Raw genomic sequence first — 72,089 nt, 5'->3', positions numbered from 1 at the left:
CTCTCCCATTAGCGGCACCTGTTGTCACTGTTATCAGTGACACTAGACAAAGATAGATGGGAGCAGTAGTCTCATTGAACCAAGCCTCCTTCACCGCTGTGGGTCACAGTCAGCTGCGGAATCACACTGACATCTGATAGCATGATCCCGCAGTGCTGTGACCAACAGTACTGGCGGTAGCTTAACCGCACACAGACACCTGTTGTGAACTCATTTTCTGGTCTACCAGTTGTGAGTTCTCCTTCCTGGCTCCCTCTGATGGTAACAGCAGGTAGTGAGGTTGATTCAATCGGTAGAGATCTGCCACCTGATGATGAGGATAACGATTGGATCTATGGAATCTCAGACTGGATTTAAGACAGCCGACGCCCTATTCTGGTGCTGTGATTCCTTCTGGCTTTTCAGGTCTTGGTTTTCAGCTCTGTTCCAGTCATCTCAAGCTAAGTGTTTCTGCTAATGTTCACACTTGATTTTGTTGGTCTATTCAGTTGTTTTGTGTGGTCAGCCAGCCCCGGCTGGGGCTGTGCTGAATTACCACTCTTATTTATCTGTATTTGCTGTATTTGCCAATTTGCTTTTTGTCCCTTATTAGATTGGCCACTTTTTTGCTCTGTCTCAGAATATTTCAGAGTGCTGATATAGTGGGAGAAGTCTAGTGACTTCAGGGTTAATTTTGTTATCTGAAGTGTTGGACATTATTTTTGTCTGGTTTTTGAGCAGATTGCAGACAGTGTCTTTCCTTTCCTGTCCTTTCTAGTTAGTTTGGGCCCCATCACTTGCTTAGCCTATTTTCAGCCTATTTTCTCTGGCTTTCTGTGACTTAGCTTGTTTAGTTTTCCTCCTCGGTGACCCATTCATAACAGAATCACCAGCCATATCGCAGATTCTAGGGTACTCAAAAGCAGGAAAAAATTGTTTAAAACAAAAAAAAGGGTCAGAATTTTTTTTTTTATGTATTTTTTCCTCTTTTTCTCTGGGGCCGTAGGAGGATTTTTTTTTCCTAATGGAGATTAAGCATTTGTCTGATCGTGTGGAGCAGCTTGCTGCTGTGCAGGGAATTTCCACCTACCTCTTTCAGTCACATACTGCTGAACCTAAGATCCCTACTCCTGATGTGTTTTCTGGGGATCGGTCTAAATTTTTGAATTTTAAGAATTGGAAATTTTTTTCTTGCCTTGAAGCCTAACTCATCGGGGAGCTCTGCGCAGCAGGTTAAAATTGTCATCTCCTTGCTGCGCGGCGATCCCCAGGATTGGGCTTTTTCTCTGACACCTGAAAATCCTATTCTGACTAATGTGGATGCATTTTTTCAAGCCTTGGGGTTGTTGTATGATGAACCTAATGCTGTTGATCAAGCTGAGAGAACCCTGTTGGCATTAAACCAGGGTCAGGATTCTGCAGAGTTATACTGTCAAAAATTCCAAAAGTGGGCGGTCCTTACTACATGGAATGATAGTGCTTTGGCAGCTCTCTTTCGGAAGGGTTTATCAGAGACCGTAAACGATGTTATGGTGGAATTTCCTGTTCCCCCTGGTCTGGATGATTCTATGTCATTAGCCATTCAAGTTGATCGGTGTTTACGTGAACGTAAAACTACATGGGAGGCGCTGCCACCTTTTGAACAAACATCTGAACCCATGCAAGGTGATGGGGTTTTGTCTAGGGCGCAATGTCAGGAGTTTAGAAGGCGTAATAAGCTGTGTTTTTTCTGTGGAGACGCCTCTCATACTATTTCTGTCTGCCCTAAATGAGAGAAACGTTTTGCACACACATTTGCTGTGGGCAGTGTATAACCTAAGCTCCTTTTGGCAATTACTCTGATCTGCTCCTTACCACGTTTTCCACTAAGGCTTTTGTGGATTCAGGAGCAGCTTTGAATCTGATGGATTTGCTCTTTGCTAAACGTTGTGGCTTTTCCATGACGCCTCTGCGGACGCCTATTCCTTTGAGGGGTATTGATGCTACTCCTTTGGCGGAGAAAAACCTCAGTTTTGGACCCAGGTGATAATGCGAGTTGCCCCAGACCACCAAGAAAATTGTAAATTTTTGGTGCTGCATAATTTGCATGATACTATTGTTCTGGGTTTTCCCTGGTTGCAAACTCATAATCCAGTTTTGGATTGGAAATCTGGGTCTGTGGTGAGTTGGGGTTGTCAGCGTGTTCTTAGGGACGCTACTGTTTTCTCCACCTCTCCTCAGTCTCATGATATTCCTGATTATCTGGCCGATTTTTCTGATGTATTTAGTGAGAGTAAGTCTGCATCTTTGCCTCCTCATAGGAGTTATGACTGTGCAATTGAGTTGATGCCTGGGTGTAAATTTCCCAAGGGTCGGCTTTTCAACTTATCAGTACCCGAACATGATGCTATGCGATCTTATATTAAGGATTCGTTGGAGAAGGGTCATATTAGACCATCCTCGTCACCTTTAGGTGCTGTTTTTTTTGTAGCCAAGAAAGATGGTTCATTAAGACCGTGTATTGATTATCGTTCCCTTTACAAGATGACGGTTAAATATCAGTACACGTTACCTCTGATGTCTGATTTATTCTCCAGAGTTAAGAGTGCCTGCTGGTTTACTAAGCTTGACCTCAGGGGGTGTATAATCTTATTCGCATCAAGCACGGGGATGAATGGAAGATGGCGTTTAATACCCTGGAGGGACATTTTTAATACCTGGTGATGCCTTTTGGGCTCATTAATGCCCCTTCTGTCTTCCAGTCCTTTATGAATGATATTTTGTTGGTCTATTCAGTTTTTTGTGTGGTCAGCCAGCCCCGGCTGGGGCTGTGCTGAATTTCCACTCTTATTTATCTGTATTTGCCAATTTGCTTTTTTTCCCTTATTAGATTGGCCTCTTTTTTGCTCTGTCTCAGAATATTTCAGAGTGATGATATAGTGGGAGAAGTCTAGTGATTTCAGGGTTAATTTTGTTATCAGAAGTGTTGGACATTATTTTTGTAGTGTTTTTTGGGCAGATTGCAGACAGTGTCTTTCCTTTCCTGTCCTTTCTAGTTAGTTTGGGCCCCATCATTTGCTCAGCCTATTTTCCTGCCTGTGTTTATGATTTCATCTTGTTTCACCGTCAATACATGTGTGGGGGCTGTCTATTCGTTTGGGGTCTGCTCTGGGGCAGTTAGTTTTCCCCTTTTCTTGGTTTAGGCTTATTTAGTCCTCCGGCTGTGACAAGGCATCTAGATTCATCGTAGGAACGCTCCACGGCTGCTGCTAGTTGTGTGGTTAGGATCAGGGGTCTGCAATCTGCATAGTTACCAACCTCTCTGGTTTTCTGTGACTTAGCTTGTTTAGTTTTCCTCCTCGGTTACCCATTCATAACAGACACCCACAGACACCCACACAAACACACACACAGACACAGCATGTGACGAGCATGGCGGCGCCAGGTCTGAAATGCACCTGATGATGCTGTGCGGCCAGCCAATCACTGTAATGAGAACCAAATAGTGGTGAGCATGCTCGCTCATCACTAGTAATTTTGAGTGACACCATGGATTTTACCACATATTGTACGGGAAAGTGAAAAAAAAGAATCCAAGTGCGTTGAAATTCCATAATTTTTTTGGGGGGGTTTATTTACTATGTTTACTAATTAATAAAACTAACCTGGCAATATGACTCTCCAGGTCAGTGAGAGTATACAGATACCAAAAATATATAGTTTTTTTTTAATTTAAGTGGTGACTGACAAGTAATGATGAGCGAGCATGCTCGGCAATGATCGGTGCTCACCCAAGCACCAAGCATTTCCGGGTTTGCTTGGCGGGAGTTCGGGTCTCCACACTGCATGTTTTGCTCTCTTTAGATCGCCAATCAACATGCAGGGATTGTCTGCTATGCACTGTATAGCCGCAGCCATGTTGGTTGTAGCAATACATAGACCTGATGGTGCTCTGCGGCCAACCAATCAATGTCAGACCTGGCGCTGCCCTTCGCGTCCGAGCCGGCTCCAGACTTAGGCAGTGTTGGAAGAGTTGCTGCACATATGGGGCAGAATTGGTGGCTTTTAAGTTAGTGTGGGTATGCTATTATTGAAGACACAAATCCAGCTAAAACAACAGTTCTTCTAAGGACTAATTATGGGGTATATAGACATCAGTTCTAGGTAGGTATAGGCAGTGTATGTGGCTATATATATACATCCATGCTAAGCAGGGGGCAGTGTATGTGGGTCTATAGATATCATTACTTGGGATGCAGGTAACATAGTAACATAGTAACATAATTATTAAGGTTGAAGGGAGACTTTAAGTCCATCTAGTTCAACCCATATCCTATCCTAACTTGCCCTAACATGTTGATCCAGAGGAAGGCAAAAAAAACCCATGTGGCAAACAGTAAGCTTCACATTGGGGAAAAAAATTCCTTCCCGACTCCACATACGGCAATCAGACTAGCTCCCTGGATCAACGCAATATTAAGGAAGCTAGTGTATATACCCTGTAATATTATACTTTTCAAGAAAGGCATCCAGTCCCTTCTTAAATTTTAGTAGGGAATCACTCATTACAACATCATATGGCAGAGAGTTCCATAGTCTCACTGCTCTTACAGTAAAGAATCCGCGTCTGTGAGTATGGGTATATAGATATCAACGACAGGCAGGCATTGTATATGGCATACTTCATTGCATTCTGTGGCGCCCCCAGGAGTATGGTTGCCACACTGGCATTGCCTTCCTCCAGGGAGGGTGATGTCAGGCTTGGAAGCAATGAAGGGTCTCTCTGACAGTTAATCTCTACATTCATCACAGTTCCCACTCCAGGCCAGCAGAGGGAGCTCTGAACCAATACTAAGGTGAAGTTTCTCTCTGGGGGCCAGGAGGGGAAATTAGTCAGTTAGTGTGAGGAGGGCAATGTGTGTAGACGTGAAGGGAGAAGCTGGGGGATTGAGCAGAGAGTTGCTCATTCCCAGCTGAAGCGCATGATCTGGAGCCTGGTCTCCAAGGTTGTATGGATACTGATGGTCCTGCAACAGAAACCAGAGGAATAGGATGCTGTAAATGCTCTATTCCCATCTAAGACTCGGAGGCACAACAGCGACGTGTGAGCCAAAGGAGATAGAAGGCTACAGCTGTCTGCCATATGAGGTAGATCCAAAGGGGAAGAAGAAGGAGGAACATCAGTGTAACACAGTACTGCATGTACCTCAAGTAAGCGCTAGGAAGGAAACTACACAACCCATCTGATAGAGAGATTCCTGAGTTGCTTCCAGGCTAATCAGCTCCTGTGCTATCTGTAATCTGGACCCTGAACTGCATTTGCCAAGCCAAAGTAAAGGTAAAGAAACTGCACCCTGTTGTGTCCTTGCCTCCTTCCTGCAACCTCTTCAGCACTGCTACATCTCTGTGCCAAACACTGCACCCTCTTCCTAAACACCTATCCTCACTGCCCTGGGACTGCAGCCCTGTCTGTGGAGGGCTTCAACATCATTGCTGCACCACACCATCGGTCCCAGAGGATCTGTCTGCAGCGTCAGCTTAACACCTTCATTGCCGAACACCACAGGTAGCGTCACGAATCATCTACTCATAAACTTCTATTCACAGACAGCTGTTTCGGGGTAATCACTGCGTTGAGAAACATGTGATGGTGTCTCCGCAGTGTTGGATGTTGATCTCCATGAGTTCATTCATCCTCATTTTTCACAGTCTTCTACTAGGCATTGCTCCTACTGGCCAGTTTCCTACTACTGACTGATGAGGGGCAATACCCCGAAACAGCTGTCTGTGGATGGATACCATGTTTTGGCATAGGTGGTTTCCTTCATTGGAGACTGCCCTTCCCGTGGTTGTTCCTTCCCGGGGAGAAACCTGGCTAGTCATTGCTTGCATTGAGAAACATGTGATGGTGTCTCCACGGCTTGTGTTTTGCATGTTTTTACATATTTCCCATAAGGGATGGGGGCATTGCTCTAGGATCACTGCATTGAGAAACATGTGATGGTGTCTCCGCAGTGTTGGATGTTAATCTCCATGTGTTCATTCATCCTCATTTTTCACAGTCTTCTACTAGGCATTGCTCCTACTGGCCAGTTTCATACTCCACACTGATGAGGTGCGGAGTTTCCTGAATACCTTGAGTGTTGTCTCTTGGCCTTCCGGCATCGCCACTTCGGTGGCTTAAGCCGGTCGCTGCTTTTGGGAGATAGCCAGGAGGTTTCGGGGAGGAGACCCTTGGAGTTGTGGACGATGGGAGTCCGACTTCAATTCTCTGGGACCGGTGATAGCCGGGTCCAAAATGGATTCAGGATTGACATCGCTGAAGATAAGAAGTTGCATTTTTCCCTGGGATATTTGGTCAACATGGTGTTTTATGACATCCTGAAGATTCAAAAGTCCTATTTAATATGCCTGCAGGAGTTTAGGAGAGAAGGCTGGTATGTACTGGTGCTATCTTCTATGGCGGCTTGCCAGAATTTGTTTACTGCCCTGAAAAATGGAGTGGCAAATCCTTTGCTGGAAGGTCTTACCTTTATTGTGCTGTACTCTAAGGGAGATATCCCACTTGTAGTTTTCATGCACAACCCTTTTGTTTCCCTGGAGGACATTGCTTTATTTTTGAAAAGACATTGCATTTATGTTCAGTACTCCCACAGGGTCCTGAATGGAGAAGGGCTCTGGACTGGGAAGTACAAATTTTTTTGTGAGATTTGGGATGGATCCTCAAGGCCCGGGAGGCATCCATTACCCCCCTCTTAATTTTTCAATTGGGAAAAATACTGTTTTTTTGTTCTTTCCAGATGCCCCGATGTATTGCAGGAGGTGTAAAATTTTGGGCATACCCAGAATAGTTGCAAGGAGATGCCAACTTGCAGGGAATTGCAATGCTTCTGGCCATATGGCAAAAGACTGCACAAATCCTGTTATGTGTAATGCTTGTGGTGAGGAGGGCCATAAGTATCGGGACTGTAAGGCCAGGATCAGTCCTAGGTCTTACGCTGAGGTCTCAGGTGGGGCAGCTGCACCCCCTGCTGCTGTTGTTGACATTCCACAGGTTTCAAACCCGGAACTTATTGAGGAACCTGAAATCATGGATGCACATGAGGAGGCCCTGCCCCAAACGGAGTCTCCCAGCACAGATGTGGCAGATTTGGAAGCTACTGATGTTGAATGTGAGCTCCCTCTTCAGTCTGATGTCTGTTGGGAGGGATGGGGAGTTGGAGAGTACTCTTGGCAATACCCCCAGTGTATCTTGGTTTGCTACTGAGGAGGAGTTGGCCAGTTGTGGAGATCAAGGTGACTTCACTCTTGCGAGGTCCTCTGAGGATGAGGAGCCTGGAAATTCCTGTAAGAAGCCCAGAACGGATTGGGCAGACCCCGGTGAAGTTGGTTTAAGTCCGATGAGTGAACGTAGTTACCCTCAGAATGTCTTCTCTCCTGACACCAATGCTTTTTTAGGCATTCCCGCAGATGTAAACAGATTCAAGGAGTTGCAGTTCCAGATGGAAGACGAAAACGGCTGAAGAGGAAGTGGCGTGTTTGTCGTCATGTAAATATCACAGTCATATTATGGCTCCCCAAGCTGGTTGGGGCATGGCGTCCCTGAATGTCAGGCAAATTAGATCCAAATTCAGGAGGGCAATCGTTCTAGATTATATTCAACAGATGAATGCTCACATCTTTTGTCTTCAGGGATGTGGGATTGTGGACGCTCCAAGCGATAAGGACTGGCCTTACGGACAGCGTGTATGGTCTGGCTCATGTGTTAATAGGAATGATGGTGTAGGGATATTAATGGGTAACAGGGAGATTAGTTTAGATAGCTACACGGTGGTAGAGGTGGGTAGATGTATAATTGCACATGTCAGCTATAGGGGGTGGTGGGCTAGAATTATTAATGTGTACTGTCCATCAGGACACGACAGGAAAAAGGAGCGTCTGGCTCTTTTGGAAAAATTAAGTTTGTTTCTTCCAGGCAAAATGCCTACAGTTTTAGTTGGAGACTTTAATTGCACCACAGAAGGGAATTGTGACATAACTGGTAAAAAGTTATCCAAACTTATTTCTGATTTTTCCCTTCTAGATGCTGCGGCTCTGAAATTTGGCATCCCACCACCGCCAACGTACCATACTGATAGGGGTGGTATTGCATAATGGATAGATAAAATGTTGTTTTACAAAAATATGTTGTGTATGAATTTTGAACAAAATGCTGTACCTTCTTCTGATCATGAGTGTTTGAGAGGTGTGTTTAGTGCGATTGATGACCGTGTGTATGGGGGTGGGGTTTGGAAGCTGAATGTAAGATTGTTAGAAGATGAGGATGTGATGAATGAATTAAAAATAAAGTATAAAGAGTGAAGAGTATGTAAGAGGGATTTTGAGTGTGTACTGGAATGGTGGGACTGGGTTAAGGTGTGTTGCAAAAAATTCTTCAAAAAGTGGGGCTATAAAAAAGCTGCTATTTATCGGAGTAGATTTAATGATTTAAACAGGCGCTTAGACTGGTTAAGGAAGTGTGGAGAAAGTGGCATGGATGTGTCTGATCTGCTGGCTGAGACAAAGAGTGAATTAAAGAGTGTTATGGATGAAAAAGGGAAAGAAATCATCTATCGCACCAAAATAGAACATCTTGAGAAAGATGAAAAGTGCACGAGGTTCTTTTTTAAGAAAATGAATGGGAGAAAGGCTGATATGGATAAAATCCTGGATAGGAATGGTTTGTGTGTGTCAGGTGACAATGTGATAAAGGAGGTGAATAGGTTCTATAGCAAGTTATATGATAAAAAATGGATTGATTCTGGTCTTGTTTCAGAAGTGCTGAATGGGTTAGAGAACAAGTTGGATAGTGGAGAATGTGATATTTTGAATGAGGACGTAATTATGGAAGAAGTAGAAAATGTGATGACGAGTGCTATAAAGAATAAGACTCCAGGTAAAGACGGATTGCCGGTAGAATTCTATGTGAAGGCGTGGGATTTTCTGGGTGCTGATTTGACTGAGATATGTAAGTATATGTGGGAGAGTGGTAAGTTGTGTGAATCAATGAAAGAGGGGGTGGTTGTGCTTGTGCATAAGAAACGTGAGAGAAAGTGTTTAGAGAATTGGAGACCTATAACATTGCTGAACGCAGATTACAAAATCTATAGCAAATTGTTGGCGAATCGTATGCGTGAGGTGATTGGTAGTGTTGTGGATGAGGATCAAGTGTGTGCTGTGCCTGGAAGAAGTATGAGTGATAACTTATTGTTATTAAGGCATTTGATTGGAGACTGCATGGGAAGGAAATGGAAGTGTATGGTTCTGTCAATTGATTTTGAGAAAGCGTTTGATAGGGTCTCGCATGTGTTTTTGTTTAAAGTTCTGGATAGAATGGGATTTCCTCAAAAATTTGTGAATAGGATAATGTCTTTGTATGATTGTGTGGCAAGTGAGTTTCTTGTTAATGGGTGGTTGAGTGAGAAAGTGAATATTAAGTCTGGTGTAAGGCAGGGGTGTCCCATGTCCCCTGTCCTGTTTGTATGTGTGATTGAACCTTTGTTGTGCTTGGTGAGACGTGATAAAATGATGCAAGGTTTGTTGGTACCTGGGAGTGGTGGGAAGCATGTGAAAGTTCTTGGATATATGGATGATTTTGTGACTGTGAGTGAAAGTGTTGCGTCTATGAGTAGGGTTAAGTTGCTTCTGGAGTTTTTCTGTGGTGCATCTGGCTTTAGAGTGAATTGGAATAAATGTAGTTTTAAATGTTTTGGGGATGACAGGATTAAAATGGAGGGGGTGAAGTGCGAGGAGGGTGCTATCAAAGTGCTGGGAGTATTATTTAATAAGGGTTTGGAAGGTAAGGAGAGCTGGGAGGAGTGTGGATTGCGCATAGAGCGTAAGTTAAATTTTTGGCGACTGAGAGACTTGACCTTGAGTGGTAAGATTTTGGTCATAAAAGCGGTGATTCTTCCGATTTTGCTTTTTATTGCAACAGTTTTTCCACCATCATGTAGGAAAATAAAGAGTGGAAAAGTTAGTTTTTACTTTTTTCTGCAGTAAAATAGAGAAACTTAAGAGAGAGAGTCTTTTCAAGGCGTGTCACCATGGTGGCATGGCCTTTCCAAACATTGAGATTTTTCTGGGGCTTCAGTATAACAAAACTGTTGTTATTTTGCTGAATAAAGGAAATAAGGGAGCGTATATGGCAAGTTATTCTGCTGGTTGGATGTTATATGGCTTATGTTGGAGAAAGAGGGATGCTAGAGTGCTTTCAAGTGTCCGGTCTGGTATGAGGTGATTGAGAAGTTTGTGAGGAAGCATGATTTGCTGAGTGTACCAATGAATGATTTTAGAATGGCTAAGAAGGTGATGAAAATAATATGTAAGAATGATGTGGAATGTAATATTGTGGGGTTGAGAGGGAATGAAGTTTCGGTTGCATGGAAGAGTTTGGAAACACACGGGATGTGTAATAGACAAAGGGATATTGTATGGATGTCCTTGCACAATATTTTGCCTGTGCGACAGGTTCAGAAGAGACGAGGTCTGACCAGAACTGATGTGTGCCCGAGGGAAGGATGTGGTGGATGTGAGACTGTGTGGCATACTATGTGGGACTGTGATTACGCGTGCAGAGTGTGGAAGTGTGTAGGTGGTTTGTGGAAGGAGTTAGCAGGTGTGAGTTTTATTGACTGGCGTGTTGCGATGTTTGGAATTGGTGCATGTGGTCGTGTGAAAAAAAAGAATCCTATGGTTAATTATGATTTGTGTGATGCAGAGTTTGTGGGATGTGAGGAATTTAGGAATTTTCAAAGAGAAGTGTTGTGAGTTCATTTTCCCCTTCGTCACTGAGGTCTGGTGAACTCCCTATTCTGGTAAAGGAAGGTAATGAGCCTGATTATCAGGCACCTGAGTCTAATGAGGATGACTGGCTGAGTGGAGTCACTGACTGGATATAAGGCTGCCGACGCCCTTCTGCCCTGCGGGTGATTTCTCTTTGTCTTTCTCTTTCTCCGGCTGTGATCGAGGGGTCTAGGGCATCGTAGGAACCTCCCACGGCTACTGTTAGTTGTTGTGATAGGATCAGGGGTCTGCAATCCGATAGCTGCCAACCTCTCTGGTTTTCTGGACTTAGCTAGCATTTCTGTTTTTGCCTCCTACGGTGACTCAATCATAGCAGAATCACCCGCCGATCCTAGGGTACTCAATAGCAGGAAAGAATTGTGTTAAAAAAAAAAAAAAAGGTGTGTGTATATTCTTTCCTCTATATCTCTGAGGCCGTAGGGGGGATTTTTTTTTCTCTCAATGGAGATAAAGCAATTGTCTGATCGTGTGGAGCAGCTCACTGCGGAAGTGCGGGGAATTTCCGCCTACCTTGCTCGTTCGCATGCTGTTGAACCAAAGATCCCTACACCTGATGTATTTTTTGGGGATCGATCTAAATTTTTGAGTTTCAAAAATAATTGTAAATTATTTTTTGCCTTGAAGCCTAACTCGTCAGGGAGCTCCACGCAGCAGGTTAAAATTGTCATCTCTTTGCTGCGTGGCGATCCCCAGGATTGGGCGTTTTCTTTGAAGCCAAATGATCCTATTCTGACTAATGTGAACGCATTCTTTCAAGCTTTGGGGTTGTTGTATGACGAACCTAATGCTATTGATCAGGCTGAAAAGACCCTGTTGGCATTAAACCAGGGTCGAGATTCTGCAGAGTTGTACTGTCAAAAGTTCCGAAAGTGGGCGGTCCTTACTACCTGGAATGATAATGCCTTGGCTGCTCTCTTTCGGAAGGGTTTGTCAGAAGCCGTAAAAGATACTATGGTGGGATTTCCTGTTCCCTCTGGTCTGGATGATTCTATGTCATTAGCCATTCAGGTTGATCGGCGTTTACGTGAACGCAGGATTGCACGAGAGGTGTTGCCACCGGTTGAACAGACGTCTGAACCTATGCAATGTGATAGAGTTTTGTCTAAGGCGCAATGTCAGGATTTCAGAAGGCGTAATAAGCTGTGTTTTTTCTGTGGAGATGCCTCGCATATTATTTCTGTTTGTCCTAAACGAGAGAAACGCTTTGCACACACGTTTTCTGTTGGTGGTGTTCAACCTAAGTTTCTTCTGGCAATTACTCTGATCTGCTCCCTGTCCACATTTTCCGCCAAGTGTGGATTCGGGAGCAGCGCTAAACCTAATGGACTTGGATTTTGCTAAACGTTGTGGATTTCCGATGACACCTCTGCAGACGCCTATCCCTTTGAGGGGGATTGATGCTACTCCTTTGGCTAAAAATAAACCTCAGTTTTGGACCCAGGTGGTCATGCGGATCGCCCCAGACCATCAAGAAAATTGCAGATTTTTGGTGTTGCATGGTCTGCATGATGCCGTTGTTCTGGGGTTTCCCTGGTTGCAAATTCATAATCCAGTTTTGGATTGGAAGTCTGTGTCTGTGGTGAGTTGGGGTTGTCGGTGTGCCTTTAGTGAGGCTCCGGTTTTTTCCACCTCTCCTCAGTCGCATGATGTTCCTGACTATTTGGCGGACTTTTATGATGTATTTAGTGAGAATGAGTCTGCGTCCTTGCCTCCTCATAGGAGTTATGACTGTGCAATTGAACTAAGCCCGGGGTGTAAATTTCCCAAGGGTCGGCTCTTCAATTTATCTGTACCCGAGCACGAGGCTATGCGGTCCTATATTAAGGAGGCGTTGGAGAAGGGTCATATTAGACCATCCTCTTCACCCTTAGGTGCCGGTTTTTTTTTTGTGGCCAAAAAGGATGGTTCTTTAAGGCCTTGTATTGATTATCGTGCCCTCAATAAAATTACTATTAAATATCAGTATCCGTTACCCATGATTTCGGATCTATTCTCTAGAGTTAGAGGTGCTTGCTGGTTTACCAAGCTTGACCTCAAGGGGGCGTATAATCTTATCCGCATTAAGCAGGGGGATGAATGGAAGACGGCGTTTAATACTCCGGAGGGACATTTTGAGTACCTGGTGATGCCTTTTGGGCTCACTAATGCCCCTTCTGTCTTCCAGTGCTTCATGAACGATATTTTCTGAGACTTTGTCGATAAATTTTTGATTATCTATCTGGATGATATTTTGATCTTCTCCAAGGATTGGGATTCTCATGTGGAACATATTCGGACTGTGTTCCGGATCTTGAGGGAGAATTCCCTGTATGTCAAAGGATCGAAATGCCTTTTTGGAGTACAGAGGATTTCATTTTTGGGATTTATTTTGTCTCCGTCAACTATTGAAATGGACCCGGCCAAGGTACAGGCCATTTATGATTGGGTTCAGCCCACTTCTTTGAAGGCCCTCCAGAAGTTTTTGGGTTTTGCTAATTTTTATCGGAAATTTATAGCAAAATTTTCTAGTATTGCCAAGCCATTGACTGATCTGACTAAGAAGGGTGCTGATGTGTTGAATTGGTCTCCGGAGGCTGTTGCTTCCTTTCAGGAGCTGAAGCGAAGATTTACCTCCGCCCCGGTTTTGCGGCAACCTGATGTCTCACTCCCATTCCAGGTAGAGGTGGATGCTTCTGAGATTGGTGCAGGAGCTGTTTTGTCCCAAAAGGATCCTGTAACATCTAAAATGAATCCCTGTGCTTTCTTTTCCCGAAAGTTCTCTACATCTGAACGTAACTATGATGTGGGGAATCGGGAACTGTTGGCCATGAAATGGGCATTTGAGGAGTGGAGACATTGGTTGGAGGGAGCTAAACATCAAGTTGTGGTCCTCACTGACCACAAGAATTTGATTTACCTAGAGTCGGCTAAACGCTTGAACCCTAGACAGGCTAGGTGGGCCTTGTTTTTTTACACATTTTGATTTTGTGGTCTCTTTTCTTCCTGGAACTAAGAATGTCAAGGCAGACGCCCTCTCTAGGAGTTTCTTTGCTGATTCTCCTGTGGTGACCAGGCCTGCTACCATCTTAGGCGAAGGGGTAGTTCTTTCTGCCATCTCGCCCGATTTGAGACTTGCTCTACAAGAGTTCCAGGAGGACAAACCTGAGCGTTGTCCCAGTGGAAAGTTGTATGTTCCTGACCAGTGGAAGAAGAGAGTGATGTCTGAAGTTCATTGCTCTGCATTGGCTGGTCATCCAGGTATTTTTGGTACTAGAGATCTGGTGAGTCGCTCTTTTTGGTAGCCCACCTTGTCTCATGATGTCAGGAATTTTGTGCAGTCCTGTGGGACTTGCTCCCGGTCTAAATCTTGTTCTCGCTCTAGTGGGTTGTTGATGCCTTTGCCGGTCCCCAGGAGGCCATGGACCCATATTTCAATGGATTTCATCTCTGATATGCCGGTCTCTAAAAGAATGACTGTTATTTGGGTGATTTGTGATAGGTTCTCTAAGATGGTTCATCTTGTACCACTCACTAAGTTGCCATCTTCCTCTGAGTTGGTGCCCCTGTTTTTGCAACAGGTGGTTCGCTTGCACGGGATTCCTGAGAACATTGTATCTGACAGAGGAGTTCAGTTTGTGTCTAGATTTTGGAGGACTTTCTGTTCCAAGCTGGGAATTCAGTTGTCCTTCTCCTCTGCTTTTCACCCTCAGACCAATGGGCAGACAGAGAGAACAAACCAGACCTTGGAGTCGTATTTGAGATGTTTTATTTCCGCTGATCAGGATGATTGGGTTTCATTTTTGCCCTTGGCCGAATTTGCTTTAAATAATAGAGCTAGTTCTGCCACTTTGATGTCACCTTTTTTTGTAACTTTGGGTTTCATCCTCGATTTTCTTCAGGGCAGGTAGAGCCCTCTGCCTGCCCAGGTGTTGACACTGTGGTGGAGGGAATGCACCAGATCTGGGACCAAGTGGTGGATAAGTTATCTCTCTCCCAGGAAAAGGCCCAGCGGTTTTCCAATCGACATAGGACCATTGGTCCCCAGTTTAAGATTGGTGACATGGTGTGGTTATCATCAAAAAATATTGCTATGAAGGTGGCTTCTCCTAAGTTTAAGCCTAGATTTATTGGACCTTACAAGATTTTGGAGATTATTAATCTGGTCTCTTTTTGTTTGGCTCTTCCTGTCACATTTAAAATCCATAATGTGTTCCATAAGTCCTTGTTGAAGAGGTTTGTTGAACCAGTTGTTCCTGGGGTGGCACCTCCAGACCCTGTATTGGTTGAAGGTAACATGGAATATGAGGTAGAGAAAATACTGGATTCCCGTCTGGCTAGACGGAGGCTCCAGTATTTGGTTAAGTGGAAGGGTTATGGTCAGGAGGATAATTCCTGGGTCTCTGCCTCTGAAATTCATGCCAAAAGATTGGTGCGTGCCTTTCATCGGGCTCACCCTGATCGCCCTGGTGGCGTGGTTGAGGGTTTGGTGACCCCTCCCCTTCGTCACTGAGGTCTGGTGAACTCCCTATTCTGGTAAAGGAAGGTAATGAGCCTGATTATCAGGCACTTGAGTCTAATGAGGATGACTGGCTGAGTGGAGTCACTGACTGGATATAAGGCTGCCGACGCCCTTCTGCCCTGCGGGTGATTTCTCTTTGGACTTCTAGGACACCAGTCTGATTCCTGCTTCTCTAAAGCTAAGTTCTCTGCTTTGCCTGTTTGCATTTATGTTTTGTTTTTGTTTTCCTTGCTTTTCTGGATTCTGCCATTCCCTGCTGGGATGAGCTGAATCTCCTTTTGCCAGTTGCCCTGTCTTCAGAATATTCCTGAGTACTGACATAGCTTTTTGAAGCTTAGCGTCTTCAGGGCCTTTTTCACTGTCAGTCTGTTGGCTCTTATTTTCATAGGGTTTTTCACGGATTGCAGACAGCAGCCTTCCTGTTCTTTCCTATCTAGGTAGTTTGGGCCCCGCCTTTGCTCAGTCTGTCTTTCTGTCTGTGTTAGTGTTTTCATCTTGCTTCACAGTCATTATATGTTGGGGGCTGCCTATTGCTTTGCGGTATGCTCTGGGGCAGTTTAGTTTTCCCCTTGCTTTCTTTAGGCCTATTTAATTCTCCGGCTGTGATCGAGGGGTCTAGGGCATCGTAGGAACCCCCCACGGCTACTGTTAGTTGTTGTGATAGGATCAGGGGTCTGCAATCCGATAGCTGCCAACCTCTCTGGTTTTCTGGACTTAGCTAGCATTTCTGTTTTTGCCTCCTACGGTGACTCAATCATAACAGAGAAGCATGTATCTGTGAATAAGTGTGTCGGGTTGATCCTTTCTAGATTATACTTGATTTATAAATTAGACAGCAAAGGCAGTGGTGGTTCTGATGCAGAGGGTGTCTGGAAATTTAAAAAATTGCAGCACCTGATCAAATATCAGTGAATTTTAGTGATGTTTATTGATGTTCAGGATGTCTTTTGTGTATACCCTTGGTTTGTTATACTAAAATAAATATGAACCATGATGATGAGAGTTGAAACAACGACGTTTAAGTTGATGAGCTTATATTGAGTTGTTTATAACTAACCTGAATGGTTTTTTAAAAAAAAAGAAAGAAAAGAAACAGCTGTCTGTGGTTGGATACCGTGTTTTTGCATAGGTGGTTTTCTTCATTGGAGACTGCCCTTCCCGTGTTTGTTCCTTCCTGGGGAAAGACCTGGCTAGTCATTGCTTGCGCTGAGAAACATGTGATGGTGTCTCCGTGGCTTGTGTTTTGCATGTTTTTACATATTTCCATAAGGGATGGGGGCATTGCTCTCGAATCACTGCGTTGAGAAACATGTGATGGTGTCTCCTCAGTATTGGATGTTGATCTCCATGAGTTCATTCATCCTCATTTTTCACAGTCTTCTACTAGGCATTGCTCCTACTGGCTAGTTTCCTATTCCACACTGATGAGGGGCAATACCCCGAAACAGCTGTCTGTGGATGGATACCATGTTTTGGCATAGGTGGTTTCCTTCATTGGAGACTGCCCTTCCCGTGGTTGTTCCTTCCCGGGGAAAGACCTGGCTAGTCATTGCTTATGTTGAGAAACATATGATGGTGTCTCCGCGGCTTGTTTTTTGCATGTTTTTACATATTTCCCATAAGGGATGGGGGCATTGCTCTAGAATCACTGCGTGGAGAAACATGTGATGGTGTCTCCGCAGTGTTGGATGTTGATCTCCATGAGTTCATTCATCCTCATTTTTCACTGGTTGTTTTTTAAAGTCTCTGCCGATAACCCCCAAAAGGTCATTTGCACAACCCGCCATACCAGCATCAGCATGGGTAGCAAAACTACCCGCCTCACTACCACCAGTATGATCAGGCAAATGGCAGCAAAGCCCTGACTTTGTCGTCCGAACCCCAGGGTTCACGAACAGTGTCTGCGGGTGACACCACTGCTTCTTCCGCTGTTGTGCGTGCAAGCCAATCCCTTGTCCATGGTGGCTGCAAAGATGCCCCCTGCCCTGCACCTGTTGTTGCACACACTCAACAAGCACCATCATCAAGCATGTCCACGTCCTTGTCCCAGCCCTGCTTTCAGTTGTTCATACTCCAGTCATTGGAACGCAAGTGCAAATACGCAGCCAACGCCCCACAGGCAACACTATTAAATTCACATATTTCTTGTCTGCTTGTGTGAAATGTTGCATTTTAGGCTTGTGGAGACATAAGCTTTCCGCAACCTGGTGGTGGCAGCTGTCCCATGGAACTCAGTCCCAAGCCGCCATAATTTCTCCCAGTGTGCTCTCCCCACATTACAGAAGCACGTGTCCCACATTAGCCGTGCCCTCAACAATGCAGTTACAGGGAAAGTCCACCTAACCACGGACACGTGGACAAGTGCTTGTGGCCAGGGATGGTACATCTCGCTGACGGCACACTGGGTTAACATAGTGGAAGCCGGGACCCAGTCGGACCTTGGGATGGAACACGTCCTCCTGATTCTGAGGATTGCTGGCTCTATGTCAATCAGGGTTGCGCCCACAGTCTACAGCTCCTGCACCTCCTCCTCTTTAGTCTCTATCTCTGAAATGACCACATCAGTCACAAGCTGGAAGCACTGCAGCACTGCATCAGTCAAGTGGCAACAGGCTGTATTGAAGCTAATATTCGTAGGTGACAAACCGCACAATGCTGAAGAGTTGTGGACAGCTCTGGAAGAACAGTCAGATCTGTGGCTGACACTTACAGCAAGGCATGGTTGTGACAATGGCTGGAACCTTGTGGCAGCTTTGAAGAGAGACAAACTCACACACGTACCATGCCAGACCCATGTGCTTAACCTCGCTGTTCAATGGTTTCTCAAATGCTACCTGAAGCTGCCGGATCTGCTAGTGATAGTATGCCACCTGTGTGCCCATTTTAGAAAGTCAGCTATAGCTTCAGCCCCCCTTGCCGTGCTTCAGCATTGTTTGCATCTTCCGGCTCATTGACTGTTGTGCGATGTTCCCACGCATTGGAACTCTACAATGCAGATGTTGGAAAGGATTTGTGAGCAGAAGAGTGCAGTTGTTGACTACCAGCATCAGCAAGGCCATAGCTATTCAGATCACACTCCACATATAAGACCTCAGGAGTGGACAATGATGTCAGACATATGTACCATCCTCCAAAACTTCGAGGGTTCCACCAAGATGGTGAGTGGTGATGACGCCATAATTAGCTTCACTATCCTGCTTCTCTGTGTTCTGAAACACTCTCTGCTCAGAATCAAAGAGGATGCATTGCAGCCAGAGCATGATGAGACGGAGCAAGGAACCATACAGGGTGATTATAGACAGCCCAGGCTCATTTTATCCCAATGTGGATTGGGTAACAATGAGGAAGTGGAGGTGGAGGAAGAACAGGAGCTAATTTAATGCACTATAGATGGTACTACAAGCACAACTGTCATACCGTCTGTTCAGTGTGGATGGCCTGAGGACTGGGACAAGGAGGAGAGCATGCTATGTCGTCCTCTTGGTGAGGACATGGAAGTCTTGCCTGTTAGCAGTCTGGCATGCATGGCTGAGTTTATGTTATGCTGCCTTTCCCATGATCCTCGCATTCTCCAAATTTTGGGTGACAGTCATAACTGGTTGGTGACACTTCTAGACCCACGCTACACGGAGAACTTTACGTTTCTTATTCCAGAGGCAGACAGGTGTACTAAAATGGTGCAGTACCAGAGGGCCCTTGTTGTGGAATTATTTAAAAAAATCCATTCTGAAAGCAGTGGCCTCAGTGGTCACAGTTTGGTGGAAAACCAAGAAGTACAGGCGAGCGAGACATAACTCCAATTGAGCAGAGGCAGGAGAACACTGAGAAAGTTCTGGGAGAGTCTCAGACCCTCCCATCACACTGGCCCTGAGGCGTGGGGTAATCTCACAAGGAGTGGAAAGTTTTGGAAGATGCTTAGGGAGTACCCTGCTGACCGTACCAACGTCCTCCATGATTCCTCTGTGCCTTACTGGACATGTGGCATGAACTGGCTCTGTACACCTTGGAGGTCCTGCCCTGCCACTAGCGTTTTGCCAGAACAGGTATTTAGTGCCGCTGGTGGAATTATATCTGATAAGCCCATCCACCTGTAAACTGAAAAGGTTGATAGACTGACTTTTTAAAAATGATCAAGGGCTGGATTGGGCCAGACTTCTCTACACCACCGAATGATAGCAGCGTAACATAAAGTCCATTCAATGTCTTTTTTTGGGAGGTCTATTTCCATGCACCTCTTCACACACACACATGGGTACATGCTTCCTGATTTGGTCTATTTGCTGTTGTCCTCCTTCTTCTACTCATCCCCATCATCCACCAACACTATATCATTATGGTGACCATGGTCTGTGATGCAACACCAACATTTTTGTTTTAAAGGGTGTTTATGATGCCCGTAACCTTTTTTGACAGTATGTTGCTGTATACCCCAGGGGGAAATGTTTGTCAGCCCATACACTTACTGTATGTGTATTACAAGTATAGGAGACCCGCTCCTTTGTAATGGGAACAGATTTTTAGGAGACCCTCCTCCACGTCTCTTCCAGTGGGTATTGGGGTGTGTCCAAATTTGGGTCAGGCCTTGCATTCTCTGCATAGGCAAACAGTATGGGAGACCGACTTCTTAATAATGTGAACTTTGTTGTTTAGTCAGCTTCAACAATACAATTGTTCACTGTCAGTTCTTCAACCTCATCATTGCAATTCTCCACTGCAGTTTCTTCATCCTCAACACTGCAATTCACCACTGCTAGTTCTTCAGGCTCAGCACTGCAATGCCCCACTGCCTGGTCTTCAGCCTCAACACTGCAATTCTCCACTGCAGTTTCTTCAGTCTCAACACTGCAATTCTCCACTGCTGGTTCTTCAGGCTCAACACTGCAATGCTCCACTGCTGGGTGTTCAGACTCAACACTTAAATGTTCCACTGTCGGGTGTTCAGCCTTAACACTTAAATGCTCCACTGCCGGGTCTTCAGTCTCAAATATGCCATGCTCCAGTGCCAGGTCTTCAGCCACAACACTTCAATGTTCCACTGTCGGGTCTTCAGCTGCAACACTTAAATGCTCGACTGATGGGTCTTCAGCCTCAACTATGCAATGCTTCAATGCTGTGTCTTCAGCCTTAACACTGCAATTCTCCACTACAGTTTCTTCAGCCTCAACATTGCAATTCTCCACGGTTGATTATTCAGGCACAACACTTCAATGCTTCACTGCCGGGTCTTCAGCCTCAACAATTATAATTTCCACTGTTGGTTGTTCAGCCTCAATACTTAAATGCTCCAATGCTGGGTCTTCAGTCTCAACTATGCAATGCTCCAATGCCAGGTCTTCAGCCTCAACACTGCAATGCTCCACTGCTGGTTCTTTAGGCTCAACACTGCAATTCTAAACTGCAGTTTCTTCAGTATCAACAATGCAGTGCTTCACTGCTGGTTCTTCAGGCTCACCACTGCAAATCACCAATGCAGTTTCTTCAGCCTCATCACTGCAATTCTCCAATGCAGGTTCTTTAGCCTCAACATTTGAAGTCACTTCATGGGCAAACATTATGGGAGTACCAAATGAATAATGGGAACTTTGGTTTCATGTGGCCATCCAGGACATCTCTTCAAAGGGTTATTGGAATGCATCCAAATTTGGAGGAGGGATTGAATTCACTACATGGGAAAACATTATGGGAGTAACAAATGAATAATAACGGGAACTTTGGTTTCATGCGGCTGTCCAGTATGTCGGTTCAAAGGGTTTTTGGGGTGCATCCAAATTTGGAGCAGGCCTTGCATTGACTTCAAGGGCAAATATTATGGGAGTACCAAATGGATAATGGGAATTTTGGTTTCATGTGGCCATCAAGTATGTCTCTTCAAAGGGTTATTTGGGTGCATCCAAATTTGAAACAGGCCTTGCATTCACTTCACTGGCAAACATTATAGGAGTACCAAATAAATAATAAGAACTTTGGTTTAATGTGGCCATCCATAACGTGTCTTCATAGGATTATTGGGGTGCATGCAACTTTGGGGAATGGCAGGCCTTGCATTCACTTCATGGGCAAATGTTATGGGAGTACCAAATGAATAATGTAAACTTAGGTTTCATGTGGCCATCCAGTATGTCGGTTCAAAGCGTTATTCAGGTGCGTACAAATTTGGAGCAGGCCTTGCATTCTCTTCATGGGCAAACAGTATGAGAGTACCAAATTAATAATAATGGGAACTTTGGTTTCATGTGGACATCCAGGACATCTGTTCAAATGGGTAATTGTGGTGCGTGTAACTTTGGGCCAGGGCAGGCCTTGCATTCAATGAATTGGCAAACAGTATGGTAGTACCAAATTAATAATAATGGGAAGTTTGGTTTCATGTGACCATCCAGAATGTCGATTCAAAGGGTTATTGGGGTGCGTCTAAATTTGGAGCAGGCCTTGCATTCACTTCATAGGCAAACATTATGGGAGTACCAAATGAATAATGGGAACTTTGGTTTCATGAGGCCATCCAGAACATCTGTTCAAAGAGTTATTGGGGTGCGTACAAATTTGTAACAGGCCTTGCATTCACTTCATGGGCAATCTGTATGGGAGTACCAAATAAATAATAATGGGAACTTTGCTTTTATGTTGACTTCCAGGAAGTCTGTTCAAAGCGTTATTGGGGTGCGTCCAAATTTGGAGCAGGCCTTGCATTCACTTCATGGGCAAGCATTATGGGAGTACCAAATGAGACAGGTTGTAGTTAGCTTTGATTGCCATAATTAGGGTTTTGACCTGGAGTCCCTAGGTAGTAGGAATCAAATGAAGGGATTGGCAGAGAGGAAAGGCCGGGGAGTAGTGGGGGGACAGGTGGATTATTCAGGCAGCAAGGTTTAAGGCTGGTTTCACATTTGCGTTTTTTAGCGCTGGAAAAAAACGCATATGTGCGCATGCGTTTTTCCCCTATATTTAACATGGGTGCGCATACCTGCGCGCTTGTAAGCGCATGTATGCGATTTTCATGCGCTGCGTTTTTTTGGGGTGTGCGTTGGTATTTTCCAGACGCAGCATGTTGCATTTTTTGGCCCTGCAAAAAAGCGCATGCGCACATATGCGCACGTTTTGCGCTAAAAATGGCCATTATAGCCTATGGATGCGCATATGTGCGCACTGGCATGCTCATGTATGCGTTTTTTTGCATATGCGTTTTTTTTTTTAACCATGGAATTTAGGGGTTTGGGTTAGAGTTAGGGTTAGTTAAGGGGGTTTAGGGTTAGGGTTAGGGTCAGGGTCAGGGTTAGGGTTGGGGTTTGGGTCAGGGTTAGGGTTAAGTATGGTTTGGTTAAGGGTTAGGGTCAGGGTTAGGGTCAGGATTAGGGTTAAGTATGGTTTGGTTAAGGGTTAGGGTCAGGGTTAGGGTTAGGGTTAGGGTTAGGGTCAGGGTTAGGGTTAGGGTTAGGGTCAGGGTTAGGGTTAAGTATGGTTTTGTTAAGGGTTAGGGTCAGGGTTAGGGTCAGGATTAGGGTTAAGTATGGTTTGGTTAAGGGTTAGGGTCAGGGTTAGGGTTAGGGTTAGGGTTAGGGTCAGGGTTAGGGTTAGGGTTAGGGTTAGGGTCAGGGTTAGGGTTAAGTATGGTTTGGTTAAGGGTTAGGGTCAGGGTTAGGGTTAGGGTTAGGGTTAGGGTCAGGGTCAGGGTTAGGGTTAGGGTTAGGGTTAGGGTCAGGGTTAGGGTTAGGGTTAGGGTTAGGGTCAGGGTTAGGGTTAGGGTTAGTTAGGGTTTAGGGTTTGGGTTAGGGTTAAGTATGATTTGGTTAAGGGTTAGGGTCAGGGTTAGGGTTAGGGTTAGGGTCAGGGTTAGGGTTAGGGTCAGGGTTAGGGTTAGTAAAGTCATGGTTTGGGTTAGTGTGAGGGGACATCCAATGTTGGAAAAAACGCAAACGCGGTAAAAACGCAATAAAACGCATACAAACGCTTAAAAACGCTGCGTTTTTTTCATGCATGCTCATAAAAATGCTTGAAAAAAACGCAGCAGTTGTATGCTTTTGTATGCGTTTTTTCAATGCGTTTTTTTGCGGGAAAAACGCGCTGCAAAAAAAAGCAAGTGTGAAACTAGCCTAAGATAGATTGGAGGGGTGAGAGAGACTTGCCCGATCCACAGACAGCATGTATCAGGTGCTGGCTTGATAATTTCAGCCATATGCACTAGTCCCACAAAAGACTAGTCAGACAGGTGGGTCCCCAGTTCTCAGATGTCTCTCGGCATGAAGTATAGTGAGAAAAGTGTTGGAAGATGAACCGGGCTAATGATGTCTCTCGGGTGTCTGGGCCAGAACTGTCGTGGCTGTCACCATTGTTGCCAGGGGAAGGGCTTTCTGAGTGGAGCAGACCTTTGCATCTGACTGAAGGGGGCGGGTGTGGTATAAAGGGGACTGTGCGCAAGAAATCAGGGCTTTTGGCAGGTACCCAGCATGTACTCCAGGAGAAGCTTGACTCCCTCTCCGCTGACCAACGCCAATCTACAGACCCAAGTCGCACCCTTCCATGCCCCGTGCTTTCCTCACTGACCTTTGACTTCTACAGCACCAACCTGTCTGAACCGCTGATAACTGCCGACACGCTGCACAGTACTAATCCTCCGGTGCGTACTGTCTGTAACAGTGAGACTGCGGCCTTCACCCAGGGATTTTGTGCGCTTATTGCGGAGCTTCAGCCCTCCTCTCAGCCAGCAGCTTGTTCCAGGACCACAAGACCACGTGTGAGGGATCCAGGAAACGTCGCCGTCACCCAGAGACTGTGCAACACTTTTCTCCGGGATCGTATCAGACTCCTTGCGTCACCTATGCTACCATCATGGGATTTTCCAGCCTCCGCTGACCAGGAACCATAGACTGATAAGTTAGCTTGTTATTTGACCTTCTATTGTTGCTCTTTCCCCATCTAATATATAAAGCTCAAAGTGTGTATGTATGTATGTATGTATGTATGTATGTATGTATGTGTGTGTGTATGTATGTGTGTGTGTATGTCCGGGATAGGCATCCGCACCGTCGCAGCTACAGCCACAAAATTTGGCACAGTCACATGTCTGGACCCCGAGAGCGTCCTAAGCTATGTTGTGAGGCGAAATTTTAACCCCGCGCGTTCCAATTCACCAAACAATTTTGCCCCTGTCTACATACTGGGGAAAAAGTGTGTGTGCGTCAAGTCCCGCCCCTCATTATGATGTCATAATGCCCCTATTTGCATACTGGGGAAACAGTGTGTGCGTATCAAGCCCCGCCCCTCATTATGATGTCACAATGGTTGCCATGGCGACTCTGATGTCATAATAGGTTGCAAGCCCCGCCACTCATTATGATGTCATAATGGTTGACTATGGAATGGAGGATGTGTGATGGGTATATGGGCACTGGACTATGGGATGGAGGATATGTATGACAGGTATATGGGCACGGGCCTATGGGATGGTGGATATGTATGACGGGTATATGGGCACTGGACTATAGGATGGAGGATGTGTGACGGGTATATGGGCACTCGACTATGGGATGGAGGATATGTATGACAGGTATATGGGCACGGGACTATGGAATGGCGGATATGTATGATGGGTATATGGGCACGGGACTATGAGATGGAGGATATGTATGATGGGTATATGGGCATGGGACTATGAAATGAAGGATGTGTGATGGATATATGGGCACTCGACTATGGGATGGCGAATATGTATGATGGATATATGGGCATGGGACTATGGGATGGAGGATGTGTGATGGGTATATGGGCATGGGACTATGGGATGAAGGATGTGTGATGGGTATATGGGCACTCGACTATGGGATAGAGGATATGTATGATGGGTTTATGGGCACGGGCCTATGGGATGGAGGATGTGTGATGGGTATATAGGCACCGTCCTATGGGATGGATGATTTGTATGATGGGTATATGGGCATGGGACTATGGGATGGAGGATGTGTGATGGGTATATGGGCATGGGACTATGGGATGAAGGATGTGTGATGGGTATTTGGGCACTCGACTATGGGATGGAGGATATTTATGATGGGTATATGTGCACGGGCCTATGGGATGGAGGATGTGGGATGGGTATATAGGCACCGTCCTATGGGATGGATGATATGTATGATGGGTATATGGGCGCGGGCCTATGGGATGGTGGATATGTATGATGGGTATATGGGCATGGGACTATGGGATGGAGGATAATTATAATTTGTTATAACTAACCACAGTTAGTTACTATGCCCGGGCAGCGCCGGGCTCTTCAGCTAGTTTACTATATTCCCTTACTCCCTCACTCACTGCACGGAGTATTCACTTCTGTTATCTCTCTGCATAAAATACTTGTTAACTCTTGCTCTGCCTCCTGCTTGTCACTGCATCCCGCGTTCCTGCTAGTACCTTACAGAAGTCTCCTGGGATCTGCCTGTCCGACTAGTCTCCCATTAGGCTTGACCCCTGGTAGTTAGTAAACTATATTTTCCCTGAAACGCTGCAGTGTTTCAGAGTTATACATACATGGCTGAAATCATATCGCCACAGCCTGATACATGCTATTTGTGTATGAGCCAGCATGTACAGTATTACCTGTTAGATTTTCTTTAAATGCATTTTCCTATCTATAACGGCAAAGTGGCTGCGTTGCAGTCCTATACCAGAGGATGTTCCACTTCATCATTAGAATTGTAGAGTATGTAGTCATGGCAGTCAGACCCTCACCCATTAGAATGTCATGCCTTTAAGGGTTTGCTCACACTTGATGTTGTACAAGAAAATGTTACTGCAAATTTAATTAAATAGGCATCAAAAATGATGTGTGAACATACCCGAACAGTAATAGTAATGGAAATTGAAACGGTACTTTAAAGAATGAACTTGAATACATGTATATTTTTTCAAAAAATAAATATAACTCAACTCAACTTTATTATACAGTCTAACTTTAGACATATGCAGACATTAGTGCTATATAATATGCAGTAAATTACAAGGCTGACATACAATCAGGAAACAACAAAAGGTTAATTAACTTCCAGTTATAATGAACAATACATAATTCTATATGAAAATGTTAATTAACATCAAAACAATAGTTTGCTACAAAATCATTCTTTGATCGGGGAGAATATTAAATAAAATACAGTAGATGAAATTAGGAGAATAAAATGATCCCATGATTCTCTCAAGTGATATTCTTTCTGTAAATAACTTTAACCCCTTCCTTCCCAAGTGATTTTTTTGTTTTTGCTCCTTTCTGCTTTCTTACCCTTATTTCAAGACCCACACACTTTTTATCCTTCCATTGGCAGAGCCATATCCGGACTTGTTTTTTTGCTGGACAAGTTGTAGTTTTGAATGACATAATTGATTTTATCATATATTATAAAATAGAAAAACATTTCAAACTGCAGTGAAAGGGTATGTCGTAGTCCCGAGTACTCTACAAAGGATACCTAATTCCTAGCCTGTTTACAACATAACAGTGATGTATCGGTCATCGCTGTGATGAGCAGGCTCTTATGCCAACCTGTGGATTTTTGGACACACTGCGCCACAGGAATGGGCCTACCTAGGAAATGGTATAACTTAGCAGCTACTGTGGTGTTCTCTGAAGCCTGTAGTGATGAGTAGAGATGAGTGAATTAATTTGGATTCCGTTCTGAATACGATCGGTATCGAAGAATGTTTTTGCAATATTCGTCGAACACAGCCAAAAGTCATTAGAGTCAATGGGAGCAGAAATTAACAAATATGTTTGGAACTGATCATTAGACATACATTCGGCTCGAATAGTATTCAAATATGGCACGAAAATGTCAAAATGAGATTCGAGGCCAAAATCCGAACAAATTCACTCATCTTTAGTAATGAGGTTAGGTTTGTGCAGCATGTAGCTGCAAAGTACTACTCCTGTGTAGAACTCGGTACCCTGACACTAATTTACTACTCTGTGAAAAATAGATTCAGCACTCCAAATAGATGCAGAGAAAATAAGAAAGCTTTATTGATACAGGTGCATCCACTGTATGAAACATTTGATGTTTTGGCGGATTACAAAGCCTTCATCAAAACTAAAAGGCATAAAAAAACAAAATAATTTGTAAATATACCTGATCCATGAAAAGGCTCTGTAATAAGGTCAATGATAAAGGGGTACACAAAAAGTTTATATATATATATACATACATACATACATATGTATGTCGGGTACATTTTTCTGAGAAAAACAGTATCAAGCAGAAAAGGTGGAACTCTGCAGTACAGAAAACTAAAGCAATAGTATGCTGAACTTAAGAAGTGTAAAAAGAAAAGAAAAAGACTGTCTTGAAATGGTGAACATAGAGTTAACAGTATGGTGACGTAGCCGATCTTCTCATTTTAAGGAAGATATATATAGGTCTAATGCAAAGTACAGGATGACCACTCTACAGCTACTGGCAAACAGGACTGTGAACAAGAAGGGCAAATCTGCTTAAAACATTGCACTGTGAATAATCAGTACACAGCTCTGGTAAAAATTAAGAGACCACTGCAAAATTTTCAGTTTGTCTGATTTTTCTCTTTATAGGTATACTAGCTGAAAAGCCCGGCGCTGCCCGGGCATAGTAACTAACTACGGTTAGTTATAACAAATTATAATGATTATATCTATATATATAAAGCTGAGTATATAGCCCCACCCACTCCGCATAGCCACATTCACTATAATATGCCACACAATCCCATCAGCCAGAGCCACCGGACTACTATCCCTAATATCCCACATCATCTCGTGAAAGCCACCGGACAGCTTCCCCTAATATCCTACATCATTCCGTCAGCCAGAGCCACCAGAATACTAATATCCCATATCATCTCGTCAAAGCCAATGGACTACTACCCCTAATATCCCACATCATCCCCTCAGCCAGAACCACCAGACTACTGCTCCTAATATACCACATCGTCCCATCAGCCAGAGCCACTGGACTACTCCCCCTAATATCCCATATTATCCTATCAGCCATAGCCACCGGACAACTACCACTAATATCCCACATCATCCCGTCACAGCCGCCGAACTACTACCCCTAATATCCCACATCATCCCGTCAGCCAGAGCCACCGGACTACTACCCCTAATATCCCACAAAATCCCATGAGCCAGAGCCACCAGACTACTACCACTAACATCCCACAGCATCCCGTCAGTCAGAGCCACCGGACTACTACCCCTAATATCCCACATCATCCCATCAGCCTGGAGTCAGAACCAGAGCGCTGAGTGGAATGGCCCTAACTTCAATACCTGGGATCCCTTTCCATTCCATTCCAATAATCCCTTTAATAGAGTCCTGGGGTCAGTACCAGAGCATTTGAAGGCAATTGCCCTGACTTCCATACCAGGGATCCCTTTAAGAGAGCCTGGGGTCAGAACCAGAATGCTGAGTGGAATTGCCCTAACTTTCATACCGGGGAACCCTTTAAGAGAGACCTGGCATCAGAACCAAAACGCTGGATGGGTTTGCCCTGACTTCTATACCAATGATCCCTTTAAGAGAGGCCTGGGGTCAGAATCAGAGTGCTGAGGGATGTGCCCTAACTTCCATACTGGTGATGCCTTTAAGAGAGGCATGGGGTCAGTACCAAAGGTCTGAGTGGATTTGCCCTCACTTCCGTACCAGGGATCCCTTTAAGAGGGGCCTGGGGTCAGAACCAGAGCGCTTAGTGGAATTGCCCTAACTTCCATACCAATGATCCCTTTAAGAGACCCTAGGGTCAGAACCACAGCGCTGAGTGGAACGGTCCTAACTTCCATACCGGGCATCCCTTTAAGAGAAGCCAGGGTCAAAACCAAAGCGCTGGATGGATTTACCCTGACTTTCATACTGAAGATCCCTTTAAGAGGGGCCTGGGGTCAGAACCAAAGAGCTGGATGGATTTGCCCTGACTTCCATACAAAGATCCCTTTAAGAGGGAAGATGTGCCTATGGGATGGAAAATGTGTGATGGGTATATGGGCACGGGAGGGGGTGATTCATTTCTGTCATGTGCTCTCTGCTCCTTTCTGGGGGCAGACAATGGCTGGGAGCTTATGTTGCCGGGGAAGCTAGATTTCTCCCACCCGGTCAGTTTCTGCTGAGGTGTTGTCGTAGAGTGAGAAAACTGTTGCTCGTAGCAACCAATCACAGCTCAGCTTCTCTTAAACAGCTCTGGTGAAATGAAAGATGCTTAGTGATTGGTTGCAAGGAAAACTGTTGCTCATAGCAACCAATCACAGCTCAGCTTCTTTTAAACAGCTCTGGTGAAAATGAAAGATGCTACATGATTGGTTGGTGATACATACCCACACACACATTCAATTTTATATATATAGATTTTTGAATAAAATGTAAATTGCAATTTTATTCTATAAACTACTACGCCGTGTCTGAAAGGTAAGTAACGACCGCTGCTGAGTCGCTACGTCTCTGTGAGATCTGCCTGTTTGGCAGCTAACTAGCGACCATTTAGCGATGCAACAGTAATCCTGACCGGGTCGTATCGTTGTCGGGATCGCTGGTGCATCGCTAAATGTAAAGGGGGCTTTAGACTCATCAGAGAAGATTACCTTACTCCAGTCCTCTATGGTCCAATCCTTATGGTCTTTGGCAAACTTCAGCCTGGCTCTCCTTTGCTTCACATTGATGAAAGGCTTTTTTCTAGCTTTACATGACTTGAGCCCTGCCTCTAGGAGCCTGTTACAAACTGTTTTTGCCATGCACTTCATTCCAGCTGCCATTTGCCATTCATTTTGTAAATCACTTGATGTCATCCTGTGGTTGCTGGATGACATTTGAATAAGATGATGGTCATTCCGGTCAGTGGAGAGTCGTTTTCACCCTCTGCCGGTCTGCAGCTTTGTCATCCTCAATGACTGCTGCTTGACCTTGTTGTAATGGCCTTCCGTCTTAGAAATTTTAAGGATGGAGGCGTCATGATGCTCACTGTATCCCTCTGCTAGTAAAGCCAGAATTGAGCCCTTCTTTCCCTCATTCAAGACTTTTCTTTTCAACTCCTTTGGCATGGTTAAAAGTTATTTTTTCATTCCTATTACTTTTGGGATATTACTAGCACTTGTTTTGCCATCCAGCTTGTCCTATTGCAAGAGGATTGTGAACACCACAGCAGGGTTTTTTTTACACTTTCCTTCATTAAATAAGATTTGGTTCAGGTGATCACCTAATCAGAAGCACATTAAGTAGAATGAGATGTACTCTGGTTGGAATTCAACTGAAACTGGAATAGTTGTCACTTGCCAGACATGTAGAGAAGCTGATTTGAATGGTTTTTAACAGGGAGAAATGCAAAGTACTACATCTGGGCAATAAAAATGAAAAAAGCATATATAGAATGGGAGGAATAGGGCTAAGTGACAGCACATGTGAAAAAGACTTGGGTATACTAATAGATCACAGACTGAATATGAGTCAACAGTGTGATGCAGCAGCAAAAAAGGCAAATGCAATTCTAGGATGTATTAACAGAAGCATACAGTCTAGATCACGTGAAGTAATTATTTCCCTCTACTCCTCTTTGGTCAGACCTCATCTGGAATATTGTGTCCAATTTTGGGCACCACATTTTAAAAAAGACATCAACAAACTGGAGCAAGTTCAGAAAAGAGCGACCAGAATGGTGACCGGTCTGCAAACCCTGTCTTATGAGGAAAGGTTGCAGGATTTGGGAATGTTTAGTTTGCAAAAGAGAAGACTGAGAGGAGACTTAATAGCTGTCTACAAATATCTAAAGGGCTGTCACATTGTAGAAGGATCAACTTTATTCTCATTTGCACAAGGAAAGACTAGAAGAAATGGGATGCAGCTGAATGGGAGAAGACACAGATTAGATATTAGAAAAAACTTTTTGACAGTTAGAGTGATCAATGAGTGGAACAGGCTGCCATGAGAAGTGGTGAGTTCTCCTTCAATGGAAGTCTTCAAACAGAGGCTGGACAGACATCTAACTGGGATGATTTAGCGAATCCTGCTTTGAGCAGGGGGTTGGACCAGATGGCCCAGGAGGTCCCTTCCAACTCTACGATTCTATGATTCTATGATTCTATGATTTTTATAAAACTGTGCAGTATTCTCTTAATTTTTGGCAGAGCTGTATATCATATAAAAAAGGGAAGAAAATAAGGTGCAAAACAGCATAACCGACATGTAGGTAAACCTGGAGTGCACTCACCAGTGGGACTTTCTCAAAAGTAGTGTCTTATGGCGCTGTGGTTAAGCACTACTGTGCAGGGGATATGGTGCTGTATTGATTATGTCCGAGGAGCTTTAAGTAAGGCTTCAAAATGTCATGTCACAACTGCTGTGACGCATACCCCGAAGTGTCCTGTGTGCTTGCATGACCGGAAGTGATGCGGTGCTCCATAGGAAGAATATCCCTCCCATGTATCTTGCCGCAGTATCATAGTGGTGTATGGAGGAATGCATTCCCTCTGTAGGACGTCACCGGAAATGACGTGTCAGAAAAGGAAGTGTTGCCTCTGTATAAGAAGATGGTGGGAAAAATAGTCCTAATAGAGTAAAGGAGCATGTGTAAAAAAAATGATCTAAAAGCTCCGAGAGAGTCCTGGTGGGGGAAAAAAAGAATGGTGGCAAGATGTTGTGTAAAAGAAGTCAAAAAGGGGATAAGACTGAACTCCATAACAAACCAGAGGGGAAAAAAATTAACCCTCACTAGAATGCCAAATCTAAGAAACAAAAGAAGAAAGCATATGCTAAGCAAGTGGAGTTAACAATGATAGCAAAGTATTGCTGCAATGATAGTGGTAAATGCAAAGCTATTATTGCTAAATTATCCACCAAGTGCAAAGGCACTAATTACACATATAAATGAAAAAGTATCCTTGGCCAAAGGTAATTGGCATGACATGTAAGAGACCAGAATAGGAGACACAAAAATGATAAATACCTTAATATAGCAGGGTATAGAGGTAGATGGCACAAAGACAGTGCGCACAAATGAATGCTGGAAGGCTCCCCACCGCCCACCCGACGAGCGCCGTTTCACAAAATTTCTTCTTCCTGGGGTAATAACAATATATGATAAGTATGGATGTTAGTAAAAAAAAAAGGATAATGGAAACATTGGATATAAATAGAAGAAAGGGAAAATTAGAAAGGATAATAATTATAGCGATAATAATGATAATCATGAAAAATAAAAAAAAAATTAAATAACAATTAAAATGAAAAATAAAAACTAAAATTAAGAATAAAAATCGAAATAAAAACAAGAGCTCATAAAAATAAAAAAATGAATAGAAATGCAAATAACATAAAACCTGGAAAAAATCAAATAAAGTTAGAGGCATATCATATGAAGCAGGAAATCTCACTGTCGCCCCGCCCTTATCAGCTGGCATGATTATTAATTCCTTGTCCCTAATTAATGTCTGTAATGTTTGATGTTCAATGTTATTCTGCTGGTTTGTCTACAAGCATGTTTCGATACTCTATCATGGCAAAAATTACTCTTGTACCGTGGATCTAACAGAGTGGCAACCCAGTAGCCAGCACTATTTCTAATACTAAGAATATTGCCATCATGTTAACGATAGTGCAGGAAGAGGGCACTCATGTGTCGGGTGCTTCCATGAGGTCCAAGTCCATGGTGTGTTGGTGGTTGGGTAACACTCAAGGTTGCTTACTCCATCCCCTCTCGTCAAACACGGACAACTGAGAGGGGATCATTATCCTCTTTCTCTCCTGACTTTCTCATCCATCACCACTTAATAATAATAATAATAATAATCTTTATATTTATATAGCGCTAACATATTCCGCAGCGCTTTACAGTTTGCACACATTTTCATCACCGTCCCCGATGGGGCGCACAATCTAAATTCCCTATCAATATGCCACTAAGTTTACATTGGACAGACATCCCAAGAATTGCGTAAACGTGTGCAGCAGCACACTTCCAACATTAATTTGGCTGGATCAGACCTGGCCAAGGGTAAAAGCTTGAGCTCAGTGGCTTCACATTTTTTGGAATGTCATAATAGCCAAATTAGGGGCCTTACTGTGGTGGGTTTGCAGAGGATCGAACCCAATATTCGCAAAACTGACAGACTGAGCGAATTATTGCGGTTGGAGTCCAGATGGATTTTTCAATTGAACACGGTCAGACCTGGGGGCATCAATGAGGATTTGTCCTTCACTGGCTTCCTCATGGCCTGATTGGTGTTGACATTCTTAGGGCCCTTCTTGTGTCGATTTGGTGTTTTTCATGTACCTATATGCTTTTTTTTTTTTTGCTATTTTCTGATTTTCATTAGAGCCAAAAAAATTTTTTCGTTTGGGTTTGATAGGCCCTCTAGTTCTATCTAAAGGAAAATAGAAAAGAAAAAAAGAAATAATTTTTCCCCATGATAGGATTTATTTATACCATCAATCACATTGGTTGCTGTGTTGAATATCCTGAGTTTTTTTGAATATACATTCTAATTAGAAAGATAGTTACTGTTACAGAACTGACCATTCAGTTTGGTACTATGAATTATGGCATCATCGATTTTTATGGAATATTTTTTCATCTTTGATAATTTCCCTACTGTTTATATTGGTTACCTGATTGTTGTAATCCATGAAATTGCATTACCCTTTTGATATATTCAAAGGTATATATATCTCTTGCTGATTGTCTGCGTTTCCACCATTTTTAGGATACATTGTTCACATGCTGCAGTTTTTTAGGTGCAGTTTCCATGTCATTAGTGCATTTTTTTTTTTTTTATTTTTTTATTTTTTTTAGTATTTGTATTGATTTTTGTATTACATGTGATTCTGAGCATGGACACTGCTGCAAGGTACTGGCGCTCTATTATCACTTTATTTTTCCAGGTTGATAGCATAATTTTATGGAGCATTGATGTCATTCTTGGGTGCTGGGCTATGTGAGGAGAAAGAGTTAATTACCACCCTTCCCCCTCCTTGCCTGGCTTACAGAGCAGCAGCTTTATTACATGTGGGGAACCGCCTGGTCTCTGGCTTTTGAACTGCTAGCGTCTTGTTCACAATCTCTCAGGAATACAATGCTATCTACTGCGCAGGCGTCATGACTCATTCTGGACTCAGGTTATCTTCATCACACAGCTGATGCCGCACTCAGGTGTCAGCGTGCGCTGTAGTGATTACAATTGCAATTGTACTATAAAGGGGACTTGATATCATTCCTGGCTACTTCCCCTGACGAAGTTGCAGGTTAGCAGCGATACGCGTTGGGTGCTGTGGGCAGTGTGAGTATGCTTAGGTAATTTTCATGTGATCCAGCAATTGCCTTCCCTCATCTATGGACTTGCATGGTAATCATTTGGATTGTTTACATACCTACAAGTGACTATTAGACTGATGGGACTTTACTGCTGCAAATTGTCCATATGTTTATACTAAACAATTTATGCATATTATATGGTGATAGAAGGCATTGTTGTGAATGCATTTTTTTGAAACACTTATTTATATAAACATTTCTTCCTTTGTATACTGCATGTGTTCTCCACCTGCCCACTTGTTTCATTTGTGGTTTTTAATTGTTTTTATTGTACACTTGGATCTCTCTGGCTATTGTATGTCAATAAAAGCCTTTTTTCACATGGACATTCTGCTGTTGCGTGCATGTTATCCTGTGTCTCTTTTCTACCTTTTTATCATTTGATCTACTTGGCACAGTGTTGCACCCAGTTATCATATTCATGTCATATTTTCCGTGGTGCCCACCTATATACACATATATATAATATGCCACTTCCTCCTCATCGTCCTCCATTTGTTCCTCGGCTTCTGCACCTTTACTAACAGTTTGTCTGGTTCCATAAGCCCCCCTGGATCACTTTAATCCACCGTCCTATCGCACCTGCCTGTGCGACAACAGTCTGGAACTTAAAGATGTTGTTATCCCTTCCACATACTCTTCTGCTTCCACCTCTTTCAATGGGTAAACCACCTCCAAATCAAAGCGTGCTCCATCCAGCATGTAGATGACCGGAATAGTGAGGTGGATGATGGCATCATCAGCCCTAACTAGTAGTCATGTCAAAATTGTGCAGAAGGGTGCAGAGGTTCTTCATCTGTGCCCACTCCACAAGCGTGATTTGCACCACGTCTGCACTGCGTTGTCCCAGGCTATGCAAAAGGACAAACTGCACCAGGGCTCGTAGCTGCTTCCACAGATGCTGCAACATGTGCAGAGTGGAATTACACCTTGTCGTAACCTGCCCCTACTGCCACCAGAGTCACCCAATGCCCAGTCAGCAAGATGTAACGCCTCTGGCCATGTTTGCTTGTCCAGTTGTCAGTGGTGAAATGCTCCCTGGTAGACATAGATTTTTTTCTGGGAAAAGGTGCTATTGTCTTTGACATGCTGGTGTAGCGCAGGCACTGCTTTCTTAGAGAAGTAAAGGCATCTGGGCAACTGGTACTGGAGGACTGCGACAGCCATTAACTTTCGGAAACCATCTGTATCCACAAGATGGAAAGGCAGCATTTCTGTGGCCAACAGACTGGAGATGGTGGAATTCAAGCTCTTAGCTTTGGCATGTGTAGGAGGAAACATTGTTTTATGTGACCACAATTGCGGAACTAAGGGATGACTGGTGTGATCAGAGAGGGTGGAGTAATGTGAACAGGACAAACTGCTGGACTGTGAGTGAGGTATTGGCAGAGATGTTATGGTGGATTGAGAAAGGCGTGTTGTGCTCGGTGAAACAAAAACAGCAGGCATGCCAACTTCCATAACAGCTGGAGGGCTCTCCCTCATACTGACTGTAGGGGATAAGAAAAGTGGAGTTTCTGTGGCCGGAGAGCTGTGTGAGAACACTTGCCATGGTGACAGAGAAGGAAGGAGCAGCAAATGAGATTGATGGGATGGCTGGTATTTGGCGAGGCCAACTACTTCACATTTTAGAGCAGTGAGATTCCCAGACTAAAGCATGTTGATCACGCATGTGCCAGTTCATGTATGTAGTAGCCAACTTATTGCAATTTTTGCCTCTACTGAGTTATTTTTTGCAAATTTGGCACATAACGCGACTTGGTTCTTCCTTTTCGGTCTCAAAAAAGTCTCAGGCTAAGGAACCCTTACCGCCCCTGCAAACTGCAAACTCTAGACCAATGCTGGCCACAGCCACATTGGATAGGTAGAGACGGTGTTTGTTCAGTTGAGTTTACATTAACACCTAACCCACATGCATGTCAAACACCAAGCCTATTTCCCCTTCCACCACAACCTCACTTTTTCACATTCATGTTATATATAACTTTCCCCTCTTTTAACCAGTTGTTTTACAATCTTCGGCCGAGACCTCTCAGTCACTGTTAGTAAATGAACAATCACTATTTTTTCCCTTAGGTAGTATGTCTGAACAACACCCTTAGATCTAATGATTTAGATTAGCAAATGGGGCCTCCTGATTCCTGACTGCCACACAGTTTTAGCCCAAACAATTTTCATTAGAAAATGGGGTCTCCTGAGTGTTGCCCAAACAAACTGGATTAGCAAATGGGGTCTCATGGCTGAATCCCAATATTAGGCCTAACAATTTTAATTAGCAAATTGGGCTTCCTGATTCCTCACTGTAACACAGCTTTAGCCCATACTATTTGGAGTAGCAAATAGGGCCTCCAGGATAAACCACAATATTAGGCCTAATGATTTTGAAGAGCAAATGGGGCCTTCTGATTCCTTACTACAGCACAGTTTTAGCCCAAATGAACTGGATTAGCAAATTGGCCCTCCTGACTGCAACACAGTTTTAGCACAATATACTTAAGCCCCCGTTACACACTGCGATATTGCTAGCAATGTCGCTGTAAAGTCACCGATTTTGTGACGTTGCAGCGATATTGCTAGCGATATCGTTGCATGTGATACTTACCTCCAACAGCTCCCCCGCTGCTCATCGTTGGTCGCGTGAGAACTCCCTGGACCATTCCTCGCCAGCCACTTCCTGCTGCGCTTCCTGTGGCGCCGACGAGCGAGGCGTGGAGGCGGGCGGGAGGACGCCAGGATCGGCGCGTCTGACAGGTAAGTAGCAACCCCCGACCCCTGCTATGTTGCTGGTGAGATCTGCCTGTGTGACAGCTCACTAGCGACCACTTAGCGATGCACCAGCGATCCATATCGTTGTCGGGATCGCTGGTGCATCACTAAGTGTAACGGTACCCTTAGATGCTGTAAGGTCGATTTCACACAGGACAAGATCTTATCTTCCTAAATGACAAGTTTACTTGCAGCAGCAATAGGAGCTGCCTTACTGGGTTGTTACACTGTACTTGTGACTTCGCCTGCCAATCACAGAAGACCTGTCGTGATATCGTGGATGCTTTCTGCGCCCTGATAACTTAATGTATATACATTCCATCAGTCTATTACAGGGAAAAAAAAGAAAAAAATTTACACTCCAACGCTCCTCTGACTCAGACACACACCCTACCTTTATAAAACATGTGCCCCAGGGCTCATCATACAAGTACCACTATCCTAGACAAAGTCAAAACAAAAGCATAAGTGGAAAAGCAATCATTTACCGAACTGAGACCGAATTTTGCCAACTTTGAAAAATACTTGGGAACCGAAAACGAATCCGAATATTCTGCGTTTGTGCCGAATTTGAGATTGGTGAACGTTTTCAGAACAAGTTCTCTCATCTCTAGTCAAGACAGGTCTTGATGAAATGGGGACATAAGCCATTTTCTTAAGTATCTTGAATAGTGCGGCTTTACCTTTACCTTATATCAGTTATTTATCTTTATGGCTACATAGACGTTTTCGAACGTACATTATTCAAGCTATGTCTTAGCTCTTAATACTAAACTTTTGGAGACCTTACAATATGAATGCACTGTTTAACAGCGCTAATACATTCATTTAAATTTCTGTTTAAAAGATCTCTAGCAATCTAGCATTGCAACATTCTTTGCTCTTTTTAGTTTATGGGATGTTGACATCTTTGCTTTGACAATTAGGCTAATTTGCATAATGGCTGTGTTTTTTCCCGCTACAAAGCTGCTTCCCTCCAAATCAAACACACAAATCCCTAGCAGAAATTAATAAACTATTTATGAGCTTTTAGGCCAGTGGAAAAAGATGTATAGTCATGCACAATGAAATCACTGTAAACAGTCGAGAACAACATGCATAATACATCTACTCACAGACATTGAGGATGTTGTAAACCACAATGGTAAAGTCTTACAGCTTTCGTTTCTTGTAACTAAGCTATTTACTGCATCGCCATTATACAAACATTCCAATATCAGCACAATCTACGGATTCAGTTCAGCAAGTTACAAAGGAAAGGCATAGATGGTAAAAGCATTCTCCTAAGGCTTCCTTATACTGTAGATGTAGCAGAGCTGATGTAGTCAGCATAACATATTAACTGTGAATTACGTTTGAAGGCAGTATTTTCATAGAGCAAATAGATAAATTACAAAACTCAGATCTACTATACTGTATCTATAACTGCCTTGGAGGGTGTGTTTTTACAAAAGAGATAATGGAGGAATATAAAAAAATGTGCTGCTGTCATTTATCTGCAATATCTCTAACAATTGATTTTACACTTAGTTGACTTTCAGTTGCTAACCTGGGACAGTTCCTGATTATTTCAGATTGTATTATTTTTTTGCTATGTTAATATGATGACCAGCCTCTTGCTACATGGTGTTTGTACTTATTTATTCTTCAAGATTGTATCACCTCACAGCTTCCTGGCTTCTTCCTCGTCAGCGGGCAGTGCGTTCCTGATGATTGACAGTTTAGACTAATGGCATGACTGAGCAGCTGTCACATCTCCACCAGGATCTGCAACATCTGCTTCTGTGGGTGAAGCTGGTGATAGAAGAACCTGAAGTTCTGGATGGCACAGGGCCCTGGAGAGCACCACATCCTACTTTAGCTTTCAGCTTACTGCTGCAAGCTGCTAGATATAGTCTTGTGTTGCTTTGGTTCATTCCTGTCTCTTAGTTTCTTGTTGTTTCAATTGCTCCTTGTTTTGACCTCAGATTATCTTTTTCTGACTATTCTTAGGGATCCTAATTTTGTCCTTTATGAGACTTCTCATCTTTGACCCTGCTTGGCCTTTATAGCAGTGCTTGCAGAGAGTTTACATGTTCTGCTGTCTTTTTCTAAGAGAATGGCAAACTAGGATAGACTGCAGAAGTAATTAGTCACCTACATATTGAACAATAAACTATGAAATTAAACATTCTTGTGTTCTTCAGAACTGCAAGAATATTTAATAGTGATGAGCGAGTATACTCGTTGCTCACGTTTTCCCGAGCATGCTCGGGTGTCCTCCGAGTATTTGGGCGAGTTTGGAGATTTAGTTTGTGTCGCCGTAGCTGCATGATTTGCGGCAGCTAGACAGCCTGAATACATGTGGAGATTGCCTACTTGTTAGGAAATACCGACATGTACTCAGGCTGTCAAGCAGTCACAAATCATGTAGCTGCGGTGGCACAAACTAAATCTCCGAGCATGCCCAAAATACTCGGAGGACACTCGACCATACTCGGGAAAACCCGAGCAATTAGTATACTCGCTCTTCACTATTTCATACATGGTAAACTGCAAAATTTATATTTATTGACATTTACCATGCTAATTGTTTAGCTACAGTATTTCAGAGTCAAAATATTTTTAGCATTATTATATTGTTATAGTGTTTCATTTAAAGAAATGGTACTTCCTCACTTTCTCCTCTGTAAAGCAAAGCAGTATGATTTGCTGCAAAAGCAAGATACTGCATTTTCCATACATGTCAGGTATTTGGTGATTCTGTATATTTAGTTTCCAAGATTCTGACCAGTGGTGGTCCCAACTAAAAAGAGAAGTTATAGTTTTTTCCCTGCACAGCTTATGTTGCAAGCCATGTGCTGTACCGGACTTCAGCATAGCCCTGTACAAGTTATGGCTGACCGCACACTCGGCATCACGTGACCCTTGCTGCAGCCACGTTCCAGATGTCTTGTATTCCCCCAAGCGTAACGCAGTTGCGCACACTCTTCCTGATTAATTTGACTGTGAGCAGTGTTTCACCGCAGGTCGCAGCCCAGCAGCCAGTGCGTGCTTTCCCTCTCTCCTCTGCTTTCATTAGCCGCAAGCACACACTGGATACTGGGCTGTGACATGTGGCGAAACATTACCCACAGACCAGTCAATCAGGAGGGGTGCACGCAACCGGGTCATGCCCCAGGAGAATGCAAGAGATCTGGAAATTGACATGACATCAGCGGATGTCAGCGGAGGCTGCATCTGGGCTCACATGATGTTGAATGAGCGGAAAGTGCCACTCACAGATTATAACAAGAGGTATTTACAAAAATACTTCTATACAAGGTTTAAACCGGAGGGGGCATTATAGAATGTAGTGGAACACCTCTTTGAGTATCATGATCCCTGATATGTTTACCTACGAGAAATTTGTTACTGTTCACTTTATTGTTCTTTTCTGGCTTCTTCATAAAGGTCCTTATAGACTGTAACCTACACAGTCCATGTGCTGCCTTAGTTGATTGCTCAAGCATCACTTGGTCTTATCTTTTTAATCTATGTTAAAAGATAAAATATTTAATAAAAAGAGATAAAAAACAAAAAGCTACAACTACTACATAAATTCTCCATCATTTATGGATATAGCTTAAAAGGAAAATAATGCATCCACCTGACTTTAAAATTACAGGTGAGCGAAAACTAAGTGTAAATTCCAGGATTCGTACTGGACACTTAGTGTCCGGTGTAGAATTCCGAACATGGACCTTTCTAGTCAGTCTGTTTCAGTGTTTGGAGTTTGGATGCTGAGAGAGAGAGATATTCTGTAGGTGTACACTGCTTCCTTTGACAGCCCCTTAGCCCTTACTATGACCATTTTACAGCACAAAAGTTTGAATCCCAATTGACTTCCTTGGGGTTCGGGTTCAAGTTCGAGTAGATTTCCAGTGTCTGAACTGAACTTTACACTAAAGTTTGGTCAAACCCGATGAACCCAACATCTGCAGGTCCTCTCATCCCTATTTAAGAGACATCAACTTCAAGATATACCAGTGAAAGGCTCTTCCTGCACATGTGATTTTTTATTTCTCATTACTTCGATATATACTTTGGACAAACATATTATTCAAAAACACAGTTTTAATTTTTAGTGTATTAATAATAGAATTTTACTTCAAATTTGAAATAAAAAAAGTTATTTATTTTCTGGCATTTTTTAGATTAGTGATCAATCATAGAATGTTAGCGTTGGAAAGGACCTCGAGAGTCATCATGTCCAAACCCCTGCTCAATGCAGAATTTAAAAAAACTTTTCAGACAGATGACTGCCCAACCTCTGTTTGAAGACTTTAATTGAGGGAAAACTCACCACCTCTCGTGGCAGCCTGTTCCACCTATTGATCACCCTCACTGTCAAAAAATTTTTTCTATTATCTAATCTGTATCTTCTTGCCAAATCAGACTAGGTGATTTTCTGGATTTGTTTTCTCATTTTGACTCTCATAGTTATGGTCTACCTATGATGTCAATTACAGGCCTCTCTCATCTTTTTAAGTGGGAGAACTTGCACAATTGTTGGCTGATTAAATACATTTTTCCCCACTGTACCGTTCTATTAAAGCCCTGTCACACACAGCGATCTCGCTAGCGAGATCGCCGATTTTGTGATGCATCAGCGATCTCTCCAGCGAGATAGCTGTGTGTGACGGGGATCAGTCACCGCCCCCCCTGCCGGGTATCGCTGATCGTGCTCGATCGGCCTGGGCCATTTTTTGATCTCTGGTCTCCCGCTGGCCAGCACGCATCGCTGCGTGTAGCAGCGAGAGACCAGCGATCAGCGACGCTGGACGCTGGTTTCTAATGTAAGCATCGGGTATCCAGGAGCCGCAGCTCTTGGATACCCGCTGTTTACCTTGGAAACCGGCATACACGTTGGTTTCCAAGGTAAATAGCGGGTATCCAGGATCCGCATGGCTCTTAGATACCCGATGTTTACCTAGGAAACCAGAGTGTATGCCGGTTTCCAAGGTAAACATCGGGTATCCAAGAGCCGCGGCTCCTGGATACCCGATGTTTACATTAGAAACTAGCTTGCTTGCTGGTCCTGATCGCTAGAGGGGCTGTCTATGTGACAGCTCACCAGTGATCAGCCTGACTATGTCCCAGCGATCCCATCCATGTTGGATCGCTGGGACATTGTTATGTGTAACGGGGCCTTATGTCGCTGCCGATTTTTCAAGGTTGTCTAGATCCTGCTGAATCCTTTCTCTGTGTTTTCTAGTGTTAAGGGGGCTTTACACATAGCGATATCGCTATCAATATCGCTAAAGCGTCACCGATTTTGTGACTCCACAGCGATATTGCTAGCGATATCGCTACATGTGATACTTACCTCCGACCGGCTCCCCCGCTGGCTATCGCTGATCGCGCGAGATCGGCCTGGTCCATTTCTTGTCATCAGCTTCCTGCTAGCGCCGACAAGCAACCATAGACGCAGGCGGAAGACGGACACCCTCGCCGCATCTGAAAGGTAAGTGCGACCGCTGACCGCTGCTGCATCGCCAGTGAGAGCTGCCTGTTTGGCAGCTCACTAGCAACCATTTAGCGATGCACCGGCGATCCTGACTGGGTCATATCGTGGTCGGGATCGCTGGTGCATCAATAAATGTAAGGGGCCTTTAGCTATCCCTATTAGCTTTGCATAGTCTGCAGATTTGATTAGTTTACCTTCAGTTCCCTTATCTAGGTCATTTATAAAAATGTTGAACAACACTGGGCCAGGACAGATCATTTTGGTACCCCACTTGAATCACTCTTCCAATTGGATGTGCAACCATTTATTACCACCCTTTGAGTACAATCACTGAGCCAGTTATAGATCCAACTAAACATAGCCTTGTCAATTCTATACTTAGTCATGTTATTTAATAAGTATAGCATGAGATACTTTGTCAAATGTTTTGTTGAAGTCAAGATATGCTATATCTACAGCATTTCCCTAATCCACCCAGCCAGTCATTCCATCTTACAAGGAAATTAGATTAGGCTGGTTTCACATTAGCGCTTTTTAAGCGCACGCACGGCCGGGGGTAGCTCCGCCCACGAGCTGGCTCTCTGCCCGGCATGCCCGCCCCTTGCTTGTAGCGCCGCCTCCTAGCGCACAGCGGCGCCTGCGATCGGCGCACCCTATCTTTAGCATAGGGTGCGCAGATCGCGCGCAGGCCGTGCGCTAGTTGCGCTTTGACCTGCGCTGCGCACTTTTGACGGTGTGCCGTGCACGCCAAAATCCGAAAATTTTGATTTTGGCGCGCACGGCGCACCGTCAAAAGTGCGCAGCGCAGGTCAAAGCGCAACTAGCGCACGGCCTGCGCGTGATCTGCGCACCCTATGCTAAAGATAGGGTGCGCCGATCGCAGGCGCCGCTGTGCGCTAGGAGGCGGCGCTACAAGCAAGGGGCGGGCACGCCGGGCAGAGAGCCGGCTCGGGGGCGGAGCTACCCCCGGCCGTGCGTGCGCTTAAAAAGCGCTAATGTGAAACCAGCCTTAGTGTGGCATGACTTATTTGCTACAAACCCATTCTGGCTCTGGTTAATTACTGTATTCTTATCCAAGTACTTACATACATGCTGTTTAATAATTTGTTCAAAGATATTTCCTTGTATAGAAGTAAAGCTCGATCTTTTTTGCTCCCTAGTTGAAACTACAATTTTCAAAAGTCTCAGAGTTGTAATATCCCAATACCTGGAAAACTACTTGCTGGAGACAACTGATCAAGATAATGATATTTGAAAAAAATGCCATATCAAAACATGCTCGAAAGTATAAGAAATTATACCGTACAAAAATAATATTCTAAGTATAAAATAAACATGTAAATTCTGAGTTTTAATAATTTACATAATGTGTATACGATTCATTTTGAGACATTACTTTCTTATGTCTCTCACTTCCCAATCTCAGTGATATCCATAGTCCCAGTTAGTCCCGTAGTTACTGTAAGTATTCAATTAGAGCCACCAGTTAATGAAACAGATTGCGCGTGAATCCCTATAGCCTGCGCACTCGATTAAGCTCAAAGGTCACATTTTGATAAATTCTCCTTATTTGATGCAGTTCAGTAACTGTATCATAATAGAAAGGCCTGTTCATCCGGCAAGCTTCCAGTTCATTGTAAATTCAGAATCAGTTTTCTGGTTTTTATAGGCAGAGCTACTGGGAGCTGGTGATAGAAAAAGTCAATGTAGAAAACCGTATTCTTTATGAGTAACTAAGGATCAATATTTTTTTAACTTTGTTGGACACACAAGTAGAACACAACATTATAAAACAGTTAAATGAGGCAGTTACTATAGCTCTGGGACAATAGTGCAGGTACAATGTACAATTGAGATGTTAATTATATGCTGTGCGGAAAGACGTATTTCATTTAGTAATAAATATGTTGCACAGTAATATTTTGTAGAGCAGTGCTTCAAATTTATTTGGTATAATGAAATAAACAGTACTGTTAAGGCCTACATTAAGAGATTTATTTTGAAGAGATAGATTGGGATCTGACAACTGGGGACCCCACAGATAAACTACTGATAGCAGGAACCTACAACAATTTTCCTGTACACTTTGCATCTGGAAAAGGTGAAATTCACATGGTCCCTCAGATTCTTTGATTTCTAGATTGACCAGGGTCCCAGAGGTCAGAACTCCACAATTAGTAATGCTGGTAAAGATAAATAAGCACTCCCATCAAATTTAATACAGTGGGTACGGAAAGTATTCAGACCCCTTTACATTTTTCACCCTTTGTTTTATTGCAGCCATTTGGTAAAATCAGCAGAGTTCATTTTTTTTCTCAGCAATGTACACTCTGCACCCCATCTTGACTAAAAATAACAGAAATGTAGACTAAATATAACAGATATGTAGACTGGTTGCAAATGAAGGAAACATGTACAAAGATATTCTGGATAAAAACCTCTTCCAGAGTGCTCTGGACCTCAGACTTGGCTGAAGGTTCACCTTCCAACAGGACAATGACCCTAAGCACACAGCTAAAATAATAAAGGAGTGGCTTCAGAACAACTCTGTGACCATTCTTGACTGGTTCAGCCAGAGCCCTGACCTAAACCCAATTGAGCATCTCTGGAGAGACCTGAAAATGGCTGTCCACCAACGTTCACCATCCAACCTGACGGAACTGGAGAGGATCTACAAGGAATAATGGCAGAGGATCCCCAGATTCAGGTGTGAAAAACTTGTGGCATCACTCCCAAGAAGACTCATGGCTGTACTAGCTCAAAAGGGTGCTTCTACACAATACTGAGAAAAGGGTCTGAATACTTATGACCATGTGATATTTCGTTTTTTCTTTTTTAATAAATGTGCAAAAATTTCTACATTTCTGTTTTTTTCAGACAAGTTGGGGTGCAGAGTGTACATTAATGAGGAAAAAAATGATATTTTTTTGAATTTACCAAATGGCTGCAATGAAACAAAGAGTGAAAAATTTAAAGGGGTCTGAATACATTCCATACCCACTGTAGAAGGATTCAGCTAGTCAATGCTTAGATCATATGATGGCATATACCTACTAGTACAAATAAGAATTAGTTGGGTAGAAAGGCAAAATTAGTCATTGTAAGTAAATAGTTGTATATAATATGATGATTGCATTATAGGATTCAAATTTTGATGGGAGGAAGAGTGCTTCTTAATACCCTTATGTCCTCTCAGGCAGTGCAAGATACAACTGGCTCTTTGAGTATATAAACAACTACCAGTGAACCAGGGGCAGCATGAATAGGAGAGAGCACCTGTGCAAGAAAAATATATGGGGTCTTTGCAGTTTAATAGCTCTTCATAATTATGTACAATTCGCCTTGCTTTGGAGAAGTGAGTCCCCTTACCTCTTGGGCTCCTGTGCGACTGCTCTGGTTTCACCAATGGTATGTCTGCCAGTGCAGTAAATTCAATGGAAGCTGTTGAACTAGAAGTTAAAAAATTAGTCCCCTATGGCCATGGCAACATCTTTTAGTCAAGTCATTTACATTTAGAGTGCTAGTGGCTTTAAATTTCACTCAGTTAGCTACCATTATCATTTATTTAAAGGTCATGTGTACATACCAAAACAATTTTTTTTTATTGTCCCAACATTTCTAAAATAAAAAATGACTTTGTGATATATTGAATGAAAAAGCATAATATTTAGCTTTTATATCACCTGTTTTGTTTTATGATCTCCATGGCAACAGACAACAAACAAATCTTGTGTAGTCTGATCTTGCAGTTATACTCTCCATTTGACTGCTGTTCTATGAGAGGTAGTGGCAATAAGTGACAGAGCTGCAGGATCAGACTGCAATAAGTTTGTTGTCATTTATCATGGATATTAGGTAGGTGTAAAACAAAATTATAGATGCCTAAATAGCATAGGTGCACGATGATATCGCCGCAGTGTGCAATGCCTGTATAGTTAGACTTAGAAATAAATATTCAGAAATACCTGCTAGCTTCAATGTCTCCTTGAGTTATCAAATTAAATTTAATTTTATATTTATTTTGTATTATAATATAGTTTACACCTTTGTAAGACTATTGCAGTTTCTGTGGATGAGTATCTAATAGTTATCTGTCGAGTTTGTGTACTCAGTCTTGTTTAAACTCTGTTATTTGTAACCTAAGAAGCATTTAATAACGAAATAGATAGCTTGTAAACCTATGGAGAAGCATGACTTGTGTTTCCAGAAGAGCAAAAGATTAGATATTTTATTAAAGGACCACATAGAAGTAATTATCTGATACTAGTTTTGAAAGGTGAACTTGCAATATTGAAGATAAAAAAAAAAATGGCTTTGTTTCAGACCCACAGCATCATAAACATGACTATCAATTCACCTTCATTTCATCTGATTGTTTGATAACAGACCCCACTTTATATGAAACAATGCGATAAATACTCAGGGAGCACAACACAGAGACTTCTTAAAAATTAAAAACTGCATTTATCTTGTGTTTCCATTTTATCTGATTTAAATTGCTTTGTGACAAAATACAACATCACCACGGATACAAAAATTTTTCCAGTTTTTATAAAACTGTTATACAATACTAGATGAGAAGATATTTGTCATACGGAACCACTATAACTGTAAAGGACAACCCCATAACTACTATTGTTAGAGCTTATTGAAGTTATTATTATTATTTATTATTATAGCGCCATTTATTCCATGGCGCTTTACATGTGAGGAGGGGTATACGTAATACATACAAATACAGTAATCTTAAACAATACATGTCACGACTGGTACAGGATGAGAGAGGACACTGCTCGCGGGGGCTCACAATCTACAAGGGATGGGTGAGGATACAGTAGGCGAGGGTAGAGCTGGTCGTGCAGCGGTTTGGTGGTTCGGTGGTTACTGCAGGTTGTAGGCTTGTCGGAAGAGGTAGGTCTTCAAGTTCTTTTTTCAAGGTTTCCTTGGTAGGCGAGAGTCTGATATCTTGTGGTAGAGAGTTCCAGAGTAGGGGGGATGCACGTGAGAAATTTTGTACGCGATTGTGGGAAGAGAAGATACGAAGGGAGTACAGAAGAAGATCTTGTGAGGATCGGAGGTTGCGTGCAGGTAAGTACCGGGAGACGAGGTCACAGATGTATGGAGGACTCAGGTTGTGGATGGCTTTGAATGTCATTGTTAGGGTTTTGAACTGGAGTTTTTGGGTAATGGGAAGCCAGTGCAGGGATTGACAGAGGGGAGAGGCCGGGGAATAGCGGGGGGACAGGTAGATTAGTCGGGCAGCAGAGTTTAGAATAGATTGGACGGGAGCAAGAATGTTAGAAGGGAGGCCACAGAGCAGGAGGTTGCAGTAGTCAAGGTGAGAGAGGATGAGGGCATGGACTAGGGTTTTTGCAGATTCTTGGTTGAGGAATGTACAGATCCGCAAAATATTTTTGAGTTGAAGTCGGCAGGAAGGGGAAAGGGCTTGGATATGTGGTTTGAAAAAGAGATCAGTGTCAAGGATAACCCCGAGGCAGCGAGCATGTGGGACTGGAGAGAGTGGGCAGCCATTTACTTTGTAAGTTGTAGCATCGGCATCCCTGAACGTTTTTCACCTAATTTACATCGGCATCCCTGAACGTTTCTCACCTCCCTTGGCAGGGACGCTGACTCACTCATCTCCGCAGCACCTGTCCTGCACTTCTGTTCCCTCCGGCTGCTGCCCATGATATGCGCATTGCTTACAAATCTCTGGGCACTGTGCTTAGGGCACATGCGCTCTCATGTTCTTATAGGGACAGCTCACACCAGGTACATAATCTCTGAGACAACATTAAGGATGGATTCGGAAAAGTGATCTGCTGTTCTAAAGTAGCCTCATCCTGACAGTCCAATGGCAATCCAGCGGTTCCTCAGATTTGCCAATTACTATTGCGAATTCATCCCGCATTTCTCCTCTCGGACCACTTCAATCTCTGCCCTGACCCACAAGGGTGCTAACCACAGGGTGTGGACTCCAGAGGCTGAAAGCACCTTTGCCGCCTTAAAACAGGTCTTCAGCTCCACTCCAATGCAGCACCAGCTGGACAACAATAAACAATTCTTATTGGAGGTGGATGTCTCTTCCTCTGGTGCCAGAGTAGTTTTCACCCAGAAATCTCCTTATGGTGACCTGCGTTTTTTTCTTTAAATCCTACTAGTCTGCAGAACGCAACTATTCAAAAGGCGATCGAGAACTGTTGGTGATAAAACTGGTCCTGGAGGAAAGGCACTTTGTACTTGAGGCAGCAGTTCATCCTGTTATTGTCTTTATGGATCACAAGAACTTTTCCTATATTCAGTCCAAATAGTGCCTAACTACCATAGTGCGTCAAGCCAAGAGATCTTTATTCTTCACTGGCTTTGATTTTGTCCTTCACTTCTGGCCAACAGAAAAGAACATGATAGCGGATGCATTTTCCAGGTCTTTATAGTCTTCTGACCAAAAGGAAGAGCCTCAGAGCATCACTGAGGCCTCCAAGATGTTTACTGTTGCCCCACTGGACTTATCTCTGTCCCCACCTGGAAAAACCTTTGTCTCCGAACTAAAGAGGACGCAGGTACTTCACTGGGGTCACTCGTCCAAATTCACTGGTCAAACAGCTCTTCTCATTTCATGGAATAGTGGTGATTACTGCCCAAGATTTTGTCTTGACTTGTCCATGCTGTGACCAGAATAAGACTCCGAAACAGCTTCCAACTTGCCGCTTACTTTAATTACCCATACTATCTGATTCCTGGCAATATATTGCGATGTACAATATCACCAATCTTCCAGCATCACCCAGAAGTACCATCATCTTTGGTAGGGGTGGATTGTTTCTCTAAGATGACTCATTTCATTCTGCTGTCTGGCCTCCCATCTGCTACAGTGGTTGCAGAGAAGTTAATTCTACAGATTTTTCACCTCCATGGGTTACCTCTCCATATTGTCTCTGATATAGGCATCCAGTTAACATCCTCCTTTTGGGGGGGTTACTTACAAACTACTGAATGTCACTTTGGACTTCTTTTCAGCCTACCGTCCGCAGTCTGATGGCCAAGTAGAGATGGTTAGCCAGTTCCTGACCAAATACCTTTGTCAATGCTTACTATAGTGATTGGGCAGAACTCCTGCCTTGGGCCTAATTCTCATACAACAATCATGTGAGTGAATCATTAGCTAAATCCCTGTTTTATGTAATGTACGTTCAACCCCCCAATGTTCCGTTTTATTTGTCTGCAACCACCTACATTCCTGTGGCTGAAAATCTCCATAAGAGCTTCTCTAAGATCTAGGAGGTTATCAAGACCTCTTTAATGAAATCTTCTGAATAGATGAAGAGACACCACACACGTCTGGATCTGCCGATTTTCAACCCAGGGGATAATGTTTGCATTTCATCAAAACATGTCTGTCTCAAGCTATAATATAAATATACTAGCTGAAGAGCCTGGCGTTGCCTGGGCATAGTAACCAACTGTGGTTAGTTATAACAAATTATAATGATTATATTGCACATAAAAAATGTGCATCTAATCCTATCCTGTGTGATACTGACTGCTGAGCTGTGCATCTAATCCTATTCTGTGTGATACTGTCTGCTGAGCCGTGTATCTAATACTATTCTGTGTGATACTGTGTGCTGAGCTGCGTATCTAATCCTATCCTGTGTGATAGTGTCTGCTGAGCCGTGCATCTATTCCTATCCTCTGTGATACTGACTGCTGAGCTGTGTATCTATTCCTATCCTGTGTGATACTGACTGCTGAGCTGTGTATCTAATCCTTTCCTGTGTGATACTGACTGCTGAGCCGTGTATCTAATCTTATCCTGTGTGATACTGGGCTCCCCCTGCAGTCTGTGTCAGAGGGTGGTCTGTGCTGGCAAGGTAATAAATTGTGTTATTTCCAGCTTTACAGAAGGACGATAACACCATAGAAATGATAAGAATAATTGGCCTCAGTTACCACAACTGTCTACAAAGAAAACTGTTGCTGATAGCAACCAATCACAGCTCATTTTTCATCTTTTTAACAGCTCTGGGACAGCATGGTGAGTTTTAAGTGGTGACTTTTGTGTTTCGACTTTTATGTGGCGAGATTGGTGTATGTGTGGTGAAATGTGTGCTGAAGGTGGTATATGTGTTGAAGCACATGGTAGTGTGTGGCGCATTTTGTGTGTGTGTTCATATCCCCGTGTGTGGTGGGTATCTCATGTCAGGGCCTCACCTTAGCAACTGTATGGTATATACTCTTTGGCGCCATCGCTCTCATTCTTTAAGTCCCCCTTGCTCAAATCTCACAGCTGTCAATTTGCCTCCAACACTTTTCCTTTCACTTTTTCCTCATTATGTAGATAGGGGCAAAATTGTTTGGTGAATTGGAATGCACAGGGTTAAAATTTCGCCTCACAACATAGCCTATGACGCTCTTGGGGTTCAGACGTGTGACTGTACAAAATTTTGTGGCTGTAGCTACGACGGTGCAGATGCCAATACATACATACACTTTTGCCCCATTATGTAGACAGGGGCAAAATTGTTTGGTGAATTGGAACATGTGGGGTTAAAATTTCACCTCACAACATAGCCTATGACGCTCTCGGGGTCCAGACGTGTGACTGCGCAAAATTTTGTGGCTGTAGCTACGACGGTGCAGATGCCAATACATACATACACTTTTGCCCCATTATGTAGATAGGGGCAAAATTGCTTGGTGAATTGGAACGCACGGGGTTCAAATTTTGCCTCACAACATAGCCTATGGCGCTCTCGGGGTCCAGACGTGTGGCTGCAAAATTTTGTGGCTGTAGCTGTGACGGTGCGGATGCCAATCCCGGACATACATACATACATACATACATACATACATACCCACATTGAGCTTTATATATTAGATAAGTTGAGCCCTCCCTTCATCAGCCTGTTCTAGATTCTCAGACAAATAAATCCTGTACCATACAATCTCAAACTCTTGGCCTCTTTATGGATCTCTAATTCATTTCATGTGTTTCTCCTCATCCTCAGTTCCTTTTTCAAAAATTCAGGTATCACTCCTGCTCCAGTCAGCACTGAATATGCTTTTGAGGTACAGAATATTTGGTCACAAAAAGTGTAAGAGTAAAAACCTTTTTCCTTGTGGATTGGAAGGGGTTCAGTCCTGATGAGAGATTATGGGAGCCCAAGGAGAACATCCATGCACCTCTCCTCCTGGAGAGATTTCTTACGGGCTTGAAGAACAGAGGGTGTAAAGGGGGATAATGTAACTCCAGCATTACTGAACGCTTCTCCCCTCCCTCAAAAGGGATGCAGACTCACTCACTGCTGTGGCCCCGGTCCTGCACTTCCTTCCCCTCCAACTGCTGTCCATGGTCTGATCACTGCTCATAGATCCCAGGGCACATACTGGCTCCCTATTTCTTAAAGGAATAGCACATACCATTCTAAACTGTCCCCAACCAATGGCTGGAAAACACTTCTTATTGAGGGCACATCCACCTGAATGGAGATGCCTGAGAAATGTGTAATGTCAGTAGTTTGCACACTTGCTAGTTCTCAGGTTCCCTGTACCCGCCAGTCATGTCCTGTACCTGTCCGCATTAACTTGCCTTGTGTTCCTGTTTTTCAGCTGTACCTGCCTGCACTTGCTGTGCCTACCTGTACACCAGCTGTACCAGCCTGCACCTGCCATGCTCTCTGGTATATCAGTGATACCTAGCTGCACTTGCTGTGCCCAACTGTTTAACAGCCGTATCTGCCTGCAACTGACAGTGCCTGCTTGTATACCAGCCATGCCCGCCAGCGCCTGCCACTCCTGTGTTCCTGCCATGCCTGCCAGTGCCAACAGTCCATTTATTCCAGCTTCTTGCCCCTTGGGGGTCAGCTGTCATGCACCAAGGTCCATACTGGTGTAGCACCTGTTCATCATCTGGAGTCAAGTCTAACCCCACTATCAGGATCTCTTGAGAAGAGTCAGGTGTTCACCTAGTTACGTCACTCCACGTTCTCCTCGGATCACGGCATAGTGGTTCCACCACTCCACTTACAGAAGTCATAATGTTTGCTCTTTCTAAAGTTTTCCTTCAATAAATCAGAATAGATGGCCGCTTTGGCAAACACAAGTCATCCATGTACTGAATAGCAATTCATCTTAATGCCCTTCCAATAGAGATTAGCATATCAGATTCTCAATGGGATTTAGGTCTGGACTGTGATGCAGCCATTAAAACTTAGCTCTAGCAGTATGTTCAGAGTCATTGTTCTATTGGAAGGGGAACATATGACCCAATTTTAAGTCTTTTGCAGACTTTAACAGGTTTTACTTGATGATTGTCCTGTATTTAGCTCCATCCATCTTCCCATCAACTCTGAACAACTTCCCTGTCCCTGCTTAAGAAAAACATCTCCTCAGCATGATGCTGTGACCATCATGTTTGATAGAGGGAAAGGTGTTTTAGGGTGATGTGCATTATTCGTTTTCCACAGCATACAGAGCTTTGCATTTAGCCCAAAAGGTTGAATTTTGGCCTCATCTGACCAGAGCACTTGCTTTTTACATTCTAGCTGTGTGCCCTACATGGCTATATGAAATATCCAATAGGGATTTCTCATGGCTTGCTTTCAAAAATGGCTTTCTTTTTGCTACTCTTCTTTAAAGGCCAGATTTGTGGCGCTTTTAACTAATAGTTGTCATGTAAACAGATTCTGTTACCTTATATGTGGATCTCTGCAGCTCTTCGAGAGTGAGAATGTGCTTCTTGGCTACTTCTCTAATTTTTGCTCCCCTTGCTGAGAATGTCAGTTTAAGTGGATGGCCATGTAGATTTTCAGTTGTGCCACACTCTGAAGTGTCTGAATTCAAATGCACGTCACAATTTTCAGATTTATATTTTTAAAATATGTAGAAAACTGTGTATCACTTCCTTTACAATTCACAAATATTTGCTACTTGTGTTGGTAAATCACACGCATGTTAAACTCTGGCCCCTGGAACAAATCTGTCCCACAGGGTGATTTGGCCCACAATGCCATCAGCATCCTGAATGTTGATACAGTTGAATGCAATGATGGAGGAGGGATCATCAGCTGACTTTCCCTCCACAATCATTCACCCTCAGTGACTAATGTCTCTGCACAGTAACTATTTCACACCCACTATAATGAGCCGTGAGGTGCATCAAAGTCCTCACTGCCAAGACCAGAACAGTGGGAGACCGGGAGAGGTGAGTACCTTTTTTTTAATGTGGGGCCCATTATAATGTATGGGGGACTATGTGGGGCCCATTATTCTGTATGGTAGACTACATGGGGCCCATTATTCCATATGAAGGACTATTTAGGACCAATTAGACTGTTTGGAGGAATATATGAGGCCAATATGCTGTATGGAGGACTATGTGGAGCTATTATACTGTATGGAGGACTATGTGGGGAAAATTATTCTGTTTGGAGGTCTATTTGGGGTCCATTATTCTATATAGAGGAATTGTGGGGCCTAGTATACTGTATGAAAGACTATGTCATAATTGGGGGCCATATGCTTTTTACTGCTCTTACATAACCTATTATATTATTCCAATATGCATCATTTGCGATTATGTGTTTATTTTTTTCCAAGATCTATTAATTAAAATGTAGTTTGCTTGTGTCACAACTCCTTTACCTTTGTTTCCATATGAAAAGATTCATCATAATATTTAATGATAAGGAAAACCTTCATCAATTGTAGACTTAAATAAATATCAAGGTTGGCCCATTGCTTTGTCAAAGTTTTTAATTTTGGTCCTCTATGAATTTGAGTTTAACATCCCTGGTACATTACTCTCAATCCCAATAAAATACATTTAAGTTTGTGGTTGCAACAATAAAAAATATGGAAAAGTTTTTGGAGTCCCTGTATAATCGCTCATCTGTTATGATTGGGTCACCGAGGAAAGCAAGACCAAGCTAAGCCACAGAAAACCAGAGAGGTTGGTAACTAAGCGGATTGCAGTCCCCTGATCCTATCCACACAACTAGCAGTAGCCGTGGAGCGTACCTACGATGATTCTAGACGCCCAGACACAGCCAATGAGCTAAATAAGCCTAAAGCAAGAAAGGGGAAATCTAAACTGCCCCAGAGCAGACCCCAAAGGAATAGATAGCTCCAAACATATATTGTCAGTGTGACAAGATGAAAACACAAACACAGGTAGGAAAATAGGCTGAGCAAACCATGGGGCCCAAACTAACTAGACAGGACAGGAAAGGAAAGACACTGTCTCCAATCATGCAAAAAACCCTGCAAAAAATGCCCAACACTTCTGATAGAAAAAATACTTAAGTCACTAGACTTCACCCACTATATCAGCACTCTGGTATATTCTGAAAACAGAGCAAAGAGAGGCCAATCTAATAAGGGCCAAAAACAAACTGGCACAAACAGTAACATAAGGATGGAAATTCAGCACAGCCCCAGCCAGGGCTGGCTGACCACACAAAACTGAAATAGACAAAACCAAATCAAATGAGAACAATAGCAAAAGAACACTTAGCTTGAGCATGCAGGGACTGAGCTGGAAACTAAGACCTCAGGAGGCAGGAAAAAATCACCAGCAGGAATAGAGGGAATCGGCTGTCGTAAATCCAGTCAGAAACTCCCTATGTCCAATCGTCCTCCTCATTATCAGGTGGCAGGCCTCTGTTAATTAGATCAGCTCTAATACCTCCTGTAACCACCAGAGGGAGCCCGGAAAGAGAACTCGCGACCCCACTGTCAATACAACCATCTCCACTACCTTCACCAGTAACCAGAGGTAGGCAAGAAAGTGAATTCACAATTGTACCCCCCCTTGAGGATGGGTCACCGAACCCTCATCCATGCCACCAGGCCGATCAGGATGTGCCCGGTGAAAAGCACGAACCAATCTATCGGCATTAATGTCAGTAGCAGAGACCCAAGAGTTATCCTCCTGGCCATAACACTTCCATTTGACCAAGTACTGAAGTCTCCGTCTAGCCAAACGAGAATCCAATATTTTCTCTACCTCATATTCCACATTGCCTTTAACCAATACAGGGTCAGGAGGTGCCGCCATAGGAACTACTGGCTCCACAAACCTCTTGAACAGAGATTTATGAAACACGTTATGGATCTTAAACGTAACTGGAAGAGCCAAGCGAATAGAAACTGGATTATGAATCTCCAAAATCTTATATGGTCCAATGAATCTTGGCTTGAACTTTGGAGACGCAACCTTCATGGGAATATTCTTTGACAACAAACCATGTCACCCACTTTAAACCAGGGACCAATGGTCCTATGTCGTTTGGAAAACCGTTGGGCTTTTTCCTGAGAGAGGGACTACTTATCCACCACTTGGCCCCAAATCTGCTGCATTCTCTCTACCATAGTGTCCACACTTGGGCAGGTCGAAGATTCCACTTGCCCTGAAGAAAATCGAGGATGAAACCCAAAGTTACAGAAAAAGGGAGACATCAAAGTGGCAGAACTAGCTCTATTGTTTAGCGCGAATTCAGCAAAGGGCAAAAATGAGACTCAGTCATCTTTATCAGCAGATATAAAACATCTCAAATAGGACTCCAAAGTCTGGTTTGTTCTCTCAGTCTGCCCATTGGTCTGAGGATGAAATGCAGAGGAGAAAGAAAACTGAATTCCCAGCTGGGAACAAAAAGTTCTCCAAAATCTGAAAACAAACTGGACTCCTCTGTCCGACACAATGTTCTCAAGAAACCCATGCAACCGAACCACCTGTTGTTAAAATAAGGGCACCAACTCTGAAGAAGATGGCAACTTTGGGAGTGGTACAAGATGGATCATCTTAGAAAATCTATCACAAATCGGCTGGTGATTCTGTTATGATTGGGTCACCGAGGAGGAAAGCAAGACCAAGCTAAGCCACAGAAAACCAGAGAGGTTGGTAACTAAGCGGATTTCAGACCTCTGATCCTATCCACAATACTAGCAGTAGGTGTGGAGCGTACCTATGATGATTCTAGACACCTTGACACAGCCGGAGAACTAAATAAGCCTAAAGCAAGAAAGGGGAAATCTAAACTGCCCCAGAGCAGACCCCAAAGGAATAGATAGCCCCCAAACATATATTGTTGGTGAGACATGATGAAAACACAAACGCAGGTAGGAAAATAGGCTGAGCAAGCGATGGGGCCCAAACTAACTAGACAGGACAGGAAAGGAAAGACACTGTCTCCAATCACGCAAAAAACCCTGCAAAAAATGCCCAGCACGTCTCATAGAAAAAATACTTGTCACTAGACTTCGCCCACTACATCAGCACTCTGGTATATTCTGAAAATAGACAAAACCAAATCAAATGTGAACAATAGCAAAAGAACACTTAGCTTGAGCATGCAGGGACTGAGCTGGAAATTAAGACCTCAGGAGGCAGGAAAAAATCACCAGCAGGGATAGAGGGAGTTGGCTGTCGTAAATCCAGTCAGAAACTCCCAATGTCCAATCGTCCTCCTCATTATCAGGTGGCAGACCTTTGTTAATTAGATCAGCTCCATTACCTCCTGTAACCACCAGAGGAAAGAGAACTCACGACCCCACTATCAATACAACCATCTCTACTACCTTCACCAGCAACCAGAGGTAGGCCAGAAAGTGAATTCACAACACTCATCTCTACCTCCCAGTAATGCTACCTTTCCCTTATAGCAGATATGGCTTCCATGGCCAAACAAGTTCATTGACAGTAAACCTGTAAATACTGAAATTTTAATGAGGGCCCTTCAACAAATTTTTCACGCTGAACTAAACACACAAGGTAACAATGGCTGCAAAGTAAAATAAAACTTTTTTTTGTTTTTTTATTTAGTTTGCCTCTCCATTGTGGAGATATTATCATTCAAAGTATTGGCACCTAATGAGTTAACTTTAATTAAGTACTTCAATCTATTCTGGGTCATCCGCCACTGAGGAGGCCTCTGATGTTGCTAATGCTGACTAGAGCTTGGTCTATGCGACATTAGAGGCCTAGTCATGCCCAAATATCATCCAGGGGGTGCACAAAGAAGAAGCACTGAGGATTGGATGATATGCTGAAGGGGTGGTAGAACAGGTGAGTGGTGATGTATTATTTTTTTTATTACTATGCTCTAGGGTCCTATGAAATGGAGACTTCAGAGTATAGTAAAGAACATTTAACTTGCATTGAATAACTTTGATGCAAATTGAAGTTGCCTTTAAGTTTGTTGATCATTGTTTGGGAATTTATATTTAGTGTAAAAATGGATGTTTACACACATCTTAAAGATGGATATCTAAATACATTTTTTGTGGTTAGGCTTGAGAAGGACTTCCAACTGTGAATCAGCTGTTTTCTTCCGTATAATGACTCACTTTATACATTCACACCAGTGAAGCTTTTGGACTATGAGAAGCACACCAAGTAGATGTCAATCGTCTTCTCCAAGAACTTTCTTGTACCATCCAAGATATTATTTAAGTCTCATATGAAATATATATTTAAGAGTAAAATTAGAAAAAAAATATAGACTTTATCGGAGATGCCTTGCTATATTCCCCTCTGTTGAACAATTTTTGTTACAGCAGCAGACACCAGGGACAAGGTTGTAGTTGAATCTGTACGTGCCCTGATTGGAAGATCACCAGTACAGATACTGGTTTATTATTATATTGTAAGCAGTTATAGCAGAAGTATATTGACAATGAAAACATTTTTTCCCTAGGGATTTTTAGGCAATTGTTTTCTACCTGACTGGTCACTCTTGCTCCTCTTTTCGCTCACTCCTGTAGCGTATTTTCAATTTATTAGCAGTCCCTACTGTGTTTTTAGATACATTATTAACACGATGTTACTGTCTAGTAACCTTTCCTTCTTGCTCACAGATTTCCTAGCCAGACATTAAACTGACCCTTCTGCTCTTTTCTGCTTATGAGGAAAATGTAAATTGGCAAAAATAAAGCATATAATACTGACAGACAATCAACCTTGTACAATTTATAGTTGTAATATCCCATGTAAACAAAGTTGATGTACTTTATGGTTCCCACAAATTTTGGAATCGAAATGTCATCCCCATATTCGGTCTAAAGACAAACAGATATGCATTGCTTTTCCTGATTTCATCTTGTTAATTATGTTTGTCTGACTTGGAAATGGTAATGTTATCATTAGGTTTTGCTGTTCTTATTCTTGTGTCGGTTTGTTCTGCATGAAAGCCAAGCTCGGAATTGTAATTTCCAGATTATGACTCTGATGCAAGGTATTACATTTCTTTTTTGATTCCTCCCCTGAGTCTTCTTCAATCTTGCTTCAGCATTTTTTATCCTAGCAGAAATGGGAAAATGTAAAATTTTAGCTTAACTGTCCTAATCAGGTTACAGAAGTGTTAAGGATACAATGTCCCTGAAAAGTACAACTGAGTATATTACTCTTTGCTGATGGATAAAGTTGTGAGCATAGGCATAGCAGCCCATACAATTCATATGAGATTCACATATGTGACCATTATGTAAGTGTACAGAACTAAATTTGTCATTTGTCTAAAAATCATGACATTGCACGTTATCAACATTATCACGTTTCTTCATTAGTTTCTTTTAAGCACCACTAGAGGGTTTTTTTATTTTACTGCTGAAGTGGTGTCACTAGTGTCAGTTCAATGCCACTTATAATATTAACTCCCCAGCTGACATCTTGATCTTTTATTGGTGCCTCTCCGGTCAGTCATCTGCAGGTCGTGACCTACTGGATTGCTTCAGTGCTTGTTTGGCGATCTGGAAATCACTATTCAATGTAAGTCTATGAGAGCCAGAATGAGGCCAAAACAAGGATTTCATAGACCTACCTTGAGAGCTTGTAACTCTTTCCTCTGACTTCTGGTCAGTCTGAAGTTGCGGTTAAAAGATAGCAACGCGGGACTGGAGCAGCGCCAGGCAGAGTAGGAAGAATATTCAGAATTGAGAGTCCTCAGTGGTTGATACCTTTTAATGGCTAACTGAAAAGATGGTAACAAATTGCAAGCTTTTGAGAATACTCAGGTCTCTTCATCAGGCTAACACAGGCTAGAGAGTAGGAGACAGCAGCTGGTGAATATAATAATAAAGTATAGAAATTAAAAGTAGTAGGACCACTCCAGTGCTGAGATAAATTCGAAGAAATGGTGTAGTAGTACTTTAAAGGTAAGCCGAATGGTTTAATCTGTGCCAGTTTCTCCAGCTTCAAAAAAAAATTGTGAAAACATCAAATTTTTATTCGAACAAGGGAAACAAATGGTAATAGAAAAGAAATTGGTTAAAAAACCACAGCCAGCTCACCAACTGAATCTGCTGAAGCATGGAACACTGTCTTGAAGGGATGAGGTAAATCCAAACGTATGTTGAATGAAATGTTCCAGTTCCTTAGAAAAAACTTTATCCTTAGGAAATTTTATTAGTACATATAAAAAAATTGATAAAAGTGCGGATAAGTCCACAGATAATGTGCTATAGGGGGTACAAAGGGAGTGCAAGCGACACATTTCGATCTGAAAGATCTTTATCAAAGCTATGCACCACGTTTAAAATGTCCATTTTTTTATCTAATGTTGGAACCAATCACATGAAATCCCAATTTCAGCTAATTCATTTTCATGCGCTGCTTAATAGATAAGCATACATATCATAAATATTAGAATGATTCCTTCATAGTTTAACAGAACGAACAAAGCATTAAAATAATTCAAAAACAAATATAAAGCTTCAATAATAAAACATTATTTCATTGTGCTTGTTCAAGCCATAAGGTGTTCTAGTCTTTAGATAGTAGATCCAGAAGGCTTCGCGTGCGAGGAGACTTCTTCTGACATCACCTCCACATTCAGACCTGCTGACTAATTCAATACCACTGATTTGTAAAGATGCAATGTTTTTCAATGAAATGTTTAGCTGTTGCTGAAATATTGCAATTAACTTTGTTATTAGTGATATCCAAGGGCGTAACTACCACGGTCTAAGCGGTCGCAGCTGCGACGAGGCCCGGAGTGCTTAGGGGCCCGCGCGCCCACCCACCCAGTCTAGCAAAGATGAAGAAAAAAGGGAAACAGGGGGTGCAAGTGAAGGTCCCTACCATGTGACCTGGAGGAAGGCGTCACTGGGCCTGCGTCACCGCAGGTCCTTCTGCCACACTGAAGGGATGGATGAAGGAAGCTCCCGTTGGGTGAGTGTGAGTGCTGAGGCTGGTCGAATGTAAAGTGAGAAGCAGCCGACATGCCCCCTCTTGTATCAGGACACAACTTCTCTCTCTTCCCCTCTTCTGTCATTCAGAGAGCTTAGCTCATCTCCTGCTTATCTTCTCTTGGACTGAGGTAATTTCTGCAGCCAAAGCAAGGACAGTGACCTCCAGCAGCAGCAGTTCCTGTGTGCTCCCTTGTGGCTGCTCTCTGAGGCCCCGTGTGCCTGCATATGAAAGTCAGTCACAGCAGTGAAGAAGTTGGCACACACAAGGACTCAGATAGCAGCCAGGATGGAGCATACAGGAGCTGCTGATACTGCTGGGGTGACCATGAGGAGAAGACACAATTGTCTCTTTTGCAGGCACAGCATTGTACCAGAGACTTCTATGTACTAGAGACTACGAGGCTGAAGTTGGTTTCTTATTTGGCAATTTTTTCTTTTCTGTTTTTTATAGGTTTAACAGCAAAAAATAATCATCACAATAATAACATAACATGCAGCGAGATGCCCTGATTTGAATTCATTTATCAGCTACAAAAACTATAAAACTGGCACAAAAATGGGCATCATAATCATTTAAGCCAAGCTGGAGAGACCCGGATTTGATGTGGAGCTCCCTGTTCCATATGTCTACAGTGTGATATCAGTGGCCCAAAGTCATTTAACCCTTTCCTTTACGCTCTTTGGTGCCCACTTTCATGTCCATTTTTGTGCCAGTTTTATAATTTTTGTAGCTGTTTTAAAGGGAATCTGTCACCCCTTTTTGAGATATATAATGATATCATTCAATTGTGTGTCACATAAGGATTCTCTTAGTACTTTTGCTTCCCCCTGACCCCGCACCTTTCATGCATAAATACCTTTTTTATATCAGTTCAGATGTATGTAAACTGCCACGGTCCGGTCTGATGGGCTGGGCTTATTCAACTGCTCCTCCCTCCCTGTCTTGCTCTACACAAGAAGAAATGCGTAGAGCAAGACAGGGAGGGGGGAGCAGGTGAAAAAGCCCCGCCCAGCGGACCAGACAGCGGCAGTTTACATACATCTGAACCAATATAAAAAAGGTATTTATGCATGAAAGGTGCGGGGTCAGGGGGAAGCAAAAGTACTAAGAGACTCCTTATGTGACACACAATTGAATGATATCATTATATGATATCTCAAAAAAGGGGTGACAGATTCCCTTTAAGGCCGGTTTCACATTTGCGCTTTATGGCTCTGCGACGGCCTGCACACGGCCGCTGCTACGCCCGCCCCCTGCCAGCTCCCTGCCCGCCCCATCTGGTCATCGCTGCCTACTAGCGCACATGGACGCTTGCGATCTGCGCACCCTATCTTTAGCATAGGGTGCGCAGATCGTGCGCTGGCCGTGCGCTAGCAGGATTTTGCCATGCGCTGCGCACTTTTGAAGGTGCGCCGAACGCAGCATGTTGCATTTCGGCGCGCACGGCGCACCTTCAAAAGTGCGCAGCGCACGGCAAAATCCTGCTAACGCACGGCCAGCGCACGATCTGCGCACCTTATGCTAAAGATAGGGTGCGCAGATCGCAAGCGTCCATATGCGCTAGTAGGCGGCGATGACCGGATGGGGCGGGCAGGGAGCCGGCAGGGGGCAGGCTTAGCGGCGGCCGTGTGCAGGCCGTCGCAGCGCCATAAATCGCAAATGTGAAACCGGCCAAAGTGTATTCACATCAAGGCCCCTCGCTGAATGGTATGTTATTATTGTGATGCTTATTTTATGTTGTTAAACCTATAAAAAAGGAGAAAAGTAAAAATGACTGAATAAGAAACTGACGAATAAGAAACCAACTTCAGCCAACTTCAGCCTCGTCCAGAGACTGCTATGTACCAGAGACTGCTGTGTGCCACAGACTGCTATGTACCAGAGACTGCTGTGTACCAGAGACTGCTATGTACCAGAGACTGCTGTGTGCCACAGACTGCTATGTACCAGAGACTGCTGTGTACCAGAGACTGCTATGTACCAGAGACTGCTGTCTACCACAGACTGCTATGTAACAGAGGCTGCTATGTACCAGAGACTGCTGTGTACCACAGACTGCTGTGTATCAGAGACTGCTATGTACCAGAGACTGCTGTGTACCAGAGACTGCTTTGCAGCAGAGACTGCTATGCACCAGAGACCCTGACATGTCAGATGTATGCACTGGCCATAACATACACCCCGCATTTCTCCCAGGCGCCGGCTCTCATGTGTAAATGGCTTCTTTCAGCATGGCCGCCTTCCTTCTGAGTAGTCAGTAAAACATGGTACTTAACATGGTACAAAATATTCACCTCCTCACCCACTGCAAAAATACCCATGTCTATAGAGGCAATGATGGCAATGAACCTTGTGCTGCCATACAGCTCTGGAAAAGTAATCCTGGAGGTTATCTGTAGCACTGCAGTTGTGGAAATAAAATGATAATGGCGGTCATAGAGGTTGTCACCTCCCTCCCCCACATATCACTGATAAATAATGAAGATTCTAATTGAATTTGGGTGGAAAATATTTTGGCATGGGGGGCCCCATTTGAAAGTTCGCACCGGGGCCCATAACTTTGTAGTTACGCCACTGGTGATACCTCTTAAATGTTCTGTGCATCTAGTTTTTAATTTTCGTGTAGTGCAACCTACGTATGACATATTACAAATTACACAATTTATTTTATCTACCAAATTCATAGAATTGCAATTGATATATTTTTTAATTCTAAATTGTTGTGTATTGTCTTGATTATTAAAGATTTTTGTCACTAACGCATGTGCACAGGTTCTACATTTATTGCTGCCACATTTGTAAAAACCTTTAGTTTCTCACGATGTTCCCGATTTTTTTCTGGAAATAAATGCACTAGGAGAGACTACATCACCTACAGTTTTAGCACACCTTGCCACTATATTTATTCCATCTTTTAATATTGAAGCCAAAGTCTGGTCTTCGTACAGAATGAGTAGTAATTTATTAATGATATTTTTAAAGTGGTCAAATTGCAAACTACTATTTTTTTATGGTGCCCTGAAAAATAACTCCTGCTGCACTTTTCACCTATTTTTCTGCTTTTCTCCTCTTTCTTTTTTCACATGAGTAGTATAGTCAATGGACAGAAAAAACATGCCCAAAAATATTAAAAAAGCCTAAGGATGTCAGAAGGTTAGATCAGCACTGATGCAGCTCAGCATAAATAGAAATCACTCCCACAGCGAGAAATGTTTAGATCTCTACCAATACATGCAATGCGTTTCAGAAATCATTTAGGAGTTGCAAAATCATGCACTACTGTTTATTTTTAGCAAATTTGGACATTTAGTGGCCATTTACAAATTGCCCTAACACTGAAAATACAATATTGGGCTCAATAGTTTGTTAATTCTATGACCTTCATTACAGGAAAAGTGGCCTGATGTGTATGGCTTATATTGACATTCATGTCTGAATAAATTGCAAAATTAAATCTATAGTTGACTAAATACTAGAGATCAGCAAGTTTATTCGAGCGGAACTCAATTCTGCTTGATTTTTACAAACTTTCCCATCTCGCATCAGGCCGCAATTTCGAAAAATTGTAGAAGGCCGTCAAAATGATAAAAATAAAAAAAATAACACTAGTCTCACTGCTTACCTGGTTTGCCACCCTTCCTGCTCACTCTCCAGGCCTCCCGATCCCTTCTTTTTACATTTATCCATCCCACAAATAGTCTTCCACCTTCTTCAGTCTGGCCCAGGCTTCCAGTATGAGATAGCCTCTAACATCTCTGTCACGATGTACATCCTCCGGGTGCTAACAAGTCCTTGGGTGCCGCAGGCTGTAACTTTCTTATGTCATGACTTGTGTGGTGTCAACATAAAGATTAGTGAAATTGAAGGCTTATTCATCGCTGGAAGCCCCAGCCCAAAGATAAGATGGTAAGAAAGGATGGAGAGATGAAAAGAAGAGGCATGGAGGACTGAACAACGGGATGTGGGGATAAAGGAATAGGTGAGCATTGAAGTGAGCGGTGAATATTATTTTTTGAGGGTTTTTTTTATCCTACATCCTATGCTTATTATGCTCCGAGGTTTCAAGCGACCCAAGAGAAAAATAATACAATTAAATTTGCATCAAATAACTTTGAAACTAATCGAATTTCACTGATCTGATTTGGCTTCTATCCTAAGTCATATTACAAGACTTGTTAAAGGGTTGATTGTGACTTGTAGGATCGCTACTACCAACAGGTGGCGCTATAGAGTTCAAGTCCTCTTTTTCTCTGAAGAGGCAGTTTGCATATTATTTTCCCAGAGGAGCATTGCACGGCGAATAAGTCTCCTTACCTTGACAAGCCAGAGCTGGCATGTCACTCTCCACAAGGAGAAACCTTACTCCTTAGACCACTGGTAAATTCAGAATGTTTCACAAATTTTAATCTCTGCAGATTCAATTGTACAGGTATCTAATAAATACTAAGCTGATTTATTTGGTCAAAATAAAATTAGCTAAACCTGTTAAAGAATTAGCTGAAAGGTTGATTGTTATCAAAATGTTTCAAGAAAATTAAGGTTAAAATGAAATTATTAATACACATTAATTTTGATTTTAAAAGAATTACTAGAGGTTTTTGCAGGACATGTCCTAAGACTGGCATTTTATATATCTACATTTGCAACTCAAAAAATTAGAATATCATCAAAAAGTTAATTGATTTCAGTTCTTCACTGCAAAAAGTGAAACTCATCTATAATATAGAGTCAGTACAAATAAAGTGATATATTTCAAGTGATAATGTTGATGATTAGGGCTTACAGGCAATAAAATCTCAAAAGTCATTCAGTAAATTAGAATACTTTAGAACACCAGCTTGAAAAAATGATTCTAAAATGCGAAATGTTGGCCTACTGAAATGTTTGTTCAGTAAATGCACTCAATACTTGGTTGGGGCTACTTTTGCATCAATTACTGTATCAATGCGGTATGGCATGGAGATGATCAGCCTGTTGCACTGCTGAGGTGTTATGGAAGCCCACATTGCTTTGATAGCTGCCTTCAGCTTGTCCCCATTGTTGTGTCTGGTGTATCTCATCTTCCTCTTATAATAATAATAAATTTTATTTCTATAGCACCGACATTTTCCACAGCACTTTACATTTCAGAGGGGACTTCTACAGACAATAGACATTACAGCATAACAATAATCACATAGATCATAACAGATACCAAGAGGAATGAGGGCCCTGCTCGCAAGCTTATAATCTAGGAGTATTGACAATACCCCATAGATTCTCTATGGGGTTAAGGTTAGACGAGTTTGCTGGCCATTCAAGCACAGTGATATTTTTGTTTTTAAACCAGGAATTGTTATTTTTGACAGTGTGGACAGGTGCCAAGTCCTGCTGGAGAATTAAATTTCCATCTCCAAAAAGCTTGTTGGCAGAGGAAAGCAGGAAGTGCTCTAAAATTTCCTGGTAGACGGCTGCACTGACTTTGGTCTTGATAAAACAGAGTAGACTTACACCAGCTGATGACAATGCCTGGTTTGCTTTAAACTTATTTATACAGTTTCAATTAATGCCACTCTAAATTAGTCCTTCTTTACAATTTCTAACTAAATGGTATTACACTCAGTGGGCAGAGCCACCGCACTGAAATGCTATGTGCTGCGGGGACACTGCACCTCCACCATTTACAGATGGGAGGGAACCTGGAGATGACATACATGTATATACTATATACAGGGGAGATGACATAGAGGTAAATACTATATACAGGGAAGATGACATACAGGTACAGTGGGGAAAAAAAGTATTTAGTCAGTCAGCAATAGTGCAAGTTCCACCACTTAAAAAGATGAGAGGCGTTTGTAATTTACATCATAGGTAGACCTCAACTATGGGAGACAAACTGAGAAAAAAAAATCCAGAAAATCACATTGTCTGTTTTTTTTTTCATTTTATTTGCATATTATGGTGGAAAATAAGTATTTGGTCAGAAACAAGCAATCAAGATTTCTGGCTCTCACAGACCTTTAACTTCTTCTTTAAGAGTCTCCTCTTTCCTCCACTCATTACCTGTAGTAATGGCACCTGTTTAAACTTGTTATCAGTATAAAAAGACACCTGTGCACACCCTCAAACAGTCTGACTCCAAACTCCACTATGGTGAAGACCAAAGAGCTGTCAAAGGACACCAGAAACAAAATTGTAGCCCTGCACCAGGCTGGGAAGACTGAATCTGCAATAGCCAACCAGCTTGGAGTGAAGAAATCAACTGTGGGAGCAATAATTAGAAAATGGAAGACATACAAGACCACTGATAATCTCCCTCGATCTGGTGCTCCACGCAAAATCCCACCCCGTGGGGTCAGAATGATCACAAGAACGGTGAGCAAAAATCCCAGAACCACGCGGGGGGACCTAGTGAATGAACTGCAGAGAGCTAGGACCAATGTAACAAGGCCAACCATAAGTAACACACTACGCCACCATGGACTCAGATCCTGCAGTGCCAGACGTGTCCCACTGCTTAAGCCTGTACATGTCCGGGCCCGTCTGAAGTTTGCTAGAGAGCATTTGGATGATCCAGAGGAGTTTTGGGAGAATGTCCTATGGTCTGATGAAACCAAACTGGAACTGTTTGGTAGAAACACAACTTGTCGTGTTTGGAGGAAAAAGAATACTGAGTTGCATCCATCAAACACCATACCTACTGTAAAGCATGGTGGTGGAAACATCATGCTTTGGGGCTGTTTCTCTGCAAAGGGGCCAGGACGACTGATCCGGGTACATGAAAGAATGAATGGGGCCATGTATCGTGAGATTTTGAGTGCAAACCTCCTTCCATCAGCAAGGGCATTGAAGATGAAACGTGGCTGGGTCTTTCAACATGACAATGATCCAAAGCACACCGCCAGGGCAACGAAGGAGTGGCTTCGTAAGAAGCATTTCAAGGTCCTAGAGTGGCCTAGCCAGTCTCCAGATCTCAACACTATAGAAAACCTTTGGAGGGAGTTGAAAGTCCGTATTGCCAAGCGAAAAGCCAAAAACATCACTGCTCTAGAGGAGATCTGCATGGAGGAATGGGCCAACATACCAACAACAGTGTGTGGCAACCTTGTGAAGACTTACAGAAAACGTTTGACCTCTGTCATTGCCAACAAAGGATATATCACAAAGTATTGAGATGAAATTTTGTTTCTGACCAAATACTTATTTTCCACCATAATATGCAAATAAAATGAAAAAAAAAACAGACAATGTGATTTTCTGGATTTTTTTTTCTCAGTTTGTCTCCCATAGTTGAGGTCTACCTATGATGTAAATTACAGACGCCTCTCATCTTTTTAAGTGGTGGAACTTGCACTATTGCTGACTGACTAAATACTTTTTTTCCCCACTGTATATAATATATATTGGGGAGATGACAAGCTGTGGCACTCTCTGCAGTCTCCCATTCAGCTTCAGCCACAGTTGGTGCTGCTCAGCAAAGACATCAGTCCCAGTGTCTTGCTCATACTTGTGCTGTTCACTTGTTTACTGCTGGCTCTCCAGCCAAAGCTATGGTAACTAGCAATAGGCAGCAGCGAATAGACATTACTGGGACTAAGTCCAGAAATCACTCTATTAAGAATGGTCGTGAGGCGACCTCTCATTGGTGGTCGGTCTTCACCAGCACGGGTGAGGTAGCTGTTCCAGATTTGTCCATGAGCAAGGTCCTGCCTGACTGGACTTGGACAGGAACGTATAAAAGGTCCTCTGGAGCAAATGTCGATGCGCTATAATTGTGTTTGGTGTGCACGCTGCCATTCTGTGTGCACATGTGCTGCTAATAGCACTGCGAGTGTTTGTCTAGACAGGCAGTGTAGAGTGGGAACTCCCACTTGAACTTAGCACCTGCACCAGGTGTCCTTTGGCGTGCATGCTAAAGCACACCGTGTATCAGAGCAGGTTCAACCACCAGCTTAGACTTCATGGGGGGATAGCTATAAGGACCCCAACTATAGTCATTACCACTATGCTCCTGTGACGTCTAACAGGGCATAGCTTAGAGTGCTCTCAGTTGTTTTACTGCTCTGTGGAGTTACAGGCTCAGGCAGTTTGCACTCTGATCACACCAAGTGACGTTTAACTTGGTGTATTTATGGTGCTTGCTCGTCGCTCCACTCCGCCATTGTTCACATTAGCTACAGTTTTACATCTCTGCACGGTGGACCGCGGGTGGCGAACGCACCTTATTATTATATTTTATTTGGTGCGTTCCACCAACCCTAACAGTATCTTAGTGCCAGGGTCTGGCTAGCAATGGTGGACGAGCAGCAGCTACCTCTGAATATCCAGCAGCTGGAGAGCAGGTTGTCCGCATTAGAGTGTGCAACCTCAGCTGTGGATATATCCGCAGTAATTTTCACAGGCAGACAGTGAAGCCGCTACTAGGGTTTCAGCTGCGACTACTGTTCTGCTCTTTCCACACTTCCCACTCCCCAATAAGTTTTATGGGGATAGCAAGGCTTGCAGGAGATTCGTGACCCAGTGCTCGATCCAGTTGGAGCTGCTGAGTTCATGTTTCTAATCTGAATGGGCCAGCGTGGGTTTTGTGGTGTCTCTTTTGACGGACAAGGCGTTGGAGTGGGCTACCCCATTATGGAAATGTAAGGACCTGTGGTCCGGAGCACCTCTCATTTTTTGGGCGCTCTGAAGCTGGTCTTTCTAGAGCCCCAGGTTACCCATGATGCTGCACTCCAACTACTAGCCTTGATGCAGGGCTCTATTCAGACCAGCCAGTATGCTATCCAGTTTCGGACGTTAGCTTTCGAGCTGGACTGGCCAGATAAGGTCTTCTTCCCAGTGTTTTGGAGCAACCTTGCAGACCAAGTAAGGATGCTTTGGCCACTAGGGAGATTCCAACTACACTGGATGATTTAATATCTATATCCACTCGGCTAGACCTTTGGTATGCCGAACGAAATTTGGAACGAGCCCAGGGTAGGCAAAGGATTCGGTTATCACCAAGTTTGACCAAATCTTGGGGTCTCCAACTCGGACTAATGTACTGAGAGAGCCTCTGGTGGGTCATCAGCTGGAGGCTAAACCCCATCCCAAATGTCCTCCTCCAGCTTGCCAAGGTAGTGGGCAGGCAGGCCATTTCATCAAAAGGTGCACCAGGAGTCAGTGAGAACATCCATCTATAGTGGCTATAGGAGGGGCACTCAAGAATCGTCGTAGGCGTTCTCCAAACTAACATTTAATGTGACACTGACCTATGGGTCAACATCACTCCCTGCTGAGGCTTGCGTGGATTCCGGGGCAGAGGGTAATTTTATGTCCTCCTCCTTTGCCCAACGGCACATAATGCCTCTAGTGATGCTCTGTAAGCCCATCACCATCCGAGTGGTTAATGGTTCTGCGTTATCTTCTCAAATCACCCATTAGACCATTCCGCTTACTCTTGAGTTTTCTCTAAAACACCATGAGATAATCTCTTTGCTGCTCATCCCCGAAGGTATTGCTGGGTATGCCTTGGTGCGTCACCATTATCCTCATATTGATTGGGCTACTGGGAGTATACGGGGATGGAGTAGGTCATGCAAGGGACAGTGTCTCAAAGCCCAAGTTCTGGTTGGTTCATCCAAGGTTCCTGCAGATCTAACCTCGCTTCCCAAGCACTACTGGCAGTATGCGGACGTGTTCTCTAAAAAGGTTGTGGAGAGTCTTCCTCCCCATTGCCCCATGCAGACTCGGACTGGCCCAAAAGGTAACAGGGGAATCCCCCGGTGGACCCCTATGCAGATCTGGGCCACAAATCCCACTGTATGGGCAGTACTTGGCATAATTCACTTTATTCACTCTGTACAGAAAAAAGCAGCATCTCATCATTCATTAACCAAACTACCCAGTTTATTATTATATAGAGTTATAGGTAAATTTGTAAATAAGGGTAGTGCAATATTTATATACAGGTTAAAAGTGGGCCCTTCTAAAGTCAATATTACTGGTGGGCCCTTGGCACCCCAGTTAGACACTGCTCCTATGATTGCGCGATAGACATCACCCCGCGGGTGTGGTTACACTTTGTCCCTTCCGGAGACTGAGGTGATGTCGGAGTATGTAAAGTAGAATCTGGCAAGGGGATTCATTAGGAAGTCAGTGTCTCCACCCGGGGCTGGGTTCTTCTTCATCCAAAAGAACAATGGGGAACTTCATCCTTGCATAGATTATAGGGGTCTGAATGCCATCACTGTTAAAAATAAATATCCTTTGTCACTTAGATTTACCAAGTTAGATCTGCTTGGCACCTATAATCTAATATGCATCTAAGAGGGTGACGAATGGAAGACTGCGTTTAACACCCAAGACGGGCATTATGAATACTTGGTATTGCTATTCGGCCTCTGTAATGCCCCCACCGTCTTCCAGGATTTCGTCAATGGCATCATTCGGGAGATGTTATCCACTTCTGTAGTCATCTATTTGGATGACATTCTGTTTTTTTTTCCTGATCTGAATATAGAGATGTTGCCAGGGTTTTTGAACTTTTGCATGCCATCTCCCTCTACGCCAAACTTGAGAAGTGTGTCTTTGAGCAGGGGTCCCTATCATTCCTAGGGTATATCATCTCAGCCAAGGGTTTGGCAATGGATCCTGCCAAGGTAGAATTGGTGTTGAACTGGCTGGAGCCACATTCCCTTAAAATGGCGCAGCACTTTATGAGATTTATTAACTACTACCGCCAGTTCATTCCCCACTTCTCTACTCTGGTGGCTCCCTTGATAGCTCTCATCAAAAGGGAGCTAATCCTAAGCTATGGTCTAAGGAGGTTTCTGAGGACTTTATCTCCTCAAAGTCCCATTTCGCTAGGGCTTCTGTGTTACATCGGCCAAATGTGGATAAGCCCTTCATCCTGGAAGTGGATGCCTCTTCCATCGGTGTGGGAGCTGTGTTATATCAGAAGGATGTTCACGGTCAGAACGGCTCTGCTTCTTCTTCTCTAAGTCCTTCTTGCCAGCGGAGAGGAATTATTCTATCGGGGACAGGGAGTTACTGGCCATGAAGTAGGATTTTACTAA

The 72,089-nt window shown here is 43.3% G+C and overlaps 1 long non-coding RNA gene across 1 annotated transcript; it reads left to right on the top strand.

The window, feature by feature from the left end:
• The first annotated feature begins 34,531 nt into the window (after window positions 1-34,531).
• LOC141086075 (uncharacterized) lies at window positions 34,532-54,553 on the top strand. Its single transcript, XR_012231502.1, has 3 exons — window positions 34,532-34,577; window positions 50,761-50,901; window positions 52,476-54,553. It is a non-coding gene; the product is annotated as an uncharacterized lncRNA (long non-coding RNA).
• The last annotated feature ends 17,536 nt before the right edge of the window (window positions 54,554-72,089 follow it).

Source organism: Dendrobates tinctorius, unplaced genomic scaffold (assembly GCF_039654945.1).
Source record: "Dendrobates tinctorius isolate UK_male_01 unplaced genomic scaffold, ASM3965494v1 ptg000030l, whole genome shotgun sequence".
In the NCBI taxonomy this organism is placed as follows: domain Eukaryota; kingdom Metazoa; phylum Chordata; class Amphibia; order Anura; family Dendrobatidae; genus Dendrobates; species Dendrobates tinctorius.
This window is presented reverse-complemented; position numbering and strand designations above follow the sequence as displayed.